Source organism: Hevea brasiliensis, chromosome 3 (assembly GCF_030052815.1).
Source record: "Hevea brasiliensis isolate MT/VB/25A 57/8 chromosome 3, ASM3005281v1, whole genome shotgun sequence".
NCBI classification, from domain to species: domain Eukaryota; kingdom Viridiplantae; phylum Streptophyta; class Magnoliopsida; order Malpighiales; family Euphorbiaceae; genus Hevea; species Hevea brasiliensis.
Window position 1 is genome coordinate 74,779,835 of NC_079495.1, and position 72,089 is coordinate 74,851,923.

The 72,089-nt window shown below is 34.4% G+C and overlaps 1 protein-coding gene across 1 annotated transcript; it reads left to right on the plus strand.

The window, feature by feature from the left end:
• Window positions 1-23,344: 23,344 nt before the first annotated feature.
• On the plus strand, window positions 23,345-33,706 carry LOC110654415 (probable protein S-acyltransferase 1). The gene is made up of 5 exons (XM_058143345.1): window positions 23,345-23,377; window positions 23,738-23,917; window positions 24,004-24,312; window positions 32,290-32,511; window positions 33,081-33,706. Exons 1-5 carry the CDS (start codon window positions 23,345-23,347, stop codon window positions 33,438-33,440), a joined length of 1,104 nt encoding a protein of 367 aa, XP_057999328.1. The 3' UTR covers window positions 33,441-33,706.
• The last annotated feature ends 38,383 nt before the right edge of the window (window positions 33,707-72,089 follow it).

Sequence of the window (72,089 nt, forward strand, 5' to 3'; positions counted from 1 at the left end):
TTGTGGTTTAGGGTTGTATTTGATGTATTGAGAATGTTTGTATTCTGTCCAAATTGACCATAGTAAGAAGTGATAAATGAATATGGAATGGTATAAAATCAGAATTAGGTATGGGGATTTAAAGTAGAGCAAGTTAAATGTGTGTTTGAATTGGGGTTTGAAAGACATATAGAGGGCAGTGTGCAAATAGACCTATAAATTTAAATGTGTAACCTCAATTCGTATGAGACCAATTGGAGGTGAAACTAGGCACAAAATGTGCCAACTTTCATTGAGAAAACATACCAAAATTCTGCTTGCAAGGTGACCTAAGAAAATGACCAATTCGGATTAGGTGCAATTAGGACCTGAAAAATGACCAATTGGGCAGCAGTGAGTGTTTAGACCATAACTCACTCAAAACAGGTCCAATTGACCTGAAATTTAACCATGAATAGTTAAGACCCATACCTACAAGTCTTATGAAGACACCAAAGCCCAGAAATGATCATAAGCAAGTCAAAAAGCTTGCACAAGTTCGGGTCCAAAAACTGGCCGAACCAGAGTTGACCAAATTGAACTAATTTGATGCCATTTGACCAGCAATAGTGTAATGACCATAACTTGGTCTACTTAACTCGGATTGACCTGAAATTTTGCCCCGCGTGCAATAAGACATAGATCTACAAGTTTGTAGTTTTGACCGAAACCCGAAAACGGAGGGAACTAGGCCGTCCGGCTAGGTCAAACCAGTGTCCCGGAATCCAGCAATTTGCATTAAAATGCACTAAACAAGGAAATGACTTTGGTAAAACGTACCAAACCTAAAACCCTATCGAATGTGACATATTAACGACACTAAAACCTAATTTACCTAAAACGCAATGAGGGTCGGTATATTAGGTGATTAAGTGAATAATTGAGTTCAGTGCATTATTTACCAAACACCATCGATAGAGACAGTTTAATTTAGCACTGAAACACTTCAAATTGTGTTTCTCAGTTAACAAGGACTCAAAGAAAAGGGAAAGAAATCGAGTCAGGACCAGGAGACAAATATCAGAGGTTTGTGCACAACAACTGTTTCTTTTGAATTATTTTCAATTGAAATAAATATTGACTATTTGTATATTATTGTTTTAAATTGTGAAAATGTGTTTGATGGACACTTATTGAATTAAAAATATTGTGAATGGTTTGAAACTGTGAGAAATTGTTTGAATGACATTGATGGATACTTATTGATTTAAAGCATTGGAAATGGTTTGAAACCACAGCTATCATGTATATTGATTGTATTCCTCATTAGCTTGTCTAGTGGGACGAATTGAATTCCCTCTCTGGCTGAAGTGTTGAGGTGTGTGCCTGTTGAGGACGAATTGGATGTGTACTCATATTTTTGCTAGCTAGCCATGTTATTCCTCATTAGTCATCGACTTTTGGGACGAATTGAATACCTCATTAGCCATCGGCTTTTGGGACGAATTGAACTATGGATCATGATTAAGCTGTGTGTGATTTATTAATGTGTATTGTGAGATTGTGAAATGGATTTAAACTCTCATTGACATATACTGTCTTTTGAATTCAAACATGACCTGACTTATGAAAATCTATTGTGATACTGAGAAATGGAGTTTAAATTCTTATTGACCTTTATTGTCTTAAATTTGACTATGGTTTTAAGTATCCACTATTTACATGATTTATGAATTGTGATTTAAATTGTATTTGGTTAATGTTGTGCACCACTGAGACATTGTCTCAGCGATAGCTTTTTATTGCTGTCGCAGGTAGAGAGACAGACAGGGCAGCAGACTAGGCTGCATATACATCCAGCGAGGGATTACCTGGTATAATGAGTATACCAGTATTTTACATTTTGTACTGTAATGTATGACACTGTATGTACATTTTGTTTTTGATTTTGAGCAGTTGTAAATTCAAATTGTACCTTGAAGTTGTAAATTAATTATGAGTTATTTGACTTGTGAAAATTGTATTATATTTCCTTATCTCAAACTTTGAAAAATTTCTATGGAATTTAGTTGATAAATTGTTGTGTTGAGAAATATATTGGAGTTGAGATTTGGAACATTATTGAAGTGCTTTTTACAGGTTTTCTGAAGAACTGTTTTGTCCAAAATACAGATGGCACTCTGCCAAAATTTTTACAGAAATTCCAAATAAATCAAATGAGTTAGTTGTTTCACTTCAGTTCACCAAAGTTTTTAACACCTGTAAATAGTGCTCACCACGGTAAAAGAAGTAAGAAAAGTTTTTAAAATCCCTTGTAGTATATTTAATGGGTTATCAGTAGACGGAGTTGGTAATTCATTAGGTATACTACGGGATCATGTTATGCCTTACAGAGGGGTATGGTGTGACATGTTTTGGTGGTATCAGAGCTAGTTTTTAAATTCCGTTTTCACCTGTTACTTGAATATTCTTTCTTCATAGTACAACTGCTCAATATCATTGTTTGATACATACAGTACATTACATTATGAATATGCACTAACGGGAGGAAATCTCCTTGTGTTATTTGTTCAGGAGATTTAAAATCCTTGCATTGAATATGGAAGAGGGTGATCGTTCAGTCGATCAATCTATTGAGGCTGAGGTGCAAGGGGATGCCCCAGGCCTACATAATGTTAGTGGTTCAGCTGCACCAGCCCCTGCGATCTAGCTTTCTGCTCATTCGTGAGATGGTCGCAATTTTCCAAAGAAATGGCTGGCAATGTACCTACTCAAGTCCCAATACAGACACCAGTGGTACAACCACAGTCTCCTACGAGGCAGTATGACAAATTGATGAAGTATGGGGCTATAGAGTTTAAGGGGACAGTAGATCCTCTAGAAGCTGAACAATGGTTAGAGAGGATGGATAGGGTGTTCAAGAAGCTACATTGTACAGAAGAGCTTAGGTTTGAATACTCAGTGTCCTTACTACAGGGGGATGCTTATGACTAGTGGAAAACCATTCCCCACAGTCTGGTAGAGCCTGCAGTGCTAACATGGAATGACTTCAAATATATCACGATGCTTATGTAGACCAAAGCAAGAGTTCCTAAGAGTATGAAAGAGAATTTTCACTTTGAGCCATTATGCAGTTTGCTTACTACTAGCAGGAAAGATGCAAGAGGTTTGGAAGCCAGTACAAGTGATCGGCTTCAAACACACTAACTTCTGAACTTGTTTCTCAAGCCCTAGAGTTGGAAAGAGTTGAGTTTGAAGAAAAAGAGATCGAGAAGACAGAAAGAGGGAAAATCGAGTTCCGGTGGTTATCTTGGAAAGAGGAAGAACCATGGGGACATGGCGGAGGTGGCAAGAAATGCGGTAGAGGAAGATATTAGACCTCCGAGGTTCCTACCCTCCCGCCAATGTGAAACTTATGGAAAGAATCATGGTGGGATATGCTATAAGGCTATTGGAGCTGTTATTGGAGGCAGGACACTTTGCGAGTTGGACCACCTCCTACTGAGCTCACGAAGCTCACAACCACCTAGCGAGGTAGAGGCGGGGTAGAGGTAGCCAAGCAGCCAAGGCACGATAAAACAATCGAGCAAGATAGTGCTCAGTCTATGCCATGAGACAGAGGGAAGAGGCGAGACATCCGATGTGTACCTTCTCAACTTTTAACGAGAATGTGTTTGTGTTATTTGATCCGGGTTCTACTCATTCTTATGTGAGTGCTAGCATCATTGATTGCATTCTTGTTCCATGTACAAAAATGGACTTTGAGGTGCTAGTAACAAGTCAGTTAGTTAATAGAATGTATAGAGATTTTCCTTTGGTGATCCAAGGACACACTTTCTGTCTGATTTCATTGAAATGCCCTGAGATTATGATATCATCTTGGGCATGGATTGGTTAGCTAGGCATCATGTCATGATTTCACTTTTGGCCTTCCTCAGTACAATGATGTGGTAATACATGGGGAAAGACAGTTATTGCCATCAAACATTATTTCGGCTGCACTAGCCAGAAAAATAATCAGAAAGGGGTGTGAAGCCTACTTGGCACATGTGGTAGACACCCAAAGTGGGGAGTCCAGCATTGAAGGACATCCCTACAGTACATGACTTTCCATATGTGTTTCCTGATGAATTGCCAAGATTACCTCCGGAAAGAGAAGTGCAGTTTGAAATTAATGTTATGCCTGGTGTGGATCCAATCTCCATAACGCCATACAGAATGGCACCAGCGGAGTTGAAGGAGTTGAAGATACAGTTGCAAGAATTACTTGAAAAGGGCTTCATCCGCCCTAGTGTGTCACCTTGGGGAGCACCAGTGTTGTTTGTTAAGAAGAAGGATGGTACTCTTCGCTTATGCATTGACTACCGGTAGTTGAATAAGGTGACAATAAAGAACAGATATCCATTGCCTCGTATTGATGATCTGTTTGATCAGTTGAAGGGTGCAGCTGTATTCTCCAAAATTGATTTGCGATCTGGTTATTATCAGTTGAAGGTGCAAGAGCAGAGTATTCCAAAAACTGCTTTCAGAACTCGATATGGCCACTATGAGTTTCTAGTAATGCCATTCGGGTTAACAAATGCTCCAGCTGCTTTTATGGATCTGATGAACACTATCTTCATACCATATCCTGATCAATTTGTGGTGGTGTTTATTGATGACATTTTGATATACTCGAGGAATGCAGAAGAGCATGTGGACATCTACAGATTATCTGCAGACTTTAAGGGAGAAACAACTATACGCCAAATTGTCGAAATGTGAATTTTGGCTGAAAGAAATCTCCTTTTTGGGACATGTTGTGTCAGCTGAAGGGATCAAGGTAGACTCCAGCAAGGTAGAAGCTATCCTTAATTGGAAGCCGCCCAGGAACATCACAGAAATTCGCAGTTTTCTGGGTCTAGCTGGATATTACCGTCGGTTTGTGAAGGGGTTTTCTATGTTATCTTCTCCACTGACTAAGCTGCTTCGGAAAGATGTAAAATTTGGTGGGTGATAAATGTCGTGAGTTTTGATGAGTTGAAGAGGTGTTTAACTGAAGCTCCAGTTCTCACTTTACCTACTCCGGGTAAAGAATACACAGTTTATAGTGATGCTTCTCACAATGGGCTAGGTTGTGTACTGATGCAAGATCGGAATGTCATTGCTTATGCATCACGCCAGCTGAAACCGCATGAGAGGGACTACCCAACGCATGATCTGGAGTTAGCAGCTATTGTTTTTGCTCTGAAGATCTGGAGACACTATTTGTATGGGGAGAAATGCTACATTTACACAGATCACAAGAGCTTGAAGTACTTAGGCACCCAGAAGGAATTGAATTTGAGGCAGAGGAGATGGTTAGAACTCATCAAAGACTATGATTGTTTAATAGACTATCAGCCAGGGAAAGCAAATGTGGTGGCTGACGCCTTAAGTTGCAAGACTATGGCAAATCTCAGAGTTTCTCCTATGTCCATGGTATGTGAATTGAAAGCACAGCATGCCAGTTTAGAGATTGATGATGAGGGACAGACAGTAGTTGCTTGGCATGTACAGCCAGTGTTGATTGATCAGATCAAAATGGCTGCTCAGAGTGATGAAAAGTATCAGAAGCTACTGAAAGAAGTCAGGCAAGAAACACGAATTCTCTGTGAGAGATGATGGTTTATTGCTACATCGAAGCGAGAATGTGCGTTCCTAGTGATGTGGAATTGAGACAAATCATTATGAAGGAAGCACATGAGTCTCCATTTGCTATGCACCACGGTGGAACTAAAATGTACAGAGGGTGAAAGAGCATTCTTGGTGGATGGGCATGAAAAGAGATATAGCTGAATTTGTTTCCAAATGCCTAACTTGTCGGCAAGTAAAGGCGAACATCAAGTTCGGTGGTTTATTACATCCTTTGTCGATGCAGTGGAAATGGGAGCGAATAACTATGGATTTTGTTACAGGACTTCCAAGGACACGAGTAGTCATGATGCGGTATGGGTTATAGTTGTGATTGACCAAGTCTGCTCACTTTTACGATTGGATGGACTATAGCACGGAAAGATTGGCGGATTGTACATATATGAGATTGTAAAATTGCATGGAGTGCAGTATCAATTGTGTCCGACAGAGATCCTAGGTTCACTTCTAGATTAGGGTAGTCTTGAGAGAGCCCTAGGAACTAAATTGAACTTGATCTGACATTCCACCCACAGACGGATGGCGATCCCGAGAGGGTTATTCAGATATTGGAGGATATGCTACGGGCTTGTGTGATTGAGTTTGAAGGTAGTTGGGATACACACTTGCCTTTGATTGAGTTTGCTTATAACAACAGCTACCAATCAAGCATTGGGATGCCTCCATATGAAGCATTGTATGGCAGGAAGTGCAGAACTCCCTTATGTTGGGATGAGGTAGGTGAAAGGAAGATGATTGGGCCAGAAATTGTTCAGCAGACAGAGGAAAAGATCAGATTGATTAGAGATAGACTCAAGGCTGCATCATACCGTCAGAAGTCCTATGTTGATATGAGAAGAAGAGATATTGAGTACGCAGTGGGTGATAAGGTATTCCTCAAAGTTTCTCCTTGGAAGAGGATTATGAGATTTGGCAGAAAGGGGAAACTGAGTCCTCGTTTCATCGGACCATATGAAGTTCTGGAAAGAGTGGGTCCTTTGGCATATCGGTTGGCATTACCTCCAGAGCTAGCAAGGATACACAGTGTCTTCCATGTGTCCATGTTAAGGAGGTACAGATCTGACCCATCTCATGTACTATCAGTTGAAGAGATTGAAGTAAATCCAGATCTCTTATATGAGGAAGAACCCATAGAAATTCTGGCTTATGAGGTGAAACAGCTGAGAAATAAACAGATACACCTGGTTAAAGTGTTGTGGAACCATCATTCAAGCCAGAAAGCTACATGGGAACGTGAAGAGGATATGAGGAGACAGCACCCACAGCTGTTCAGAGACTAATGCCAGGTAAAATTTCGAGACGAAATTTATTTTAAGGGGGAGAGAATTGTAACACCCCAAAGTTCGGTAGTGCGTTCTGCTGCTCCGGTGACTAGTGTTGTCCGGACAGTTAGGATGCCTAGAACCGTACTTCGATATGATAAAATAATGAAATACAAGAAAAGAAAGTACAAGAAAAACAAAGGAAAAATGATAGCAAAGAAATGTGATCAAGTTAAACGAGCCGGGAAACCTAGCGATGGGTGACCGCACCGGGAAGCCACGGCGTGGACCGTTGACTAGCCCTGGACTGCGGGGAACCCTGGAAAACATTTTTAGAACTTAAATAGACCCTTGTTGAAGAATAAATCTCATTAGAAAGATCAAAGAAAAATTAAATAATTAGTACAAAGAAAAGTGAGAAATCGAAAAACGGACAAAACCCGGTGTTACCGAAAAATCGGGAATGCCAACCGAACAGCGGCATTATGGTCATTTGACATCCCGAATTGTCTTTTGACCTAAATGTCCATTAAAAATAAATAATATTACACTTAGAAAATAAAATGAAAAATTAGTTTAGTGGTACCTAAAGTAAATAGCTAAAATCATGGGTTAATGTGGGATTAAGTGAACAATTAGATTATAATATGATTAAATTTATGAGTGGACCACTAAGAATCATAAAATGAATTAAAAATAAGCATAAGTGGGCAGATTGCTCCACTAAAAGATCATCTTCAACATTGAAACCTCCATTTGCCGTGAATGAAAAACTCCCCAAAATCCTCCATGGCCATTTTTCAATCAAGCTCCATGCACTCCTCCATTTCAACTCCAATCACCTAGGGTTCTTCATTAAAGTTTGTCTACACATCACAAGGAAGAGTTTGATACCAAATTTAAGAAGTTTAAGCAAGGTTTAACAAGCTCCAAGCATAAGGTAAGTTCATAATTTTGAAGATAGCTTTGTTAAGTTTTGTGTGCATGTTATGGGTGTTGGTTTTGTGAAGGAAAATTTTGAGTTTGAAGAGTTATTGTTGTTTTCATTTTGGACAGCCATGGAGTCATGTTTTTGATGAGATATTTGTGCATATATTTGATGAGAAATGGTGTTGATCATAATGATTTAATAACCTAGTGAATTACTTCATGTTTATATGGTGATTTTGGCACTTGGATGAGAATTGATGAATTGTAGGGCAATGTGGTGTTGAAGAAGGTTTTCGGCAGCTTGGGGACCCTTGAATAATTGTATGTATTGATGGAAGTGTTGGCAGAATGTTGACATAGAAGAATTGATGAATGTATATGTAAATTAGTAGTGGAGATTATATGTAATGATTAGGTGTATTTATGTACATATATTGCTAAATTTGGACTTTGTGGTTTAGGGTTGTATTTGATGTATTGAGAATGTTTGTATTCTGTCCAAATTGACCATAGTAAGAAGTGATAAATGAATATGGAATGGTATAAAATCAGAATTAGGTATGGGGATTTAAAGTAGAGCAAGTTAAATGTGTGTTTGAATTGGGGTTTGAAAGACATATAGAGGGCAATGTGCAAATAGACCTATAAATTTAAATGTGTAACCTCAATTGGTATGAGACCAATTGGAGGTGAAACTAGGCACAAAATGTGCCAACTTTCATTGAGAAGACATACCAAAATTCTGCTTGCAAGGTGACCTAAGAAAATGACCAATTCGGATTAGGTGCAATTAGGACCTGAAAAATGACCAATTGGGCAGCAGTGAGTGTTTAGGCCATAACTCACTCAAAACAGGTCCAATTGACCTGAAATTTTAACCATGAATCGTTAAGATATACCTACAAGTCTTATGAAGACACCAAAGCCCAGAAATGACCATAAGCAAGTCAAAAAGCTTGCACAAGTTCGGGTCCAAAAACTGGCCGAACCAGAGTTGACCAAATTGACCTAAAATTGACCTAATTTGATGCCATTTGACCAGCAATAGTGTAATGACCATAACTTGGTCTACTTCACTCAGATTGACCTGAAATTTTGCCCCGCGTGCAATAAGACATAGATCTACAAGTTTGTAGTTTTGACCGAAACCCGAAAACCGAGGGAACTAGGCCGTCCGGCTAGGTCAAACCAGTGTCCCGGAATCCAGCAATTTGCATTAAAATGCACTAAAAAAGGAAATGACTTTGGTAAAACCTACCAAACCTAAAACCCTATCGAATGTGACATATTAACGACACTAAAACCTAATTTACCTAAAACGCAATGAGGGTTGGTATATTAGGTGATTAAGTGAATAATTGAGTTCAGTGCATTATTTACCAAACACCATCGATAGAGACAGTTTAATTTAGCACTGAAACACTTCAAATTGTGTTTCTCAGTTAACAAGGACTCAGCAAAAGGGAAAGAAATACTGAGTCAGGACCAGGAGACAAATATCAGAGGTTTGTGCACAACAACTGTTTCTTTTGAATTATTTTCAATTGAAATAAATATTGACTATTTGTATATTATTGTTTTAAATTGTGAAAATGTGTTTGATGGACACTTATTGATTTAAAAATATTGTGAATGGTTTGAAACTGTGAGAAATTGTTTGAATGACATTGATGGATACTTATTGATTTAAAGCATTGGAAATGGTTTGAAACCACAGCTATCATGTATATTGATTGTATTCCTCATTAGCTTGTCTAGTGGGACGAATTGAATTCCCTCTCTGGCTGAAGTGTTGAGGTGTGTGCCTGTTGAGGACGAATTGGATGAGTACTCATATTTTTGCTAGCTAGCCATGTTATTCCTCATTAGTCATCGACTTTTGGGACGAATTGAATACCTCATTAGCCATCGGCTTTTGGGACGAATTGAACTATGGATCATGATTAAGCTGTGTGTGATTTATTGATGTGTATTGTGAGATTGTGAAATGGATTTAAACTCTCATTGACAAATACTGTCTTTTGAATTCAAACATGACCTGTCTTATGAAAATCTATTGTGATACTGAGAAATGGAGTTTAAATTCTTATTGACCTTTATTGTCTTAAATTTGACTATGGTTTTAAGTATCCACTATTTACATGATTTATGAATTGTGATTTAAATTGTATTTGGTTAATGTTGTGCACCAGAGACATTGTCTCGTGATAGCTTTATTCTTTGTCGCGAGTAGAGAGAGGCAGAGCGTGAGGACTAAGTGCATATACATCCAATGAGGATTACAGTATAATGAGTATACCAGTATTTTACATTTTGTACTGTAATGTATGACACTGTATGTACATTTTGTTTTTGATTTTGAGCAGTTGTAAATTCAAATTGTACCTTGAAGTTGTAAATTAATTATGAGTTATTTGACTTGTGAAAATTGTATTATATTTCCTTATCTCAAACTTTGAAAAATTTCTATGGAATTGAGTTGATAAATTGTTGTGTTGAGAAATATATTGGAGTTGAGATTTGGAACATTATTGAAGTGCTTTTTACAGGTTTTACAAGAAGCTGTTTTGTCCAAAATACAGATGGCACTTTGCCAAAATTTTCTGAGAAATTCCAAATAAATCAAATGAGTTAGTTGTTTCACTTGATTCACCAAAGTTTTTAACACTGTAAATAGTGCTCACCACGGTAAAAGAAGTAAGAAAAGTTTTTAAAATCCCTTGTAGTATATTTAATGGGTTATCAGTAGACGGAGTTGGTAATTCATTAGGTATACTACGGGATCATGTTATGCCTTACAGAGGGGTATGGTGTGACATGTTTTGGTGGTATCAGAGCTAGTTTTTAAATTCCGTTTTCACCTGTTACTTGAATATTCTTTCTTCATAGTACAACTGCTCAATATCATTGTTTGATACATACAGTACATTACATTATGAATATGCACTAACGGGAGGAAATCTCCTTGTGTTATTTGTTCAGGAGATTTAAAATCCTTGCATTGAATGTGGAAGAGGGTGATCGTTTAGTCGATCAATCTATTGAGGCTGAGGTGCAAGGGGATGCCCCAGGCCTACATAATGTTAGTGGTTCAGCTTTTGCACCCTGCGATCTGTGATTTCTGCTCGATTCGCTCGTGAGATGGTGCAATGTTCCACAAATGGTCGGCAATGTACCTACTCAAGTCCCAATACGGACACGGTGGTACAACCACGATCTCCTACGAGCGGTATGACAAATTGATGAAGTATGGGGCTACAGAGTTTAAGGGGACAGTAGATCCTCTAGAAGCTGAACAATGGTTAGAGAGGATGGATAGGGTGTTCAAGAAGCTACATTGTACAGAAGAGCTTAGGTTTGAATAATCAGTGTCCTTACTACAGGTGGATGCTTATGACTGTTTGAAAACCATTCCCCACGATGCAGTAGAGCTGCAGTGCTAACATGGAATGACTTCCTCGGGAATTCAGCGAAATATATCCACGATGCTTATGTAGACCGGAAGTGCAAGAGTTCCTAAGTGCAAAGCAGGGAGCAGATCGGTGGTGAGTATGAAAGAGAATTTTCCACTTTGAGCCATTATGCGATAAGTTTGCTTGCTACCGAGGAAAGATGCAAGAGGTTTGAAAGCGGCTTGAAGCCCGATGTCAGTACAAGTGATCGGTTTCAAACACACTAACTTCTCGAACTTGTTTCTCAAGCCCTAGAGTTGGAAAGAGTTGAGTTTGAGACTGCTCCAGAGAAAAGAGATCGGAGAAGGCAGAGAAAGAGGAAAATCAGAGAGCAGAGTTCGGTGGTTATCTTGGAAAGAGGAAGAACCATGGGGACATGGCGGAGGTGGCAAGAAATGCGGTAGGGGAAGATATTCGGACAGAGACCTCCCTATCAGTCGTGAGTACAGAGGTTCCTACCCTCCCGCCAATGTGAAACTTGTGGAAAGAATCATGGTGGGATATGCTATAAGGCTATTGGAGCTGTTATAGCTGTGGAGGCAGGACACTTTGCCAAGGGCGCACGATGAGTCGCGAGTTGGACCACCTCCTACTCTGCAGAAGGTCGATTGAGCCACTGTCACGAAGCTCACAACCACCTAGCAGGTAGAGGCGGGGTAGAGGTAGCCAAGCGAGCCAAGGCACGATAAAACAATCAGAGCAAGATAGTGCTCCAGTCAGAGTCTATGCCATGAGACAAAGGGAAGAGGCAGAGACATCTGATGTTGTGGCTGGTACCTTCTCAACTTTTAACCAGAATGTGTGTGTGTTATTTGATCCGGGTTCTACTCATTCTTATGTGAGTGCTAGCATCATTGATTGCATTCTTTGTTCCATGTACAAAAATGGACTTTGAGGTGCTAGTAACAAGTCCGTTAGGACGGAGGTCGAGTTAATAGAATGTATAGAGATTGTCCTTTGGTGATCCAAGGACACACTTTCCTGTCTGATTTCATTGAAATGCCCTTCAGAGATTATGATATCATCTTGGGCATGGATTGGTTAGCTAGGCATCATGCCATGATTGACTGTAGGCTGAAGACAGTCACTTTTGGCCTTCCTCAGTACAATGATGTGGTAATACATGGGGAAAGCGATTATTGCCATCAAACATCATTTAATTTGCACTAGCGAGAAAAATGATCGAGAAAGGGTGTGAAGCCTACTTGGCACATGTGGTAGACACCCAAGTGGGAGTCGGCATTGAAGGACATCCCTACGATTACATGACTTTCGGATGTGTTTCTGATGAATTGCGGGATTACCTCCGGAAAGAGAAGTGCAGTTTGAAATTAATGTTATGCCTGGTGTGGATCCAATCTCCATAACGCCATACAGAATGGCACCAGCGGAGTTGAAGGAGTTGAAGATACAGTTGCAAGAATTACTTGAAAAGGGCTTCATCCGCCCTAGTGTGTCACCTTGGGGAGCACCAGTGTTGTTTGTTAAGAAGAAGGATGGTACTCTCCGCTTATGCATTGACTACCGGTAGTTGAATAAGGTGACAATAAAGAACAGATATCCATTGCCTCGTATTGATGATCTGTTTGATCAGTTGAAGGGTGCAGTTGTATTCTCCAAAATTGATTTGCGATCTGGTTATTATCAGTTGAAGGTGCAAGAGCAGAGTATTCCAAAAACTGCTTTCAGAACTCGATATGGCCACTATGAGTTTCTAGTAATGCCATTCGGGTTAACAAATGCTCCAGCTGCTTTTATGGATCTGATGAACACTATCTTCATACCATATCTTGATCAATTTGTGGTGGTGTTTATTGATGACATTTTGATATACTCGAGGAATGCAGAAGAGCATGACAGACATCTACGGATTGTACTGCAGACTTTAAGGGAGAAACAACTATACGCCAAATTGTCGAAATGTGAATTTTGGCTGAAAGAAATCTCCTTTTTGGGACATATTGTGTCAGCTGAAGGGATCAAGGTAGACTCCAGCAAGGTAGAAGCTATCCTTAATTGGAAGCCGCCCAGGAATATCACAGAAATTCGCAGTTTTCTGGGTCTAGCTGGATATTACCGTCGGTTTGTGAAGGGGTTTTCTATGTTATCTTCTCCACTGACTAAGCTGCTTCGGAAAGATGTAAAATTTCAGTGGGTGATAAATGTCGTGAGTTTTGATGAGTTGAAGAGGTGTTTAACTGAAGCTCCAGTTCTCACTTTACCTACTTCGGGTAAAGAATACACAGTTTATAGTGATGCTTCTCACAATGGGCTAGGCTGTGTACTGATGCAAGATCGGAATGTCATTGCTTATGCATCACGCCAGCTGAAACCGCATGAGAGGGACTACCCAACGCATGATCTGGAGTTAGCAGCTATTTTTTTTGCTCTGAAGATCCGAGACACTATTTGTATGGGGAGAAATGCTACATTTACAGATCACAAGAGCTTGAAGTACTTAGGCACCCAGAAGGAATTGAATTTGAGGCAGAGGAGATGGTTAGAACTCATCAAAGACTATGATTGTTTAATAGACTATCAGCCAGGGAAAGCAAATGTGGTGGCTGACGCCTTAAGTTGCAAGACTATGGCAAATCTCAGAGTTTCTCCTATGTCCATGGTATGTGAATTGAAAGCCTGACAAGATGCGGTTTAGAGATTGATGATGAGGGACAGATGAGTTGCTTGGCATGTACGGCGGTGTTGATTGATCGATCAAAATGGTCAGCAGAGTGATGAAAAGTATCGAAGCTACCGAAAGAAGTCCAGCAGAGCAAGAAACACGAATTCTCCGTGAGAGATGATGGTTTATTGCTACATCGAAGCGTAATGTGCGTTCCTAGTGATGTGGAATTGAGACAAATCATTATGAAGGAAGCACATGAGTCTCCATTTGCTATGCACCTGGTGGAACTAAAATGTACAGAGGGTGAAAGAGCATTCTTGGTGGATGGGCATGAAAAGAGATATAGCTGAATTTGTTTCCAAATGCCTAACTTGTCGACAAGTAAAGGCGAACATCAAGTTCCACTGGTTTATTACATCCTTTGTCACATGCAGTGGAAATGGGAGCGAATAACTATGGATTTTGTTACAGGACTTCCAAGGACACAGAGTAGTCATGATGCAAGATGGGTTATAGTTGATGATTGACCAAGTCCGCTCACTTTTACGATTCGGATGGACTATAGCACGGAAAGATTGGCGGATTGTACATATATGAGATTGTAAAATTGCATGGAGTGCCAGATCAATTGTGTCCGACAGAGATCCTAGGTTCACTTCTAGATTCAGGGTAGTCTTGAGAGAGCCCTAGGAACTAGATTGAACTTCAAAGACATTCCACCCACGCAGATGGCCACCGAGAGGGTTATTCAGATATTGGAGGATATGCTACGGGCTTGTGTGATTGAGTTTGAAGGTAGTTGGGATACACACTTGCCTTTGATTGAGTTTGCTTATAACAACAGCTACCAATCAAGCATTGGGATGCCTCCATATGAAGCATTGTATGGCAGGAAGTGCAGAACTCCCTTATGTTGAGATGAGGTAGGTGAAAGGAAGATGATTGGGCCAGAAATTGTTCAGTAGACAGAGGAAAAGATCAAATTGATTAGAGATAGACTCAAGGCTGCATCATACCGTCAGAAGTCCTATGTTGATATGAAAAGAAGGGATATTGAGTACGCTGTGGGTGATAAGGTATTCCTCAAAGTTTCTCCTTGGAAGAGGATTATGAGATTTGGCAGAAAGGGGAAACTGAGTCCTCGTTTCATCGGACCATATGAAGTTCTGGAAAGAGTGGGTCCTTTGGCATATCGGTTAGCATTACCTCCAGAGCTAGCAAGGATACACAGTGTCTTCCATGTGTCCATGTTAAGGAGGTACAGATCTGACCCATCTCATGTACTATCAGTTGAAGAGATTGAAGTAAATCCAGACCTCTCATATAAGGAAGAACCCATAGAAATTATGGCTTATGAGGTGAAACAGCTGAGAAATAAACAGATACACCTGGTTAAAGTGTTGTGGAACCATCATTCAAGCCAGGAAGCTACTTGGGAACGTGAAGAGGATATGAGGAGACAGCACCCACAGTTGTTCAGAGACTAATGCCAGGTAAAATTTCGAGACGAAATTTATTTTAAGGGGGAGAGAATTGTAACACCCCAAAGTTCGGTAGTGCGTTCTGCTGCTCCGGTGACTAGTGTTGTCCGGACAGCTAGGATGCCTAGAACCGTACTTCGATATGATAAAATAATGAAATACAAGAAAAGAAAGTACAAGAAAAACAAAGGAAAAAATGATAGCAAAGAAATGTGATTAAGTTAATCGAGCCGGGAAACCTAGCGATGGGTGACCGCACCGGGAAGCCACGGCGTGGACCGTTGACTAGCCCTGGACTGCGGGGAACCCTGGAAAACATTTTTAGAACTTAAATAGACCCTTGTTGAAGAATAAATCTCATTAGAAAGATCAAAGAAAAATTAAATAATTAGTACAAAGAAAAGTGAGAAATCGAAAAATGGACAAAACCCGGTGTTACCGAAAAATCTGAATGCCAATTAACAATGACATTATGGTCATTTGACATCCCGAATTGTCTTTTGACCTAAATGTCCTTTAAAAATAAATAATATTACACTTAGAAAATAAAATGAAAAATTAGTTTAGTGGTACCTAAAGTAAATAGCTAAAATCATGGGTTAATGTGGGATTAAGTGAACAATTAGATTATAATATGATTAAATTTATGAGTGGACCACTAAGAATCATAAAATGAATTAAAAATAAGCATAAGTGGGCAGATTGCTCCACTAAAAGATCATCTTCAACATTGAAACCTCCATTTGCCGTGAATGAAAAACTCCCCAAAATCCTCCATGGCCATTTTTCAATCAAGCTCCATGCACTCCTCCATTTCAACTCCAATCACCTAGGGTTCTTCATTAAAGTTTGTCTACACATCACAAGGAAGAGTTTGATACCAAATTTAAGAAGTTTAAGCAAGGTTTAACAAGCTCCAAGCATAAGGTAAGTTCATAATTTTGAAGATAGCTTTGTTAAGTTTTGTGTGCATGTTATGGGTGTTGGTTTTGTGAAGGAAAATTTTGAGTTTGAAGAGTTATTATTGTTTTCATTTTGGACAGCCATGGAGTCATGTTTTTGATGAGATATTTGTGCATATATTTGATGAGAAATGGTGTTGATCATGATGATTTAATAACCTAGTGAATTACTTCATGTTTATATGGTAATTTTGGCACTTGGATGAGAATTGATGAATTGTAGGGCAATGTGGTGTTGAAGAAGGTTTTCGGCAGCTTGGGAACCCTTGAATAATTGTATGTATTGATGGAAGTGTTGGCAGAATGTTGACATAGAAGAATTGATGAATGTATATGTAAATTAGTAGTGGAGATTATATGTAATGATTAGGTGTATTTATGTACATATATTGCTAAATTTGGACTTTGTGGTTTAGGGTTGTATTTGATGTATTGAGAATGTTTGTATTCTGTCCAAATTGACCATAGTAAGAAGTGATAAATGAATATGGAATGGTATAAAATCAGAATTAGGTATGGGGATTTAAAGTAGAGCAAGTTAAATGTGTGTTTAAATTGGGGTTTGAAAGACATATAGAGGGCAGTGTGCAAATAGATCTATAAATTTAAATGTGTAACCTCAATTGGTATGAGACCAATTGGAGGTGAAACTAGGCACAAAATGTGCCAACTTTCATTGAGAAAACATACCAAAATTCTGCTTGCAAGGTGACCTAAGAAAATGACCAATTCGGATTAGGTGCAATTAGGACCTGAAAAATGACCAATTGGGCAGCAGTGAGTGTTTAGGCCATAACTCACTCAAAACAGGTCCAATTGACCTGAAATTTTAACCATGAATAGTTAAGATATACCTACAAGTCTTATGAAGACACGAAAGCCCAGAAATGACCATAAGCAAGTCAAAAAGCTTGCACAAGTTCGGGTCCAAAAACTGGTCGAACCAGAGTTGACCAAATTGACCTAAAATTGACCTAATTTGATGCCATTTGACCAGCAATAGTGTAATGACCATAACTTGGCCTACTTCACTCGGATTGACCTGAAATTTTGCCCCGCGTGCAATAAGACATAGATCTACAAGTTTATAGTTTTGACCGAAACCCGAAAATCGAGGGAACTAGGCCATCCGGCTAGGTCAAACCAGTGTCCCGAAATCCAGCAATTTGCATTAAAATGCACTAAACAAGGAAATGACTTTGGTAAAACGTACCAAACCTAAAACCCTATCGAATGTGACATATTAACGACACTAAAACCTAATTTACCTAAAACGCAATGAGGGTCGGTATATTAGGTGATTAAGTGAATAATTGAGTTCAGTGCATTATTTACCAAACACCATCGATAGAGACAGTTTAATTTAGCACTGAAACACTTCAAATTGTGTTTCTCAGTTAGCAAGGACTCAGCAAAAGGGAAAGAAATACTGACTCAGGACCAAGAGACAAATATCAGAGGTTTGTGCACAACAACTGTTTCTTTTGAATTATTTTCAATTGAAGTAAATATTGACTATTTGTATATTATTGTTTTAAATTGTGAAAATGTGTTTGATGGACACTTATTGAATTAAAAATATTGTGAATAGTTTGAAACTGTGAGAAATTGTTTGAATGACATTGATGGATACTTATTGATTTAAAGCATTGGAAATGGTTTGAAACCACAGCTATCATGTATATTGATTGTATTCCTCATTAGCTTGTCTAGTGGGACGAATTGAATTCCCTCTCTGGCTGAAGTATTAAGGTGTGTGCCTGTTGAGGACGAATTGGATGAGTACTCATATTTTTGCTAGCTAGCCATGTTATTCCTCATTAGTCATCGACTTTTGGGACGAATTGAATACCTCATTAGCCATCGGCTTTTGGGACGAATTGAACTATGGATCATGATTAAGCTGTGTGTGATTTATTGATGTGTATTGTGAGATTGTGAAATGGATTTAAACTCTCATTGACATATACTGTCTTTTGAATTCAAACATGACCTGACTTATGAAAATCTATTGTGATACTGAGAAATGGAGTTTAAATTCTTATTGACCTTTATTGTCTTAAATTTGACTATGGTTTTAAGTATCCACTATTTACATGATTTATGAATTGTGATTTAAATTGTATTTGGTTAATGTTGTGCACCACTGAGACATTGTCTCAGCGATAGCTTTTTATTGCTGTCGCAGGTAGAGAGACAGACAGGGCAGCAGACTAGGCTGCATATACATCCAAATGAGGGATTACAGGTATAATGAGTATACCAGATTTTACATTTTGTAATCAGAATGTATGACCTTTGTATGTACATTTTGTTTTTGATTTTGAGCAGTTGTAAATTCAAATTGTACCTTGAAGTTGTAAATTAATTATGAGTTATTTGACTTGTGAAAATTGTATTATATTTCCTTATCTCAAACTTTGAAAAATTTCTATGGAATTGAGTTGATAAATTGTTGTGTTGAGAAATATATTGGAGTTGAGATTTGGAACATTATTGAAGTGCTTTTTACAGGTTTTCTGAAGAACTGTTTTGTCCAAAATACAGATGGCACTCTGCCAAAATTTTTACAGAAATTCCAAATAAATCAAATGAGTTAGTTGTTTCACTTCATTTCACCAAAGTTTTTAACACCTGTAAATAGTGCTCACCACGGTAAAAGAAGTAAGAAAAGTTTTTAAAATCCCTTGTAGTATATTTAATGGGTTATCAGTAGACGGAGTTGGTAATTCATTAGGTATACTACGGGATCATGTTATGCCTTACAGAGGGGTAGGGTGTGACAATCAGTGCCATGTTGTACACCATGACAAAGCAATCTCAACCTCACTAATCGTTATTAATGAGGGAAGGGCTAGCTAGCTAATGAGTACTCATGTAGTCTTACCTCACTAATCGTTATTAATAGGAGACATAATCATATCAAAAATCAAACCCCAAGTAGCCGTTACTACTAGGGAGTTCCGAAGGGACTGTCATGCTAACTGTGGTTTCAAAATAACTTTCAAGAGTTTCTAAATCAATAATCACGTTTGCAAAATAATAACATATTCAAATCATCATAAAACCCATAAAAGGGGTGGCAACACATAAATTTCTCAAATGCAAGAGAAAAACCATAACTCATTCAAAATAAACTCATTTCAAATCAAACTCTTTCAAATAAACTCATTCAAATCAATTTACAAAGTTAAAACAAAGAAAATGGTTAGTTCTGCACAAACCTTCAATGCTCTCCTTTCTTTTTACTCACTATTCCTTATCTGTTCCAACTTCTTTTTCTACTGAAAATACACAAATAAGATACCTCAATACCAATCTCAATTGCTGCCAAAAACTCATTACATGCATGTCTAATGCATCCCAAGTTAGCTTTGCAAATTTTAGAAAATTTTGGTTTTGGACAATTTGGTGCCCCAAATTTAAATCCAATTTTTACCTAGTTTCGGTCATAATTTGTTGAGGTGTTCTTTATGAAAATTTTTCATCTAGGTCTTAACTTTATTTTCCTTTTTGAATCGCATAATTCGGAGCTGTGTAGCTCAAGTTATGCCCAAAACACGATTATTATTCACATCACTATTCATGCTGCATATTCAGCTCTGGCAGATTTATCGATCCAATTTCATTCAGCAATTTGGTCAAGTTAAGTCTATAATTTGGTCTAATGGTCTTCATATGAAAATGTTCTACTATGTCTTAGGTTTCTATCAGTTCAAGAATTGCCTAAATCAGAGTTTTCTAGAGAGAGTTATGGCCATACAAAATTTATTGTTCATATGGTAAATCTGTAGTTCTGCAGATTCGGTAATTCAAATTTGCTCAGCATTTTGATTGGGTTAAGTCCATAATTTAGCCTCAAGTTCTGCACATGAAATGTTCTACTATGTCTTAGGTTTCCATCAGTTCAAGAATTATCTAAATTGGAGTTTTCTAGAGAGAGTTATGGCCATGCAAAATTTACTGTTCATATGGTCAAATTCTGCATGTTCCAGAATTTTGTCTCTAAGTTCAAGGCTCATTTCGGATGGCTTAAGGTCATTTTCAGGACAGGGTATCTTCACGTAAATTCTACCCCTACGTCTTAAGTTTCATTTCCAATTAGTTTCAGACCAATTGGAGTTGTGTAGCTTAAGTTATGGGCTTCCAAACACACTAAATTCAGTGTGCAAAATTTTGCCCTAAGTTCAATTTTTCATTTCTTCAATTACTTTCATTAACTAACCTCAATTCACATTTAATTCACCCAAAATGACTATAATTTAGCGTTGACACATCAATGGCACTTCCCAGCATAAACCCCACAATTTTTAAACACCAAAGTTTGCAATTTTCCTTAATCCTACCATTTCATTACCTCCATTCATCAACCTAATGTCAATTCAAACTAAATAAACCTCAAATGACCATAATTTAATACTACATACACCAATTTCACTCTCTAACACCAAAACTCTAATTTTCCCATGAACCCTAATCTCCCATAATTAAATTTATATACATTTCATGTAATTTCTTTGCCCCAATCATCTATATTACTTCAAATAAGCTTAATCTCATCATAAATTTCATTCAAATACATCAAACCCTAACTTTTCTGTAATTTGGCCAAAACCCTAGTTTAGATTCCATACATGTTTTATTTCATTTTCTTATGAAATTTCATGCTTTCTCATGTAAATTCATCACACCCAAACTTGATTCAAAGCATATTTGGTTAATCAAGCATGAAAGAGAGAGTTTACCTCACTTGATGATTTTTTCCACTTCCAATCTCTTCGAAATCTTGCTCTTCTTGTTTTTAATCTCTCAATCAAAGATCTCTTTGATGTTTTCTTTTAGTGGGCTATGGAATTTAGGAAGGGAATTGAAGTGAATCAAGACTTGGAAGGGAACACAATGGTGGAAGAAGATTGGAGAAAAAGAGAAAAGAAAAGAGAGGGAGAGGGAAGATGGGTGGTGGCATGGAAGAAGGGAAAGAAGGAGACTTGTATTCTTTTATACTTATTTATTCCTTTTTAATTAAATAATTAAGTTTAATTGTCAAAAGCCCATAAGTCATTAATTTTAATTAGGTCAAAAATGAAATTTAAATTCTAGATTTTTACCTCTTTTATTTTCTTTCCACTTTTACTCTAATTTTTCCCTCAATATTTCTTTATAATTCAATATTTTATTTTCATTTAATTAAATTGATATTTTGGTCAAAAATCAACTCTTAAAGTGAATTGACCAAAATACCCCTTATCGGGTCATAATCCCTCTTTTACAATATCCCTGGTGAATCCTTATATTTTTAGGTCACTTGAATTTTTATTGTGTCTATATCAATTAATTTTCTATTTATTTTTGGTCCTCAAGGTGTCTTTGAATAGTACTAGTCACGGACAAAAAATGGTACTATTCATAACTCGGAGGTTCGGGGTGTTACAGTATTAGTTTATATATCAGAACCATGTACTTTAATATTTAATTAACTTATTTCATTTACTTATAAATTTCAATCAATATTTCTTAATTTTTAGTGGTCATTCATATCTCAAAATTAATTATTCAAAAGTACTGATAATAAATTTCTATTATCTAAAATAAGAGTGCAAAGCTACCTATTGGATAGATTGACATCATCATTATTTAAAAAAAAAAAATCATCTTATAATTTATGCTCTATAGAAAGTTTTTGTTAATGTGTTTGCATAAATATAAGCTTCGACTTATTATAAACTTTAAGGACCTTATACACTCTAAGTCCTATTTCGCTAGTATTAGTATGAGTTATGACAAGAGGTAGGTTGTTACAATTACAACTATCAATTACACTTTGTATTAAGATTATTTATATTCAAGCCATTGGCCTTAGTTGCAAATTTTTATTCGAAACTTAAAAAAAAAGTCTATTTTATTTGTGATTAACTATTTCATAATATATATATATATATATATATATATATATATATATATATATATATATATAAGCATCAATACAATATTATATTAATATTAAATAAATTAAATTTTAAAATTTAGCTTATGAATAAATACTAAATTTGGAGATTGCTTAATTAAAAGTTAAAATAATGTTAAGAGTTTCTTGTAATTTCTATATTTGTTTTGATAATATTATCTTTAAACATTTAAAAAACTATTAATCATGCACAAGATGTGATTAAAATATTACTTTATAAAAGAAAATCCATTATACAACAATTAGGAAAGGGAATAAAAAAAAAAAAAGCTTTGCAGAAAAATATTTCAGAATCAGAAATTGAAAACTAGAAATTATGTTCCAATAAGCAATTTAAGCATAATATACATTTGCATAGGCATCTTAGTTTATATTCAAAACCAAACACTCTAATCCCTTTATCTTTAAAACTTAATACGTTAACGATTTATAAATTAAAATGATGTGGATAAAATAACGCTATTATGCCTAAAAAATTTTAGTTTTTTCTTTTATTTTTTCTCTAAAAAATAAATTATATATTAATTTTAGTAAGGTATGGTATCATGCACAACAAGTTTGTTTGAAATTCACAAAAAATGAGGTCACTATTACAATTTTTAAACTCATTTGTTTTAATTTAGGTCAATAAGCGAAAAAGTCGATGGAAACTAATAATGATTGGAAAGCCAATAACAAATTTGTTGAAGAAAAGAAAGAGAAATGATGGTAATTGGAGAGTTGTAGTTGTGTGAATAGCGGGAGCTAGTGCTTTTATCTTGTTTCTATTTGTTTTTTCTTTTATTATTATTTTTTATATATGCTCCAAAGATAGAGATAGAAGAAGAGGGAGAGGAAAGGAGATAGATGTGAAAATGAAAACACCCACTATCTTTGATATCATTTCAAAACATTTTTTGGATATCTTGTTTTGATTTGATTTCATGTGGGTGTTTCTTCATACATCATAATTTATTAATTTTTTTCCAGTACTGGAATCAAGCCTCTTCCTCTTAAAAATTATCATTTCTAATGGACCCTTCCAAATCTATATCGATGAGGCTTTATCAGCTTTGGAAGGGAAACAATGTAATTCTCCTCTTTTTTTTTTTCTTTTTTTTTTCTTTATTGTTTTATCTCTGGCTAGTGCATATGTAGTTGAAGTTGTAATTCTTTTTTTAATTTTTTCTGTGAATTATTATTTGTTTTCCTTACTAATGCAAGAAATGTTATTATTTATTTTTATAATTAATTATTTGTTATGGTTAACTCATTAATGCCTCTAATATATTATTTCTCTTTTGGGATGTTCATCTTGAAATCCAGAAAAAAAAAAAAGAAATATGAATAATCAAATATATTATTTCAATTTCGTGAAAATTATTTAACAAAATATGAATAACATATTTAAATTGATTATAAAGCTTGTTTCTTTCTTTGTAATGTCAGAAATTTCTATGCGGTGGGAGATTTGTGTTTGGTCCTGATGCAGGATCATTATTCTTGACTTCATTTCTTATTGGAGGTCCTGCTATAGCATTTTGCATAAAAATGATCACAATATTTGGAAAGGATGATCTACATTATGACTCCCCTGTATTAGTTGGGGCCTTGTTACTCATTGTTATGGTGAGTATAAAAAATGAAACTAATCTTTTTCAACAAAGACAATACTATTGGAATCTAACTTTTTCGAATATGTATTTTGTATACAGGATTTTATATTTTTAATGTTAACATCAAGTAGAGATCCTGGAATAATCCCAAGGAACTCACATCCTCCAGAATCTGATGAAATACTTGATGTCAGCACCTCATCCATGGAATGGGTCAATAGTAAAATTTCTAATTTGAAATTTCCTCGTACAAAAGATGTTATTTTCAATGGCCATACAATTAAAGTGAAGTTCTGCGACACGTGTTTATTATATCGTCCACCACGAGCTTCTCATTGTTCCATTTGCAATAATTGTGTGCAAAAGTTTGATCACCATTGTCCATGGGTTGGTCAGTGCATTGGATTAGTAAGTTAATTCCCATTATTCTTTGTCACCATTATTTATTGAATATGCTATGCAATATGATTGAGATTGTGGCTCCATTTATTTCATTGAATATGTCTAAAATGCATGAATTATTTTAGGAAGATTGATATGTATTTAAAATTCCTTAAAAATCTTTTTTTTTTCTTTACTTTTATACTCATTAACAAACTATATTCTAATTACTTTCTTTTTATAATACATACACGTAACACTATAAATTCAACCTTTTAACGAAGAATTATTATTTAGTCTAATAGTTTATTCAAATGATATTTTTCATTGACCATCAAAACACCATCTAAATGCATATGAAAATTGAATATGTGCTTGAATTTATTACTACATCCTTTCGCTCTTTTTATTGGCTTTTAGTTCATTGTTATATGTGCAAAGACTATAGTTTCATATTTAATTTTTGTTTCTACTAAAAGAATTATTTGCATTGACTTAAAAAAATTATTTAACTATTTTTATTGGCTAAATTATAAAAAACGCTACTAATTTTTGTCTTTTTTATACAAGATTTTCTTTTGTACAAATTTACCTGAATCCTCATAATCAAGTTTCAACTTATTTCTTTGCAAATTTTGAAGTTTTTTTTTTGTGCAAATTTTATTTTTATGCATGCAAATATTTTAGAAGTGCAAGACTCAAATAGAGAAGTCATAATTGGCCATAAGACTTGGACCTACGTAAAAACTTTAAAGTCCTTAGTAAGCCTAATAGGTTATCTACATCTATTAAATCCCAAACACACACGCACACACGCACACAACATGCATAACCTATAACAAAAAATAAATCTACAACATAATAAAAAGATAAATTTAACCCAACTTGCTCCACATAATCAATAATATAACATGAGGGAAGCTCATCTCACTCTCTATTCCACACACGTCAAAAGTAGGGAGCTCTAGTCAAGCCACAACAATACATAATCTCACAATCAACCACACATAATATATAAAGTATTTTTACAAACTCTAACTAACTAAGTAGAGAATTCGAAAAATATAAATATTTCATAAAATAAACAACATAAAAGTTTACTACAATGGAGGAGTGTAGGGATACTAAAGTCAACAAGATGTCTCTTACTTGTCATTTAAAAATAAAAATTGAACAAAAGTGAACATTCAACTCATAGAATATGACATAGAATATCCTATAGAACATTTATAACTCACTTAAATTTATTGCAATTCTATTAATATAAATGCACAAATACCACTATATATTACATAATCATATATTGCATATGGTTATGACATTGAACAGCTCATACACCTAATGCAATCCATAATAATATATAAAAATTGATCCTTTAAATTAACCATCGTAATCCAACCTCCACTAACTAACTTAACTCAAGCTAAACTTTCTCCCTATTCCAACTAGTTGAGTGCCAACAAGCTTAACTCAAGTTGATCCTATAGTTATATGTATATAACCCAGTTCTATATCACAACTCATAGTAGCACAACACAATGAATAAATAATAATTATGCAGTATTAGTTTATCTTCTAATAAATATGTAACTAATATACAAATGCAAATTTATCTTAGAGAAGCTAGGTCCCTTGTAACTAATTGAACAAGTCATCAATTCGAGGAAATAGATACTTGTTATAGACCTTCACCTTATTCAATTATCTATAATCAATGTATAACTTCAACAACCCATCTATCTTATTAACAAACAACATTGGAGCACCTTAGGGTGTTATACTAAGCTTAATGAAATCATTATCCAACAACTTTTATAATTTAAAATTGCTCCTTCATTCCTTTGACTATGCAAGGGTTATTTTATAAGAAGGCATTGATTTGGGGTTCGTTTTAAGCATTACATTAATATATAACTTTATCTCCCTTTCTAAATGTGGCCCTAGGAAACACACTTGAAAATGCTCTTACTATATCGACTTCCTCCACACTACCCAAAGTTAACTAAAGTGTCCCTTAAAAGAACAAAATAACCTTTGTAGCCATGCATATTCATCTTCCGCTATCAATGATGGCTAAAACTAAGTAATAAGACACCATATCCCTATCTCCTTGATAATTGAACTCATCTACTCTAGGAATATTGAAAATAACCTCATTCCAATTGCAATCCAATGGGGTATAATGATTGAATAACCAATTTATCCTAAATTCATATCAAAGTCCATCATTGTGAGGTGAACCAAATCCATTGGAAGATCTTTACCATCCATTTTTATTGGATAAGATGGAAATATCACTAAAACATCAATGATATCATTCAGTGGAGTAGCCACTAATAATAAACAATATAAACTATCTAAGGATGTACCAAACCTCAAAGTAAATGTTGGGAAAAAAATAAGTATGTAGAAACCAAATATACAAACACATGTGCCTCAAGAGAATAAAAATGAAGGATACTTGAAACAATTATATTGGATGCTTATGCATCTTGATGTGTTAAGGTTAAAACTCATATGTGTCTCTTAATTGGATGAACATGTACCCTAGGTCTATTGCCTACCTCTTGTTCTATCTCATGAACCCTTACCACTATACCTATAGCCCTATAAGCCACCAAATTAAGTACTTCAATAAGAAGCTCTAGACATACTAAAGTTGAACTGTTGAACCACATTAGACGTAGAACCTTGTACACATGCTTGTTAACCTTTAAAATGGACCAACTAGCCACACTTGTAACACCCACTTGGATATATGAAACAAGTATCAAAATGAACTCATTCATACTATGTGCATAGAGCAAAAGCATAACTCATAAACTAAAACCATTGTACCCTAAACTATAGTTGCTCCCACTATGTCACGCTCATCCCCAGCTTATAGAGATGGATGCTACTTGAAAAATTAGTAGAGTTTGACCTAAAAATATAACTAACTGAACATATGGAACTCACTTAAAACTCATGAATATATATAGAATTTTGCTCCATGCTAACAAAACATATTGAGGAACATACATATATAATTATCCTATTTGTGAGGATTAAAAAGAATATGTTTATGATCCAAGGTTTCTTATAACCTCCTTTTTTAGCATTGTCCTTTCTTCCTTCAGCAGCAACAAAGTCTAGTAAACATTAAGCGAAAACACTTCTTTTGTAAGTTTTGATTCTTTTTTATTATAGTATCCCACACCCATAGGATATAAATAAGCTAGCTCAACTACTAAAATAACTTAGGTTAACCATTATGAGCCATGTTGTTTAGGCCTAGCAATTATTTGGGAAGTTAGATTTGAGGTATTACAATTAGTATCAAAACTACTCTAGGTTAGAAAATTACACAAAGTTGAAGGGGAGGGTTATGAGAAAATGACTATTCATAGTTAAAGATAAAGTGGAGCTGCTCGAGAAACTAATGAACCACTTTACCCAAAGGCTAGATATTTTGGCTTACTAATACCCAACATAGTAATTTTGACTTAGCACAACATAATAGTAGAGTATGACACGAACATTGCAAATTTAAGGGAAATTCTACCCCACATTGGTGGTATACAAAATAGCCAGAGCAGTTAAATAACCGTTAGGCCAACTATTAGAATAACTTGGGCTAATTATTTTGGATCATATAATTTGGGCTTGAAAGTTATTTAGTAAAATATTGCTTAGGGTGTTACATACTGCATCTATGCCCGTAACTATAACCTATGCCTTTATATCTAGGCCCACCTTTCTTATTACCAATGTCAATGTGCCCGACATGACTCGAAGCACCGATTGCACCCATAGAAAAACCGTAATTATATAAAAAAGGCTATCCACCAGACTGTCCATCTCCTTTATTTTTCTTATCTCTACTACCTTCACCACTCTATTTAAATGTCATCTCAACTATATGGGCTTTATTTGCCATATAATCAAAAGGCTACTTAGACACTTAAACAAATGTGGCATACTTTTTATCTAGCCTCTTCAAGAACCTCTTAACCTTCATAGCCTTTGCAACCACCATTTTAAGGGCATACTTGCTGAAGTATAAAATCACAGTCGCATACTCATTCATTAATCTACCTTCTACTAAAGAGCCTTTAAACCCTATAGCTTCATATCTTTGAAACTCTTTATCATAAATTTGTTAATGAATTACCCAAAGAAATAGACTAATTCATAACTTAAACATTAGGAATCAAATAATCTGTCATCCATTGTTGGGGCATGATCTTCATGGTGTGATAAGCACACTCTGATATTCTCTACTTTGGAAGCTACATTTTATCACCATACTAATTAGTAACTATTATGAAATTAAAGCCATCTCTAGTGCCGTTAAAAGTTACAATGAATAACTTCTTGAAGGAGATAGTAACCTCATCTTATTACTTCTATTAGGTGCTAGTATAGGAGGTTATACTAGCTACTGTAATGGAAGGTGTGCATCAAAAACTATGCCATACTATACATATCGTTTTATAGTTCTATTAATATAGTTGTTATGGGTTCAACTACATGTAAAACCGTTTATGACTGCTATTGTAGCTACTTATCGACATGAGTAGCTCTAGGGGGTATGCCATGCCATCTACTGTTTCATGCCACATGTTGAGTGGCATCTTATCTAGAACATCTAGTTCCTTAACAGCAACTACATGTCTACCCCTACACATACTAGTGAAGCTATACGTCAAATATCTTAATGCAAAGTTGCCTATTTAGTTTAGACTACATATGGCATGCAACAAATAACATCATTACGCTAAAACTAGAAGCAGTGAGAATACTGAATAAGGATTAAAAGGATCATATACTCTCTAAGTTACAAACCTAGTTGCATATAAAACACTTGAAACCTAAATCTCCAATGCCAACTTTGTCATGGACCAAACAGATGAACCATTCAAAAACATTAAATCTTAAACACACACATATATAACATACATATCTTGCAAAAACAAATATACGCATATAACAAAATTAGGTTACATACTCAACCCAACCTGCTCCATATAATCAATAACATAATTAGAAAGTAGCTTAACTTAACTTCTATCCAATATAACATTATGAGTGGGAAGCTTTACACAATCCATAATAACGCCTAATCTCCATACACATAATATATAAAATATTTTTATAGACTAATTAACTTAGTAGAGTATTTTAAGAATTTATATATATTTAATAAAATCTAACAATCAAATAAAAGTCCATTATGATAGAAGAATGTAAGGATACTAAACTTAGCAAGTTGTCTTTTGCCTATTACTTAGAAATAAATAGTTGAACAAAGATAGGCATTTACCTCAAAGAGCATGACATTAAATATCCCAAATAACATCTACCGCTAGCCTTAAATCTGGAACAATCCTAATAATGGAAGTGCATAGTTACCACAACACATCACATAATCATATAATCCATAATCGAGATGATATGGAATGACTCACACACCTAATATAATCCATAATAATGTATGGAATTGATCCCCTAACTCAACCATTTTAATCTAACCTTTGATAGTGATGTTAATCAAGCTATACTTTTGCTTAAATCCAATTAGTCAGGTGCTAGTGAGCTAAACTTAAGCCCATCCTATCCTAAACATGTTTATTTCATAACAAATCTATATATAGAAGATATTTTTGCAATTCAGTTTCATATCACTACCTATGGTGCTAAAAACAATAAATAAATAATAGTTATGTAGAATCAATTTATAACTTGATAAATAAATAAATGACTAATACACATAAAATTTAGGAAAAAGTAAAAAAAAAAAAAAAAACCATACAGTTTCATGCTTTCACATTTAAGGACATGTGGTTCAATTTTTATAAAAATGATGCCTTAAGATTATTTCCAATAGCACAATTGGTCCAAATTACACTTGCAATGTTAAGGTTCTTACATGGAAATTCAAAATAATATATTTTTTTTAATACAATGGACCTCACAAACAAATAAAAATTTGAAACAATCTATTTACTTTTTAATTTTTTAATATAGTGGGTATAAAATTTTTAAAATAAAAATTTTGTTATTTATTTTAATCAACTTTTAAAATTAAATAGCGTGGCCACGAAAAACATGTTCTTCCCAAAAATATTTATTTTGTTAAACTTCTCAAATCCATTATATTCTTTCTCTCAAAATTTATTTATATCTTTCAAGTTCTTTCTATATCAGATTCTATTGCTCTTCTATATATTTAAAGGAGTCAACCTTGCTAAATAAAGTTGCTACCTTCTCATGCTATTCATGCAATTTAGAATTTGAAATGTCCAATTCATCACAAACTTCTCTAAGTTTTTATTTGAAGTTATTTTCCATTTCTAAGCTTGCTTCTCTAAGCGAAGTTGTTGTCTAGATAATTCCTCAAGTATTTGAATTTAGTTTTCAAGCTCTTTCTTCGTCAAGTGTTACTTTTCCTCAAAGTCCAATGATTCACTCTTTTCAATACAGCAGCAGCCTTTAACATTCTTCATTGTCATCTTATAATGCTTTAGCCAAAGCACTGTACTTCATTAATCCTGTGTGTACGCCCTTTTGATCTTCTATACCCCAAAGCAAAAATAATATGCTTTCTAGCTCATTTGTAACTGTCACGAATTATAAGGGGTTGAAGGATACAATTAAGGACCTTTAGAGAATCGATTTGATAAATTTGAACAATTTGCCAAAACTAAAATTTGGGGATCCCCATGTTCTTCCTTTTTAATTTTAAAATTCAATGAAAGTAAAAATACAATTTTATTTAAATAATTTTGAAATTGCAATTTATTTTTTATTTTATATTTATTTGTGAGACCCACTATATTAACAATTAGAAAGCAAATTCTTTTTTTTATTATTTGTATTTGCTTATGGGACCTTCTATATTAAAAAATATTATTTTGAGCTACCAAGTTGGCAACTTAACATCGTTAGTGTAATTTAGGCCATTTTTGCAAATGGAAACAATCTCAAGGAACCATTTTCATAAAAATTGAATTATGTTTCCTTAAGTATCAAAGTATAAAATTACAGAGTATTTTTTAGTACTTTTCCCTAAAATGCATTATGCATATGCATGCCAATTTATAATATTAATATTATGCTACAATATTCAATATATACTCATAAACTTTGCAGATTAAATTAAAACTAAATGTCATTATTAGTTTTCTTAGAATAATTAAAGAAAATAATAAATATTGTATTGCAAATTTATATGATTAATTAACCAAAATAGTTAAAGTCAAGTGGTGGTTTAGATTAAGATAAATATGAGGACTCTAAAATTTAAATATTATTAATGACAATATCTAGGTATTTTATATAAGAAAAAAAAAATAAAATAAAAGGAGTGTCCTAAAATACTACTAGCCAAGAAATGTGATTAATAACCTAGTGATAAAATTGTAACAACACTTTTAGCTACTACAATGTAAAATTTAGTTTGTTATCCAATTCAACAATAAAACCACTTCCTAAATAAAATAAAATAAAAATTGTTAATGTAGATACTAATAATTCGTTGATAAATAGATTGTTGATAAAATGAGAAGGCTAACTTTTTTTGCTAAAATTTTTTGTACTAATCTATCTTAGAAAAAAAAAATTATGAGCTTAATAATATGGCCATTGGAATTTGAGTAAACACATATTTAAGGTTAATGTAGCTTTATCCTCTTAAAATAAAGAAATGAATGGATGATTAAATACTTTATCATTTTGATAACATTTTGAACTATAACTTGAATATTGTATTTGAACATGATAAATTCACGAACATGATTTGTGATTTTTCAAGAATAAAAAAATCTAATGTGTACTATATTAAGTTATGTGTATTTGTGTGTGTCTGTGTTTGTGTATTTTTCAATATCGATCAACATTGTTATCTCTGTCATTGCATAATGTTCGATCATTGTAACTTTTTTTTAACATTTCAAGTTATAATCTATATTAAAAATTGAAATATGGCTTGAGTGCTAAAATGCATATGTTTTGTTGATGCAGCGTAACTATCCTTTTTTCATATGTTTCATATCATCATCAACCACTCTATGCATATATGTCTTTGTATTTTCTTGGATGAACATTCTTCGACAAGAAGGCAATATTTGGAGTATTATGTCACGTGACATTCTTTCAGTTGTTCTCATTGTATATTGCTTCATAGCTGTATGGTTTGTTGGTGGACTTACCATTTTCCATTTTTACTTGATTTGCACTAACCAGGTAAAATTTTTTTTTCTCTCTCTCTCTCTCTCTTTGTGCGTAAATATATATATATATATATATATAGACACACACACACACACATAATTTTCTTTCTACCTACATTTCAAAATATAGAAAATATCTTCATGCATACTTATTTTATAATATACAAAATTTATACTAAGTATGTCATTTGTTTTAAAAAATATTTAATAAGCTAGAATTCTAAATCAGTTTGCCCTATCAATGCTATGAGGAGAACCTATTATTATAGTTATTTATGTCTTTCCTTTTTATTTACATAAGTGTATTAACTTTTTTTTTATTTTTTTTATTTTTTTCTTTTTTCTGGATCTATATTAATCACCATATATTTTCTAAACAATAGTTTTTATAAGTTGTAGTTGATATTAAACAAATTTTTATTTTATTTATATATGTAAATGCTTTTTTGGTTATTTGCATATCTTAGAATCAATATGTAAATAAGAATTAACAATTTTAACTTAAATTTTTTACTTGGTTATAATTTTCCACCTCTTATATTTCATTTGGAATTAAAGCTTAATTATTGTCTTTTTGTGTAGACCACATATGAAAATTTTCGATACCGCTATGATAAGAAGGAAAACCCTTTTAGAAAAGGGATAATGAGCAACTTCAGAGAAGTATTCTTTTCCAAGATCCCTCCTTCAGCAATCAACTTTCGAGCATGGGTATCAGATGATGAAATGGTAATGGATGGCCCTGAACTAAATGGAAGCTTCATTGGGTCAAAAGAAAGATTTGACATAGAAATGGGTGGTAAGCTTGGTAAGGATGGTGGTATGAGAGTACCAAGTATTTTGCATGATTTAGATTATAATGGTTTGGATGATAGTTTGAAGAAGAAGGGAGTAGAAGGAGTTGTTGCACTTGAACCATTTTTCCTTGATACTACTCAATAATCAAGAATTTCACAATAGAATTCAACTATTGACATAATTTTATAGATGATAAAAGGAGATAATAACTTTTATCATGACACATATTATTGATTAAAGTTAAAAGTAGCTCTTTCTCTTCTTTGCATCATATTTATATGGAAATAGTCAAAATCATTCTTGTGTCAATTTTGTGCTCATACCATACTATTATTATCACAGAGGAAAAGATTGTAATTTGGCATTTCAGATAGCTTGGGGAAAAAAAAAGTGAAATGTGACTTATCATATGTTCAATGAGTTAATTATTTTATTTTTTTTTTTGGTACTTGTTTGTTTTTGTAACTCAATTTGTAAAGTGTCATTTTTATATGATTTATACTTGCAGATGGATTGTAAATTATATTAGTGCAACATAATGAATTGAGTATTCATTTTAAAAATAAAAAAAATAGAGACTATTACACCTTTCATGTAATATGTGGTAAATACTTTCCCATTCTCTTATAATCTAAAAAATGGGTGCACCATACAAACACATAAATTTTGAGATGTTAGACCACATATACTTAAAAATATTTTTATTAGGAGCACTTTAATATGTGATCATTTGGTCCAAACATGAGGACTATAGCCAGCATCAATGCGACACCTATAATGTAATAACACACATAAGGAGAGAACTATTAATTCTTACTAAAAAAAAATATTGTATCATAGAGGGAGATATAATTGAACCCCTATTGTATTAAGTAATTACAAGGTCTTTTAAACTAGCGTGGTCATTGAATGTAGAGGGCTAAGAGTTTAAAGTTGAACTGAGGTTCAATCAATATAATAATCGTAATAACCTAAATTTTTATAATTAAAAAAAATTATAAACTTTAATATTATTTTAATATTATTATATTGACCCCATGGCAATTTATATAATTTGTTTAAACATACTATTGTTATATCAAATTTAATTTTTGTGTTATTAGTTTAAGCATGTTATTTTTACTACCAATATTTTACTATGATTTAGTTTACTACCAAATTGAATGTTAATTAAATTTATTATTATTATTACATAATTTAAACATGTTTATTATAAATTTAAAATGTCATTTAAACTAAAGTGTTATGTTTATGGTATTGATGAATTAAAATCGATGACTTACATACTAAGTATATATTATTATTGCATGGTTTTAATATTTAGGTATATTAATATTTTCATTTTGGAGAGTTTAAAAAAAAAAAGAGAATTGAAACTTTCCAGGAATGAATCTAAATAAATGCATGTATAGATTCATTCTCAGAAAAAAAAAAATTTAATAGCCCATCTTCTTTCCCCCCCTACCATACGCAACTCTCTCACCCCCATCTCTTTTGTCCCTTTCTTCATGTCTTTCTAGCCAATGAAGGAGCAACCACGGATGACTGGTAACCAAGCAACTCCAAGCGACGTCTAGTGATCGTCTGGCGACAAGGAGCGGTGGTAGGCCCAATGGTTGCACGAAGAGAAAGAAAATAAGGAGAAAATTGGGTTCCAAACTTTGAATGCCCATATCTAGTGATTTTGATGTCTGATTAGAGTGATTCCAATTGCTATGGACTCTTGGTGAAGAGCACATTCAGATGAGACCAACCATGCCAGATTTGGTGGCGGTTTTCGACATCAGTGAGGAGAGAGAAAATGGGCCTTTTTTAAGCTTTCTAGTTAGATTTTTGGTGATCCAACTGCTGGATCGATGAACCGAGGCCACCGATGAACTTAGTACATCGAGAGCTTTGAGATGGGACTAATTCTGCTCTAATTGAACACCATTTAAAAAAGGCAATCCTCAAAAGGTCCAAATCGATTGGCGAGATTTTTGAGCCTTTTTGATTCCTATAAATTAAAAATAATTACATGATAATTATTAACAATTTATGGGCTCTATTTAGGTGAAATCAGATCGGCGATAGCTCATCGGCACTGGGGACTGAGTTTTCAGCCCGATTTGGGTGTCCTGTAACACTCCTCACCCATCTACAGTGTAGTCGAGCAAGGTGTGCTACATTCAGTGCCAGAGTACCCTATCTTATCTTGTCTTATACCGTATTAATTTAATTTTAGTATCTTACATGTAGAAATTTTTTTTTATTCACAATTTATCTGTCATATTTAATTTTTGTGGAGACCTAAACAGAGTCTTCTATGTTTTTATTAGCGTATGGCGGGTTCCATTATTTACCTATTAAAAACAATTTCTATCCATTTTATTTTCCATAAACTATGTCATATCATCATAATACTCATAATTATTTCAAGTAAATAAAATACTTCATTTCATTCATATCAAATCAAATACAATATTTATAATTTTTTTTTCAATCACAAAATGAATTACATCGTTTACTTACATACAATAACCAAAATGCAAAATCTAGCTATACATGAACCATACCAAAATGGACTACTGAGGTGATAATCTACACTGTAGCAGATCTGATCAAAGTCATATCTAGGCTCTACTGCTGCTACTAGTGGTCTCCTGTACCTACGCGATGGAAAAACCAATGTGCTAAGCATAACGCTTAGTGGTGCATAAAATAATGGAAAAATAACTAAACAATTAAAATAATTATTCTGTGTAATTTCATAAATTTCTAAGTCATTTACATATTTTATGAATTTTTGGAGAAAGTAAATTATTAGGATCTTCTTTGTTCATTTATGTCATTTTTAACCTTATTGCTCATATATGTGATCTCTTTATGTAATTATTTAAATTTACGACTTATTACTCATATCTGTGCCCAAGTAACCTATAACTAACTATAAAGACTAGATATACAGGAGTATACTAGTTAAACATCCATAAGTCTAACATGTACACATCTGTCATGTCAAGCACAAGGCCAGTGGGCAGGCATGAAGCCAAAAAGAAAATCAGGCACAATGGCCAACGGGCAGGTATAAAGCCTGTAAAACAATCATATCAGACATATTTTGTCTATCAATGATTATTCTTGTGGGCAGTACTGTAATCTGTGGTCCCCAATTCGTATACCAATCGATCCAAGCTATATACATAAGTCTAGGTACACTTTGGGCAAATTAGTATTATTAAGCATTTATCATTTTATTATTTTATACTATATACTATTAAGGGTTCATATCATGTTATTATCTCATTTCATACACTATCTATATTTTATACCATTTTCATGTCATTATAATGGGAACATAGGTCCCAAGTATATTTTCATATGACTTATGTGTTTAGCAAACCATTTAGGTAATTTACATTTTATGTATTAAATGATTTCATGAACCTTTTCTTAGGTTTAAAGCTGGTTCCTTAATTTTACCTATCAAATTGGCCAAGATGTAGATACTGTTTGGCCACACTTCCTTCATGGAAGTTGTTCCTCTATGTCTTTTCTTTGTTTTCCTTTTTGATTCATGTCATTTGGAGTTTTAGAACTCAAGTTATGGTCAAATAACCAAAATTGGTTCCTTAACTCACTCTAGTTTCAGAACCAGGCAAATTCTAGAGTCAATCTTTGTCTAATTAATTAGATATGTTACAGCCACTTTTAGGCCTAATGTGTGAGTTTTTTAGAATTAATTATAACAAACTAACTAGCCTGGACTCAGGTACCCTGTGTCTATAGGATTCCAAGTTCAGGTTAGTGGTTTTGACTTCCATTTTAGGGTTCTTATACTCACAATCTGAGGAAAGTTTCTAAACCAAAGTTGAAGCCCTATTTCTTAGGTTTCTATAACAATTTGGCTCATCCCAATTGGAGTCTCCTAGTGGGAGATATGGCCTAAAAACTATTCTGGGGTCAAGTGATAGTTTAGTCCAATTCCAAGTTTTAGTGTGCTAAATTGTTCTAGCAATTTTACCAAGTTCCATTTTACTCTGGGTTTTGGTCAAAACACCAATATTGTAGATTTATGTCTTATTAATATTTTGGCACTAGTTTCATTGCATTTGAATTTTTGTAGACCAAGTTATGGCCTTTTTGCCAAAACTAGTCGAGTAGGCCTAAGTTCAGAATTTCTGGACAGTTTGGTTCTGGACAAATTTGTTAACCTAATTTGTGCTTACAATTTGATTTGGTTAGAGGCAGATCTGAGTTATGTGATCCTCATGAAAAATGTACTCCTATGTCTAACCTTTCCAATGGTATAAAAATCATGTCATTTTGACCTTTCTGGAGGGAGTTATGCCAAATGAACATGTACTATTTATTTGGTCATTTTTATGGGTTTAGGGTATGGTCATCCGAATTCAAGCAGTTTTTAGGTCAATTTGGAGCCAGCTTTTGGGCATGGTTTCTGCACAAAAAATGGAGTATTTTGGGCCTAGTTTCATCTCCAATTGGCCATATACCAATCGGAGCAACAAAAATCTAGTTATAGGTCAAAATCCACACTAGACTCAAAGAGTCCCACAACCTGCATAGAAAATGCACTCCCAATTCATTTCCTCCAATCTCCCAAACTACAATTTGGCATTCATGACACTTCTAAATATCATCAATTCACCTCAACAAAGTCAAATTCTAGCAATTACACAAAATTCCCAATTTATGGTCAAAAACCCTAATTTCAATTTCATAACTCAATCAACTCAATTCCTACCACTTCCAATACGTATACTCATATTAAGCAGCATCTTTAAACTCATTTACATCATTTAAAACATAAAAGTCCAATAAATTTATTGGCTGCCAAAAATTAGGGTGTTCAATTCCATAGCCATTTTTTTAAATTTCATGTAATTCACACCTAATTTGGCATGCATACTACACCTAGGGGTTGAAAAAGAGGTTTTAGAGTACTAACCTCTTGTTGATCACTTCTTGACTTGTGCAAACTTTGAAATTCCTTCACTTCTTGGCAGCCAAACTCTTCCTTATGGTGTGAGGATAAATTTTAGTGAAGGAAGTTTAGGGTTTTGGGGTGAGATGTGGGAAGAAATCAAGCTTTTGAAAAAGGAAAAAATGGAGGAACTATGGTGGTGAGTGGTTCGGCCTAGAGGAAGAAGAAGATAGACTTTGGTCAATTTTGTCTCATTTTTATTTGTTTCTTATCCCTTAATAAGCATTTGTTAAGCGTTAATTGGTTACCACTTTTTATGATGTCATTGTGAGCCTATGTAATAAAATTATTTCCTTTTTTTTTTCTTTTCTTTTCTTTTTCCTAATTCTATACATAAATTTTACAATTTAATTTTTTTATGTGTTTTAATCTCTCTCATTTTAATTGACATTTAGGTCAAAATTCAACTCTGGGGTTGAAATGACCAAAATGCCCTTCGTTAAGCTTGTCTAGTTATTTTTGTCTATACTGATTAATAAATTTTCTTGAATTTTTTTTTGACATTTTTAATATCATTTATACCTCAGTAAACCTTCAATTAAGTTCCAAAAATTTATTTCACAGGGTTCATTATGGGTCTGGGGTTGGCAACTGTCATCACAGTTGCTTTTCAATATGGTCACCCATCGCCGGAACCTCGGCTCATTTAACCTATTGGCATCTCATTTCTTTTATTTCTCTTAGCTTTTACTTAGCCTTTATTCCATTATTTTATGTCTTTTCACTCTAGTTTAACTGTAGTTCTAGACATTTTGGCCATTTGAACAAATGTTAGTCATCGAAACAGTAGAATATACGGATTATCTGAGGGCGTTACAATTCTTCTCCTCTAACAAAAATTTCATCCTTGAAATTTACCCAGTGTAAATAGTCAAGGAACTGCTATCTCCTTATCTTTTTACTTTTTTATGTTATAATTCTTCACCTTTTTCTTAGTCTATCTTACTAGATTTAGCTTTAAAATCTTATCTCAATTAGTTCTACACCTATCTTCTTTCATCTCATATGCAGAGTCTATCAATACATATACTAAAGTATTATAAAAAGAAAATATACCTTTGCTAACATCTGTTGGATCTGGCTCTTCCGAGCCATAACATATACTTGAGGTGCTACTCATGCCTTATGACGCCTCTTACTCGTCTACAATGTAGCCGAGTAAAGCGTGCCACTGTAACACCCTCATTGTAGCAATTTCGTACATTCTACTGTTCTGGTGACTAGTGTCTGTCCGGATAGCTAGAACGTCTTAAAAAATATTTAGACTAGAGTGAGGAGTCATAAATAACTCAAATAATAAGAAGAAAAATTTAGGAAAAATTTTAGAAATAAAATACAATCAAGTTAAATGAGCCGGTGCCCTAGCGATGGGTAACCCAGTGGGAAGTTGCGGTCTTCGCAACTAGAACCCCTAAACCCAAGAGAAAATTCGTGAAATAATTTTTGAGACTCCAAAGAAGAGTCATTGAGGTTTCTATGGCATTAGAATACCAAGAAAATGTTTAGAAAAACTTTTCAATCAGTATAGACAATTTTAGTCTGTTAAGCCAAACGGAGGGCATTTTGGTCATTTTGTCTTCTGAGATTATTTTTGGCCGACTTGTCCAGTTAAGTAAATAATTATTATGATCTAAAATATGAATAAATATTACTTTTTCAGTTAAGTAAATAATTATTATGATATAAAATAGGAATAAATATTGCTAAAAATTAAATTGGAAATGAGTAGAGAGGAGAAGAAAAAAAATGAAAGAAAATGCTAATTATGACATCATATGATGTCATTTAAATTTCCTCCACCAATCACAATTTATTAAACTCATTAAAAGGGATAAGGAAGACCAAAAATTAACAAACAATCTGCATCTTCAACCTTTGGGCCAGCCAAAAACGTAAAGAGGGAGAGAGGAAGGAAAACTCCATGGAAGCTTGATCAAGCTTGAGCTAACCCACCCAAATCACTCCAAAACCCTAGCTTCCCTTCATAAATATTTACCCTTACACCTAGATCAAGACTTGGACAGCAAAAAGGAAGAGAAAAATTGGAGTTTTCAAGCCTTGGGAATTGGCTAAATCAAGGTTAGTGCTATTTCTTCCATAAATCCATGAGTTTACCTTGTGTAGATTATGAATTGAGTGTTAGTTTTGGAAGAAAGAAAATAAATTATGTAAGTATGAAAAACCTTCAATTTTGGTAGCCTAGGGTACTTTAGAGTTTCAATGATTCAAGTGAATTATAGTTGTGGATTGATGCAATTGAACATGAAATTGATGTTTAGAACATTTGATAGCATGATGTTTGAGTAAATTAGAATTTTGGAGTTAGGGTTTGGAGCAAACCTAGGGTTTGCTTATGTATTAGTGAATGGAAGTTCTAATGGTGAATTAGTGACCATTTGGCTGTGTACGATGAGTAAATGAAGTGAATTATGGCTTTGGAATTGAGGTTATGTATGCTATCCAGTGTGCACTACAGGTCATGATGTGAGTCTAGCATGTTTGGGCAGCTATAACTGGAGTTGTATAGGTTCAATTGATGCAAGGCTAATTGAACATGAAATTAGACACATAATGGCACAACTTTGGTGATAAAACCCTGCCCAGAAAACCAAACCAAGTTGACCTAAAAATTACCCTAATCCGGATGACCAACATGTTGTCCCTGGAAAATGACCAAATAAATAGTGTTTGTTTAAATGGTCATAACTTAGTGTAGAAAAGTTCAATCAATCTAAAATTTTACCAGAAAAAATCTGAGACATAGACCTACAACTTTCATGAAGAACACAAATTCAAATTCTGACCATAACCTAGTCAAATTGCAAATTTAACTTAGGTCACTAAATCTGGCAGAACCAAATTGCCCAGAAATTTTGGGTATAGGTTAATCCGGCCAGTTATAGTAAAATGACCATAACTTGAGCTAAAAAACTCCAAATGGAGTGATTCGAAAAAAAAAAGAAATGTAACTAGACACAATAAGGAACAACTTTTATGAAGACAATTTTATCAAATTCCTACTGTACAAATAACCAATGGAATAGTAAACTTAGGGTATGAAATTTGAAAATTTTGAATAACATAAGATAAGCTTTGGAATGGTATTGAAAATCAATACCAACAAAAATAAAATGCAAAATGTGGTATCTTGGAGAACTTAGGTTCAATAAATTTATTATGTATTAAAAAGTCAACAATTTGAGTGAATAGTAATGTGAATAGTAATACAAAGACACAAAGTGTAAGAACTAAATTGGTAGAGGAAATTAAGGTATGAAATTTGGAATCCATGAAATGTTCATGGATTACTTGGAATAGAAATAGTAATTTTCCTAAATGACTTAATGAACATTTAAGTTATGTGAATATATAGTTAAGATTTATATTCCCATTACTAGTAGGTCTAATAAAACATAAGTGATACCACTTGAATAAGAAATAAAATTAACCTAGATGGATTGTTGAGACTTATACTCCCAACACCAATGGAGTTCACAATATATTAGCAACACAACTTGAAGTATGAAATGTACTTTACATGAATAGATTATAGAATGAATAAATTTTCGATCAATGCCGCGTTGTACACCACGACAAAGCAATCTACAACCCCACTAATCGAAATCAATGAGGGAGGTGGCTAGTTAGCTAATGAGTACTCATCCGATCTACAACCTCAACTGGTAAATCAGAGAGGGAAGAAAATAATCACACTCACCCCAGACTGATAAGTCAAAGAGGGAGGAATATAATCACACTCACCCCATAAATAGAGGAGGAACATAGTAACAGTGTCATGCCAAGTGTGAATCAAAATAATTCCAAATCACAATATTTAAATATTTCATACAAACCACAAATCATATTTATCTAAAAATTTCCATTTGCAAAGTAGGCAACACAATAATTTCCAAATAAGATTCTCAAAGCCAAAACAATAAAAAATTATTCATAACTCATTTCTCCAAATAAATTTTCTAGTACAAACAGTGAATATAAAAGTATTGTGCACAGACACAATTTAAAAGTATAATGTTCAAATAAATTTTTAAGTAAAAAATAAGAAATCAAAATTACTATGCACAAACACAATTTAAAACAATAACATACAAATAATCATAATTTATTTCAATTGAAAAATTCAAAAGAAATAACTATTATGCACAAACCTCTGATAACTGTCTCCTGGCCTTGATTCAGTGTTTCCTTCCCTTTCCCTGAGTCTTTGCTAACTGAGAAATACAATTTGAAGTGTTTCAGTACTCATTCAAACTGTCTCTAATGATAATGCTTGATAATTAATTCACTGAATTCTATCATTTGCTTAGTCAACCTAATATGTCGACCCTCGATGCGTTCTAGGTAAATTAGGTTTTAGTGTTACTAATATGTCACATTCAATAGTCTTTTAGGGTTAGTACATGTTACCAAATTCATTTCCATGTATTTTGCGTTTTATTGCAATTTGCTGGATTCCGGGATACTAGTTTGACCTAGTCAGATGACCTAGTTTCCTCGGTTTTCGAGTTTCAGTCGAAACTACAAACTTGTAGATCTATGTCTTATTGCACGCAGGGAAAAATTTCAGGTCATTCTGAGTTTACTAGACCAAGTTATGGTCATTTTACTATTACTGGTTAGAATGTACCAAAATTGGTCACTTTAAGTCATTTTAGGTCTATTTTGGTTCGGCCAGTTTTTGGACCCGAACTTGTGCAATCTTTTTGACTTGCCTATGGTCATTCTGGGCTTTGGTTTCTTCATAAGACTTGTAGATATAGGTCTTAACTATTCATGGTAAAAATTTCAGGTCAATTGGACCTGTTTTGAGTGAGTTATGGCCAAAACACTAACTGCTACCCAAATAGTCAATTTTCAGGCCTTAATTGCACTAATCCGGATTTGGTCATTTTTCAAGTTACCTTACAAGCAGAATTTTGGTAAGCTTCCTTCATGAAAGTTGGCACTTTTTGTACCTAGTTTCACCTCCAATTGGTCTCATACCAATTGGAGCCACACACTTAAGGTTCTAGGCCCATAACATAAACTGCCCTATTGTATTTTATTCATTACTCATCAAGGACACTTTTAACACTTACCAAACTACACATTCATGCCAATTCTGGTTTGTACCATAACCTAAACACATTTCACAACATATTGTTGGTCATTTTGGCAGCTTATAATCACACTTAATATGCACCATAGAGTACATAATTTTTCAAGCTCAAATTACAACAATTCAATCACCTAACCTAGCTCATTTACATGTCCAACCTCACACCATCATACATATACACAAGCTGCCATAACAAGTGTCACAATTCAACATTAATATTCCATAAACCAAACATGAAATAACATTTTTATGGTTGATCAAATCAAGCTGCCGATTCATACACATCTCTCCATTAATGTCCAAGCTTCCAAATTCAAGTATACATTCACAATATACTTAGTATACATCACCCAATTTATTCCTACACATATAAACATATAATCAACCCTTTAATCTACCATTTACAAGCAAGAATAAACTGTCCTCAAGGAGTTTCCATGGCTGCCAAAAATATACCTCTCCCTTTAAACATCAAACCTCAAAATTCTTTCCACAATTCAAGTACCCATAAACTCCTCATAAACTTTAATGAAGCAATAACAAAAAACACAAACATACCACTTTGAAAACTCTTTAAAACCTCTCCAAAACTTGGTCTTCTTGTTGCCTATCTACTGCCCAAGGTGTATGGACAATCTTTAATGAAGGAAAGTGCCAAGAAAGGAGCTTGAATCTCACATGCATGGAGCTTCCAAGTCATGCAGCAATGGAGGTTTGTTGCGAGCAATTTCGGCTGAATTTGAGAGCTTCAAGATGAAGTTGAATCTGCTGTCCAAATTGATGAATAAGTGGTCCACTTTGGAAGGTGAGTGGAGCACTAAGGGTTGTTTAATATTAGTTTAATCTAAGATTTCATTTTCCCACATTAAGCTTCTCATTTTTGCTATTTACATTAGGTGCCACCAATTTAATTTTTCATGACATTTTCCAAGTGTAATATTATTTATTTTTAATGGAAATTTAGGTCAAAAGACAACTCGGGGTGTCAAATGACCACAATGCCCCTGTTCGGGTTGCATTCCCGATTTTTCGGTAACACCGGGTTTTGTCCTTTTTTCGATTTCTCACTTTTCTTTGTACTAATTAATTAATTTTTCTTTGATATTTCTAATGGTATTTATACTTCAATAGGTGTCTATCTAAGTCCTAAAAATATTTTTCAGGGTTCCCCGCAGTTCAGGGCTAGTCAACGGTCCACGCCTTGACTTCCCGGTGCGATCACCCATCGCTAGGGTTCTCGGCTCGCTTAAGTTGGTTACATTTCTTTGTTATTATTTTTTCTTTGTTTTTCTTGTATTTTCTTTTCTTGTATTTCATTATTTTATGTCTCCTCATTGATATCTAAGTGTAGTTCTAGGCATCCTAGCTGTCCGGACAACACTGGTCACCAGAACAGTAGAACGCACTACCGAACTTAGGGGTGTTACAATTCCCCCCCCCCCCTAAAATAAATTTCGTCCACGAAATTTTACCCAATAGCCATCTTACAATAGTCATACATTTATTTTCTCCTTTCTATATGATCGTATAATCTTCTTTTCCTCAAATTTGTATAAGACTTTTAACAATATAATACAACGTTTAATTTGTTTGTATAACACCAATCTCCTCTTACTATTGTGCTGTCTAATATTTTGATTCATGTTCCTTCTTGAATGACCCTTGAGGTCATGTTAGAATGATTTATCTAGTCATTGGTCCTCTGACCATTATAGTCAATAGTCTTCCTCACATTCGTAACATTTTTTTGTTATATCTGAATCAACTGTTCAAATTTCTACTTCCACGACTCTTTTTATTTTTTAATATTCTATAACTTACTTCCTTCTGTACTAAACTATAACCTTTCAATTTTCTAACTTTTGAGCTTTAGATCCCTAAGTAGGATTTTTAAACTTATTTCTAACAATTAAATTCTGTCCTGGCATAACTATACCAAAACAGTTGTCGTTAGCAACTATTCTCATCTAAGTGTACTATCGAGTAGTACGTAGCTCTACACAATAATCTCAAGTCAGTAATGTAATCTGCAGCTTACAGTATAAACATCAAGAACATTGCATAGTTACTACGATACATCCCAATAGATCAAATTTTTCTGATATTTTATCCTTTTTGAATTTACTGATATTCGAATGTTATTCTGATTACAATATCTATTAACAATTACTAACAGTAACATCCTTGCCCTCATCTAGAGCAATTCCATTACTGCATCTTACTTTTACGTCTTCTTGCCTTACATTAAGTACGCTCGCCAATTAGCTTTATAATTTATGGTGTGTCAGAAAATACTTTTTGCCGATAAACTCTTCCAAAATTAATTTCACTTATTATCACAATCCTTATCCTAAAGGACTAATTACTAATGTATCAAAATTTATTCCCCTGTAAAGGAATAATAAAAGAACATATAATTCTAACACTAACATAAAAGTATTCAGACTCCAGGTCAAACAACACATCAACGAAGAGTGCCATCCTTCTTCTTAACAAACAATACTGGTGCTCCCCATGGTGACACACTAGGGCAGATGAAGCCCTTTTCAAGTAGTTCTTGCAACTGTATCTTCAACTCCTTCAACTCTGCTGCTGCCAATCTATATGGTGTTATGGAGATTGGATCCACACTAGGCATAACATTAATTTCAAACTGCACCTCTCTTTCTGGAGGTAATCCTGGCAATTCATCAGGAAACACATCTGGAAAATCATATACTGTAGGGATGTCCCTCAATGCTGGACTCCCTACTTGGGTGTCTACCACATGTGCCAAGTATGCTTCACACCCCTTTCTGATCATTTTTCTGGCTAGTGCAGCCAAAATGATGTTCGATGGCAATAACTGCCTCTTCCCGTATATTATCACTTCACTGTACTAAGGGAGACCAAAAGTGACTGTCTTCAGTCTACAGTCAATCATGGCGTGATGCCTGGCTAACCAATCCATGCCCAAGATGATATCATAATCTCTGAAGGGTATTTCAATGAGATCAGATAGAAAAGTGTGTCCTTGAATTACTAAAGGACAATCCCTATACATTCTATTAACCCTGACCTCTTGTCCTAACGGACTGGTTATTAGCACCTCAAAGTTTATTTTTTTTATATATGGAACAGCAATGCAATCAATGATGCTAGCACTCACATAAGAATGGATAGAACCCGAATCAAATAACACAAACACATCTTGATTAAAAGTTGAGAAGTTACCAGCCACAACATCAGATGTCTCGACTTATTCCCTCTGTCTCATTGCGTAGACTCTGACCGGAGCACAGTCTTGCTCTGACTGTTTCACAGTGCCTTGGCTGCTTGCTGGGTTACCTCTACCCCTGTCTCTACCTCTGTTGGGTGGTTGTGAACCTCGGGTGACAGGGCTCTGAACTGACCCTTCTGCAGTAGTAGGAGGTGATCCAACTCTACGAGTACTGGTGCAGTCCTTAGCAAAGTGTCCATGCCTCCACAGTTATAACAGGCTCCTATGGCCTTGTAGCATACCCCACCATGATTTCTACCACAAGTTTCACATTGGCAGGGAGGGTAGGAACTTCTAGTTGTTCGACAATTGGACCTTAGTGGTCTCTGCCTTGATGATCCACCTCTATTATATCCCTGAGCTCGGGGCTCCTCAAATTCTTTTCTCTTTCTCAAATTACTGCTTGAGCTCTGACCCATAGGTTTCTACCTCTTCTCTATTTCAAGTTGCCCTTGTGGGGGTTGGAGTGCAGATTTGGGCTTGGTGGCTGTGATTATCAGCCATTTGTTGAAAGAAAGTGGCCATTTGCTGGGCCATTTGTGCAGTAATTTGTACCAGTAAAACTGGTACAGTTGGGCCATCGACACTTTGTGGAGTTGGGGCCTCAACTTGTACCTCAGCCTCTATCGATTGATCGACTGAACGATCACCCTCTTCCATAGTCAATTCGAGGATCTTAGGCCTCCTGAATAATTAACACAAGGAGATTTCCTCCCGTTAGTGCATATTTATAATGTAATGTACTGTATGTATCAAACAATGAAATTGAGCAGTTGTACTATGAAGAAAGAATATTCAAATTATAGGCGAAAACAGAATTTAAAAACTTTGCTCTGATACCACTAAAACATGTCACACCCTACCCCTCTGTAAGGCATGACATGATCCCGTAGTATACCTAATGAATTACCAACTTTGTCTACTGATAACCCATCAAATACACTACAAGGGATTTTAAAACTTTTCTTACTTCTTTTTACAGTGGTGAGCACTATTTACAGGTGTTAAAAAGCTTTTTTGAACTGAAGTGAAATAGCTAATACATTTGAATTATTAGTAATTTCTGTAAAATTTTTTGCAGAGTGCCATATGTATTTTGAATAAAATAGTTCTTCAAAAAACTGTAAAAAAGCACTTCAAATATATTTCTCAATCTCAACTTCAATATTTGATCAACTCAATATGTTTCTCAACTCAAATCTACAGTAATTTTTCAGCATTTTCAAAGCCGAGATAAAAGAAATATAGTACAAATTTTACAAGCCAAAATAACTCACAATTCATTTTACAACTTCAAGGTACAATTTTAAATTTACAACTGCTCAAAACCAAGAACATTATATACATACAGTGAACATACATTACAATACAAAATGCAAACTATGGTATACTCAATATACCCGATGATCTCTCAGTGTAGCATTAGCAGCCTAGTCTGCTGCCCGATCAGTCTGTCAACCTACGACAGCAATAAAAAGCTATCGTTGAGTAAAATTTATTCAGTGGTGCACAATAACAATTTGAAATGCGATACATAAATCTTTTATTGACAATTCACAAATTAAATAATTCACAATTCCATTTCACAATTTACAAAGTTCATATAATACAAATTTGACCAAATAAATGAATAATACAGTTTTGCCAATCAATAACACCATTTGATCAAATATCTGAATAATACAGTTTTGCCAATCAATAACACAATTTGATCAAATAACTGAATAATACAGTTTTTCCCATCAATAATACAATTTGATCAAATAACTGAATAACACAGTTTTGCAAATCAATAACACAATTTAAATGCTGCACAATTACATTTCACAAATTATCAAAGCTCATTATAGAAAAATTTTGAGTCAAATAATTGAATAAACACAGTATTGCCAATTCATACACAACTTAAGCCATGACACAAATTTCAGATCAATGCCGCGTTATACACCACGACAAAGCAATCTACAACCCCACTAATCGAAATCAATGAGGGAGGTGGCTAGTTAGCTAATGAGTACTGATCCGATCTACAACCTCAATTGGTAAACCAGAGAGGGAGGAAAATAATCACACTCACCCCAGACTGATAAGTCAAAGAGAGAGGAATATAATCACACTCACCCCATAAATGGAGGAGGAACATAGTAACAGTGTCATGCCAAGTGTGAATCAAAACAATTCCAAATCACAATATTTAAATATTTCATACAAACCACAAATCATATTTATCTCAAAATTTCCATTTGCAAAGTAGGCAACACAATAATTTCCAAATAAGATTCTCAAAGCCAAAACAATAAAAAATTATTCATAACTCATTTCTCCAAATAAATTTGATAGTACAAGCAGTGAATATAAAAGTATTGTGCACAGATACAATTTAAAACTATAATGTTCAAATAAATTTTTAAGTAGAAAATAAGAAATCAAAATTATTGTGCACAAACACAATTTAAAACAATAACATACAAATAATCATAATTTATTTCAATTGAAAAATTCAAAAGAAATAACTATTGTGCACAAACCACTGTTAACTGTCTCCTGGCCTTGATTCAGTGTTTCCTTCCCTTTTCCTGAGTATTTGCTAACTGAGAAACACAATTTGAAGTGTTTCAGTACTCATTCAAACTGTCTCTAACGATAATGATTGATAATTAATTCACTGAATTCTATTATTTGCTTAGTCAACCTAATATGTCGACCCTCTATGCGTTCTAGGTAAATTAGGTTTTAATGTTACTAATATGTCACATTCAATAGTCTTTTAGGGTTGGTACATGTTATGAAATTCATTTCCATGTATTTTGCGTTTTATTGCAATTTATTAGATTCTGGGATACTAGTTTGACCTAGCCGGACGACCTAGTTCCCTCAGTTTTCGAGTTTCGGTCGAAACTACAAACTTGTAGATCTATGTCTTATTGCACGCGGGGCAAAATTTCAGGTCATTCTGAGTTTACTAGACCAAGTTATGGTCATTTTACTATTGCTGGTCAAAATGTACCAAAATTGGTCACTTTAAGTCATTTTAGGTCAATTTTGGTTCGGCCAGTTTTTGGACCCGAATTGGTGCAAGCTTTTTGACTTTCCTATGGTCATTTCTGGGCTTTGGTGTATTCATAAGACTTGTAGATATAGATCTTAACTATTCATGGTAAAAATTTTAGGTCAATTGGACCTGTTTTGAGTGAGTTATGTCCGAAACACTAACTGCTGCCCAAATGGTCAATTTTCAGGCCTTAATTGCACTAATCCGGATTTGGTCATTTTTCAAGTTGCCTTACAAGCAGAATTTTGGTAAGCTTCCTTCATGAAAGTTGGCACTTTTTGTGCCTAGTTTCACCTCCAATTGGTCTCATACCAATTGGAGCCACACACTTAAGGTTCTAGGCCCATAACATAAACTGCCCTATTGCATTTTATTTATTACTCATCAAGGACACTTTTAACACTTACCAAACTACACATTCATGCCAATTCTGGTTTGTACCATAACCTAAACACATTTCACAACATATTGTTGGTCATTTTGGCAGCTTATAATCACACTCAATATGCACCATAGAGTACAAAAATTTTTCAAGCTCAAATTACAACAATTCAATCACCTAACCTAGCTCATTTACATGCCCAATCTCACACCATCATACATATACACAAGCTGTCATAACAAGTATCACAATTCAACATTAATATTCCATAAACCAAACATGAAATAACATTTTTATGGTTGATCAAATCAAGCTGCCGATTCATACACATCTCTCCATTAATGTCCAAGCTTCCAAATTCAAGTATACATTCACAATATACTTAGTATACATCACCCAATTTATTCCTACACATATAAACACATAATCAACCCTTTAATCTACCATTTACAAGCAAGAATATATTGTCCTCAAGGAGTTTCCATGGCTGCCAAAAATACATCTCTCCCTTTAAACATCAAACCTCAAAATTATTTCCACAATTCAAGCACCCATAACCTCCTCACAAACTTACCACTTTGGAAACTCTTCAAAACCTCTCCAAAACTTGGTCTTCTTGTTGCCTATCTACTGCCCAAGGTGTATGGACAATCTTTAATGAAGGAAAGTGCCAAGAAAAGAGCTTGAATCTCACATGCGTGGAGCTTCCATGTCATGCGGCAATGGAGGTTTGTTGGGAACAATTTCGGCTGAATTTGAGAGCATGAAGATGAAGTTGAATCTGCTGTCCAAATTGATGAATAAGTGGTCCACTTTGTTGGGTGAGTGGAGCACTAAGGGTTGTTTAATATTAGTTTAATGTAAGATTTCATTTTCCCACATTAAGCTTCCCATTTTTGTTATTTACATTAGGTACCAGCAATTTAATTTTTCATGACATTTTCCAAGTGTAATATTATTTATTTTTAATGGACATTTAGGTCAAAAGACAACTCGGGGTGTGAAATGACCACAATGCCCCTGTTTGGGTTGCATTTTAGATTTTTCAGTAACACCAGGTTTTGTCCATTTTTCGATTTCTCACTTTTCTTTGTACTAATTAATTAATTTTTCTTTGATATTTCTAATGGTATTTATACTTCAATAGGTGTCTATTTAAGTCCTAAATATATTTTCCAAGGTTTCCCACAGTCAAGGGCTAGTCAACGATCCACGCCATGACTTCCCGGTGCGGTCATTCATCGCTAGGGTTATCGGCTCGCTTAACTTGGTTACATTTCTTTGCTATTATTTTTCCTTTATTTTTCTTGTATTTTCTTTTCTTGTATTTCATTATTTTATGTCTCCTCATCGATATCTAAGTATAGTTCTAGGCATCCTAGCTGTCCGGACAACACTGGTCACCAGAATAGTAGAACGCACTACCGAACTTAGGGGTGTTACAAATGCATCCTCCATAATAAAATAGACATAAACTAAATATTTAGATTTATTTGTACATTATATAAATGATTATTGTAAATTTATGACAAAAGAGATTCTAGAGAGGAACATCAATGACGAAAAATGTACTGTATGACAAATTTTATATGAACCCAGTAAAATTTTTGAGTATAGAAAATATGCTCCAATTATTTTTATTTGTATACATTATTTCTTGTTATATTATTGCACCACTAAGTAGCAATGCTTAGCGCGATGGATTTGTTTCCTTGCGCAGGTATTGAAGTTAAAGCCCAGTGATTACTAAACAGAGATTTTAGAGTCCAGATCTGCAGAGTGTCAAAGATTGTCACCTCCTCAGCAATGCATGTAGGTAGGGCCCATGTATATCACTTTATGTATTTTGTATGTTATAAATATTTCGTATGTTGTAATTCATATGTTGTAATGTAAATTAAGAATTTGTAAGTAATATTTATGTGATGTAAATTTATAAATTGATTATTTCATATGTAATTAAATTGTATATCATATAAATTAATGAAGATTGAAAATTATCATATATGAGTTGAGAATGAATGGGAATGAATATGAAATTGAGATATATGAATGAGATGTGAATTATGAGATGGTTATGAGAATAATGAATAAGATTTAATTATGAAAATATTGTTGAATTTTCAAGCAGGTGAATAATGAAATGCACTAAATAGAAATAAAATAGGGGAAACCCTACTGGTTTCTCCATAGAAAAATAATTGATATTAAATTAAACAAATTAAAAATTACTAAAGTAATAAAGTAAGATAAGATAGGGTGCTCCGACATCGAATGTAGCACACTTTGCTTGGCTACACTGTAGTCGGGTGAGGGGTGTTACAGCCACAATCGGTGCCTGAGCACCCTATCTTATCTTGTCCTGTCCATTGTTAATTTTATACTTCATAGAAAACATGTAGTAAATTTTTTTTTTAATTTTTATCACAAATTATTTCTGTGGATACCCGGGCAGAGCCTCATCTATTTTATTAGCATCTGGCGGGTTCCAATGTTTACCTGTTAAAAACAATTGCATATCCATTTCATATTTCCATACATCATATCACGTCATCATGTACTTATATAATATGCTCAAATCCATCTCAAGTAAATACTCTTCATTCCATTCATATGAAGTTCATCTACAATAATTTATAATTTATTTACATTATCAAAATTGAATTACATATTTCAAAAAGATTTACATCTTTTACTTATGTGCAATAAATAAAATGCAAAACTAAATATACATAGGCCCTACCAAAACTACTCTACTGAGGTGACTGGCAGACACTGTCAGATCTGGTCAAATCTCCATCAGGGCACTACTGCTATGGCTGCTGCTATGTCTGTGTCTGGTCCCCAGTACCAACACAATAGAAAAACCAACGAGCTAAGTGAATTGTTTAGTGGTGCATAACTTTAAAGAAAAATAACTGAGTAATTAAAAATATTAATTCTAGGCTAATTTCATAAATTCTAAGTCTTTACAATTTATTTGACTTTGGGATTAATTTATTTATCAGGATCTTATTTGTATACTTATTTCATTTTCAGTCTCTTTAAAATCATATCAGTGCCCAAGTAACCTATAACAGACTATAAAAGCTGGATACAAGGGAGTATACTGGTTAGACAACCATATGTCTACCCTGTATACAACTGTCATGTCAGGCACAAGGCCAGCGGGCAGGCTATGAAAGCCAAAAATAAAATTAGGCACAATGGCCAACGAGCAGGCATATAGCCTGTAGAACAATCATATCAGATAGACTGTCAATTAATGATTATTCATATAGGCGGTACTACTATCTGTAGTCCCTAATTTGTATACCAATCGATCCAAACTATATACATAAGCTTAGGTTTACTTTGGGCAATTAAGCATTATCAATTGCTAATTAGAAATTTCATGTCACTTTATAGTGGAAAAGTGGGTCCCACATACCTATTTCATATAATTCAGTCTTTAGCAATATATTAGGGTTAAAACTCTACCATAAAATAGTTTATCTTGTGAACCTTTCTTTAGGTTCTGTTTTAATATCTTAACTTTACCTATCAATTTGATTACTTTGTGGCCATACTTCCTTCATGAAAGTTGTTATTCTATGTCTTTTCTTGTTTTCCATTTTTAAATCATGTCATTTGGATTTCTGGAACTCAAGTTATGATCAAATAACCATAACTAGTTCATTTCCTTATTCTGGATCCTTAGATAGGCAGATTTTGGAGTTACACTTTACCAATTTAATTGGGCATGTTGCAGTCACTTTTAGGCTTAGTGTTCTTCATAGAGTTTGTTGCCCTATGTCTTATGGTCACTCAAAATTTTGTATTGCAATTTTTCAAGTTTTTTAGAATTACTTATAGCCAAATAACTGGCCTAGACTCAAGTACCCTGTGCCAACAAGATCCCAGTTCAGGTTAATGGCTTTGACTTAACTTTTGGGATTCTTACATTTATAATTTGAGGAAAGTGTCTAAAAAAAGGTTGGATTCCTATTTCTTAGGTTTCCATAACAATATGGCTCATCCCAATTGGAGTTTCCTAGTGAGAGATATGACTAAAAGACCATTCTTGGGTCAAGTGGTCACTTAGGCAATTTCCAGAATTTGTATACTAACTTGATCTAGTCAATTGGCCTAGTTCCCTTGATTTTTGGGTTTTGGTTAAAATACCAATATTGTAGATTGATGTCTTATGGAAATTTTTCCATTGGTTTAATTGCATTTGAATTTATGTAGACCAAGTTATGGCCTCTTTGCTAAAACTGGTCAAGTAAGCCTATGTCTAGCAATTTCTGGGCAGTTTTGTTACCTAACTTGCGCCAACAATTTGGTTTGGTTTAAGGAATTTATGGGCTCTGTGGTCTTCATAAAAGTTGTATTCCTATATCTAAGCTTTCCAATGGTATAAAATTCAGGTCATTTGGACCTGTCTAGTTGGAGTTATGGCAAATTAATGTGTACTATTCATTTAGTCAATTTTCTGTGTTCATCATTTGGTCATCCAGATTGGGACAACAATTTGGTCAAGTTATGATAGAATTTAGGCATGGTTTCTTCATGAAAAATGAAGCATTTTAGGTCTAGTTTCATCTCCAATTAGCCTCATACCAATTGGAGCAATACAATTTCTGTTATGGCTTAAAACATTCACTGGATTTTCAAAGTCTCAACCTGCATTGAAAAGAACACTTCCAATTTTCATTTCCTCCAACTCCCAACTACAAATTGACATTCATGGCACTTCTAAACATCATCAATTCATCTTAACAAGTCAAATTCCAGCAATAATAAAAATTCTCCAATAGTTAATGATAAGTGCATAATTTATTAATTTTACTCCCATCACATTTAGTGTTTCTAGTGTATTTTTATGCCTAATTCAGTTGAATAAAGTATAATTATCAATTAGGCATATTTTTAGAGAGTTATTGGAATAATTATGTTAAATGGAGAATTTTTTAGCATTTGCATTAATTTGACCTTTGCTGTATTTTTCAGGTGTTTCTAAAGTTGTGGGTCTCCAAATCTAATGTTGTTTGATTCATTAAAATGCTAAGTCAGAGCACTACAAATGACAAAGAGGGACCAAAGCCCAAATAATTCTCCAAGGTTATCAAAATGAGCTATGGATCTATAACAAAAGCCCACAATTGATTTGTCACGACCAATCTTGGGATTTATTTTATATCTGTAGCTCCAGAGGTCCAAATGAAGCAAACCCAGGTCCAATTGAACCTTAAGAACCACCTCTACAATTTCTATGAAGGGATGGAAGTAAGATAAGGCCATTTTAATTGTCAAAAATAACAGCAAAGTCGTCATTATGGGTGTTAAAACCAGTTTCGGTTTATGGCCCATAACTTGGGCTGTAGACCTCTGATTTGGGCAAATGAATACTCATTGGAAAGCTAAGAAGTAGGGCTACAACTTTACTGAAGAAGTCAGAGACAGAATCACAAGGGAAGTGGCTGAAAATTGGCCATGATTGCAGAGTAGAGAATCTATCTTTTTGAAAGTTTGGTTCTTATCTGCAGATTAGGTTTTTGATTATAAAGACATCTTTGGCAGTAACAAAGAGACACATTCATTCAGACCTTCAACACCTTCATCACACCTTCATTCTCCATTCATGTCCATAGTTTTAGATTTCTGCATTTTATTTTTCTTTTGTAGGCCATGAACATGAGCAACTAAGTTTCCAAATTTAGTGCAAGGGATTCTAGCTCTTATGCATGATTTGTGAGACCAGGTTCTTAATTTAAATTATGTCTTTTTTAATATCTATTATTTTCCGATTTCATTGTTTTTGATCTATTGAATAATTTGCTAAAAAGGCCTTGTAACGATCGGGAACCAACCACTAGAAGAATTGTCCGCTTTGGCCATAAGCCTCACGGTTTTGTCCCATAGGTGGAATGGAGAACTTCCCAGGAGGTCACCCATCCTAGGATTTCTCTCAAGCGAGCATGCTTAACCCTGGAGTTCTTCCAACTCTCCAGGCCATTCCACCAAAAGGTGCCTCTAGTGATTAGTTTCCTCATTTTATATATCATTACATTTTGAACCCAAGACCATCTCCGTGCTTTGCCGATGTGGGATTTGCCTAAGGGACCATTTTGAACCCAAGACCATCTCTGTGCTTTGCCGATGTGGGATTTGCCTAAGGGACCTTTCTCCCCCCCTTTCGGGACTCAGCGTCCTCACTGAGGTTTGCCCCACCATCGCCCAAGAGGACACGCGAGTGGCTCTGATACCACTAAAACATGTCACACCTTATCCCTTGTAAGGCATGACATGTTCCCGTAGCATATCTAATGAATCACCGAACTCCACCTACCGATAACCCATTAGTTATGCTATAAAGGATTTTAAAACAAACCACAGCTTTTTATCTTATCAATTCTTTCAAGGAAAACTGTATGAGAATAGTTAAAATTCCATGTAAACATTCATTGGAAATAATGATAGACTAAATATTGCAAAAGTTACATTTTCATAAGTCTCAATGTAAAATACAAAATAGTTACAAACTCAAAATGTGATAGCAATGCAATGCTTTTAAATACAAACTGCTCAATGTCCATACATCCATGCATATAGGTGCAAAATACATCAAAAGCAAATTACAGGGGTATAACTACAATATATACCCATAAACAATACCAAAATGCTGCTTCCAAGTCTCTCACTCGGCAGCCTTCTCCTTTCCCTTACCTGCGACAGCATAAAGAAGCTATCGCTGAGTATATCACTCAGTGGTGCACAACTAATAACTTTCAAACTTAAGGTAAAACACAATTTGTCAAAGCATAATAAATCACATTTTTCTTAAGCATGAAAACTTCACAACAGTTCTAAGTTCATGAGAGCCATTTATTGGAATAACATTTCAAATGAGAAATCATACTTCATAAATCACAATTCACAAAGCATTAGTGTTACCAACATCAACACACAGTTTAGGCCATGACATAAAATTTTACGATCAGTTCCGTGTTGTACACCACGACAAAGCAATCTCAACCTCACTAACCGTTATTAATGAGGGAAGGGCTAGCTAGCTAATGAGTACTCATGTAGTCTTACCCCACTAACCGTTATTAATGGGAGACATAATCAATATCGATTATCAACCCCAAGTAGCCGTTACTACTGGGAAGTTCCGAAAGGGACTGTCATGCTAACTGTGGCTTCAAAATAGTTTCCAAAAATTTTTCATTCAACAATCACATTTATAAACCAATAAACACATTTAAATTCATCATAATATCCAAATAAAGGTGGCAACACCCAAATTTCTCAAATACAAGAGAAAAACTATATTCCAGTCAAAGTAAACTTGTTCAAAGCAATCTCATTCAAATAAACACATTCCAAACAATTTACAAGTTTAAAAACGAAGAAAATGTTAGTTGTGCACAAACCTTCAATGCTCTCCTTTCTCTTTACTCACTATTCCTTGTTCGTCCCAACCTCTTTTTCTACTTAAAATACACAAATAGAATGTCTCAATACGCATCTCAATTGCTACCAAGAACTCATTGCATGAATGTCTAATGCATCCCAAATTAGCTTTGCAAATTTTTGAAAATTTTGGTTTTGGACAACTTGGTGCCCCAATCTATGAATCCAATTTTTACCTAGTTTCGATCATAATTTGATGAGGTGTTCTGCATGAAAATTGGTCACTTAGGTCTTAACTTTATTTTCCTTTTTGAATCGCCTAATTCAGAGCTGTGTAGCTCAGGTTATGCCCAAAACACGATTACTGTTCACGTCACTGTTCATGCTGCAAATTTAGTTCTGGCAGATTTATTAATCCAACTTCGTTCAGCAATTTGATCAAGTTAAGTCCATAATTTGGTCTAATGTTCTTCATATGAAATGTTCTACTATGTCTTAGGTTTCCATCGGTTCAAGAATCGCCTAAATTGGAGTTTTCTAGAGAGAGTTATGGCCATGTAAATTTACTGTTCATATGGTAAATCTGTAATTCTGCAGATTCAGTAATTCAACTTTGCTCAGCAATTTGATTGGGTTAAGTCCATAATTTGGCCTCAAGTTCTTCATATGAAATGGTCTACTATGTCTTAGGTTTCCATCGGTTTAATAATCGCTTAAATTGGAGTTTTCTAGTGAGAGTTATGGCCATGCAAATTTACTATTCATATGGTCAAATTCTGCAGGTTCCAGATTTCTGTCTCCAAGTTCAAGGCTCATTTCGGATAGCTTAAGGTCATTGGAAAAGATTCACAATGTCTTCCATGTCTCCATGTTGAAGAGGTACATATCAGACCCCTCTCACATTTTGCCAATAGAGGAGATTGAGGTGAATCCAGACCTGATATATGATGAAGAGCCCATAAAGATCTTGGCACATGAGGTGAAGCAGCTGAGGAATAAACAAATACCTCTAGTGAAAGTGCTGTGGAACCATCATTTAGGCCAGGAGGCTACATGGGAGGTTGAGGAGGACATGAGGAGACAGCACCCACAGCTATTCAGAGACTGAGACTAGGTAAATTTCGAGGACGAAATTTTATTGTTAAGGAGGGGAGAATTGTAATACCCCGAACCTCCAAGTTATGAATAGTACCATTTTTGGTCCGTGACTAGTACTATTCAAAGACACCTTAAGGACCAAAAATAAAATGAAAATTTATTGAGATGGACAAAATAAAAATTCAAATGACCTAAAAATATAAGGACTCACCGGGTATATTAAAAAAGAGGGATTATGACCCGATGAGGGGCATTTTGGTCAATTCAACTCAAGAGTTGACTTTTGACCAAAATGTTAATTAATTTAAGTGAAATTAATGAATTGAATTACGGAATAATTTTTTTTTAAGAAAAGAATTCAAGTATAAAGTGAAAGGAAAATAAAAGAAACAAAAATCTAGAATTTTAGGTCCATTTTGACCCAATTGAAATTTTAGGACTAATGGGCTTTGGACAACTCAATTAAAATTAATTAAATAAATAAAAAATTGGTATAAGTATAAAAGGAAGTCATCTTCCTCCCTCCCTCATTTAGTTGCCCTCCCACACACCTCCTCTCCCTCTCTTTTCTTTCTTTTCTCTTCATTCTTTCACTTACAACCTGTCTCAACCATTGATTTTTCCCACTTTTTCTCCATGGGTTTTCTATCTAATTGGTAGAAAACATTAAATTTATCTTTCATTGAGAGATTAGAAGCTAAGAGAACAAAAGAGTTAGAAGAAATTGAAGATTAAAAGTGGTCACTTAAGGTAAGTTTCTTTTCATGTTAGATTAGTTGTATAAGCCTTGAATGAAGTTAACTTATGATGAAATTTCATGAGAAATTGAAAGGAAACATGCATGGAACCTAAACTAGGGTTTTGGCCAACTTAGGGAAAATTAGAGTTTTGATGTATTTTAGTTAAATTGATGATAAATCTAAGTTAAATTGAGGTAGTATGCATGATTGGGAGTAGTAAGATTTCATGGGATTGCATAAATTAAATTATGGAAGATTAGGATTCATGGGAAAATTGGGTTTTGGTGCTAGAGAGTGAAATTGGTGTGTGTAGTGTTAAATTATGGTTATTTGAGGTTTATTTAGTTTGAATTGATATTGGGTTGATGAATGGAGGTAATGAAATGGTAGGATTAGAGAAAATTACAAACTTTGATGTTTGAAAATTGTGGGGTTTGTGCTAAGAAGTGCCATTGATGTATCAATGTTAAATTATAGTCATTTTGGGTAAATTAAATGTGAATTGAGGTTGGTTAGTGGAAGTAATTGAACAAATGAAAAATTGAACTTAGGGCAGAATTTTACACACTAAATTCAGTGTGTTTGGAAGCCCATAACTTAAGCTACACAACTCCAATTGGTGTGAAACCAATTGGAAACGAAACTTAAGACATAGGGCTAGAATTTTCATGAAGATACCTTGCCCCGAAAATGACCTTAAGCTATCCGAAATGAGCCTTGAACTTGGAGACAAAAATCTGGAACCTGCAGAATTTGACCATATGAATAGTAAATTTGCATGGCCATAACTCTCACTAGAAAACTCCAATTTAGGCGATTCTTAAACCGATGGAAACCTAAGACATAGTTGAACATTTCATATGAAGAACTTGAGGCCAAATTATGGACTTAACCCAATCAAATTGCTGAGCAAAATTGAATTACTGAATTTGCAGAATTGCAGATTTACCATATGAACATTAAATTTACACGGCCATAACTCTCTCTAGAAAACTCCAATTTAGGCGATTCTTGAACCGATGGAAACCTAAGACATAGTAGAAAATTTCGTATGAGGAACATTAGACCAAATTATGGACTTAACTTGATCAAATTGCTGAATGAAATTGGATCAATAAATCTGCCAGAACTAAATCTGCAGCATGAACAGTGACGTGAACAGTAATCGTGTTTTGGGCATAACCTGAGCTACACAGCTCTGAATTAGGCGATTCAAAAAGGAAAATAAATTTAAGACCTAAGTGACCAATTTTCATGAAGAACACCTCATCAAATTATGATCGAAACTAGTTAAAAATTAGATTCATAGATTGGGGCACCAAGTTGTCCAAAACCAAAATTTTCAAAAATTTGCAAAGCTAATTTGGGATGCATTAGACATTCATGTAATGAGTTCTTGGTAGCAATTGAGATGCATATTGAGACATTCTATTTGTGTATTTTTAGTAGAAAAAGAGGTTGGGACGAACAAGGAATAGTGAGTAAAGAGAAAGGAGAGCATTGAAGGTTTGTGCACAACTAACATTTTCTTCGTTTTTAAACTTGTAAATTGTTTGGAATGTGTTTATTTGAATGAGATTGCTTTGAACAAGTTTACTTTGACTGGAATATAGTTTTTCTCTTGTATTTGAGAAATTTGGGTGTTGCCACCTTTATTTGGATATTATGATGAATTTAAATGTGTTTATTGGTTTATAAATGTGATTGTTGAAAGAAAAATTTTTGGAAACTGTTTTGAAACCACAGTTAGCATGACAGTCCCTTTCGGAACTCCCCAGTAGTAACGGCTACTTGGGGTTGATAATCGATATTGATTATGTCTCCCATTAATAACGGTTAGTGGGGTAAGACTACATGAGTACTCATTAACTAGCTAGCCCTTCCCTCATTAATAATGGTTAGTGAGGTTGAGATTGCTTTGTTGTGGTGTGCAACACGGCATTGATCATAAAATTTTATGTCATGGCCTAAACTGTGTGTTGATGTTGGTAACACTAATGCTTTGTGAATTGTGATTTATGAACTATGATTTCTCATTTGAAATGTTATTCCAATAAATGGCTCTCATGAACTTAGAACTATTGTGAAGTTTTCATGCTTAAGAAAAATATGATTTATTATGCTTTGACAAATTGTGTTTTACCTTAAGTTTTAAAGTTATTAGTTGTGCACCACTGAGTGATATACTCAGCGATAGCTTCTTTATGCTGTCGCAGGTAAGGGAAAGGAGAAGGCTGCCGAGTGAGAGACTTGTAAGCAGCATTTTGGTATTGTTTATGGGTATATATTGTAGTTATACCTCTGTAATTTCCTTTTGATGTATTTTGCACCTATATGCATGGATGTATGGACATTGAGTAGTTTGTATTTAAAAGCATTGCATTGCTATCACATTTTGAGTTTGTAACTATTTTGTATTTTACTTTGAGACTTATGAAAATGTAACTTTTGCAATATTTAGTCTATCATTATTTCCAATGAATGTTTACATGGAATTTTAACTATTCTCATACAGTTTTCCTTGAAAGAATTGATAAGATAAAAAGCTGTGGTTTGCTTTAAAATCCTTTATAGCATAACTAATGGGTTATCGGTAGGTGGAGTTCAGTGATTCATTAGATATGCTACGGGAACATGTCATGCCTTACAAGGGATAAGGTGTGACATGTTTTAGTGGTATCAGAGCCGCTCGCGTGTCCTCTTGGGCGATGGTGGGGCAAACCTCAATGAGGACGCTGAGTCCCGAAAGGGGGGGAGAAAGGTCCCTTAGGCAAATCCCACATCGGCAAAGCACAGAGATGGTATTGGGTTCAAAATGTAATGATATATAAAATGAGGGAACTAATCACTAGAGGCACCTTTTGGTGGAATGGCCTGGAGAGTTGGAAGAACTCTTGGGTTAAGCGTGCTCGTTTGAGAGAAATCCTAGGATGGGTGACCTTCTGGGAAGTTCTCCATTCCACCTATGGGACAAAACCGTGAGGCTTATGGCCAAAGCGGACAATTCCTCTAGTGGTTGGAGCCTGATCATTACAATTGGTATCAGAGCCACTCGCGTGTCATCTTAGGCGATGGTGGGGCAAACCTCAGCGAGGACGCTGAGTCCCGAAAGGGGGGGAGAAAGGTCCTTTAGGCAAATCCCACATCGGAAAAGCACGAAGATGGTCTTGGGTTCAAAATGTAATGATATATAAAATGAGGGAACTAATCACTAGAGGCGACTTTTTGGTGGAATGGCCTGGAGAGTTGGAAGAACTCCAGGGTTAAGCGTGCTCGCTTGAGAGAAATCTTAGGATGGGTGACCTCCTGGGAAGTTCTCCATTCCACCTATGGGATAAAACTGTGAGGCTTATGGCCAAAGCGGACAATTCTTCTAGTTGTTGGTTCCCGATCGTTATAGGCCTATTAGTGAATTGTTTGATGTGATTAATTGCTAGTTCATCTTCATAATCCGTAATTATTGTGTAAGATTGAATGTGAGTAGCAATTAGGTTTTATTGATTATGATCCAATTTTTCGATAATAACCTAGGAAAACAATAGGGCGAATTAAATGATTTATGCTTTATAAATCGTTATTCAACTTAACTACTTCCTATTCTTAAAGCAGTTGTAATGTCCTCACTTTAGGTAGTCCGTACATTCTACTGTTTTGATGACTAACGTCTGTTTGGACAGCCAGGATGACTGGAATTACACTCAAACTAGAGTGAGGAAACATAAATTGACTGAACAAAGACTAAGTAAAATTAAAGAAAAGTAAAAGAAGTGAGGTACAATTCGGTTAAACGAGCTAGGGTCACGGTTATGGGTGACTATACTGGGAAGCGACTGCGAAGACAGTTGCTGACCCCAGACCTATGAGAAACCCTAGAAAATAATTTTTGGGACTAAATTAGAGGATTTATGAAGATTAAATGACATTAAAAATGTTAAAGAAAATTCAGGAAAATTTAGTTAATCAGTATATACCAAAAATAACCTAGTAAGCATAATGAAGGGAATTTTGGTCATTTCAACCCCAGAGTTGAATTTTGACCTAAATCTCAATTAAATAAGAGAGATTAAAACACATAAAATAAATTAAATCATGAAAAATAAAATAGAAATGGGACAATAAGAGAAAAGAAACAGAAAAAAAGAAATAAAAAATTAAATTAAATTATGATGCAAGCATGATATAAGGATGCCATAATTAAAATTAAAACCAATTAAATTGAAACAAATATATAAACATAAGACAAAGGAAATGAATTTATTCTTATCATAAGTCTTCATCTTCCTCTCCTTTCTCATGTTGGCCGAAACACCATCACTACCAGCTTCCACCATTGTTGGTTACTTCAGGCTCCAATTTCTTGTCCTACTCTTCATATTTCCCATAGCTCCCAAAACAAAAACTTGTGTAACACCCCTAAGTTCGGTAGTGCGTTCTACTGTTCCGGTGACCAGTGTTGTCCGGACAACTAGGATGCCTAGAACTACACTTCAATATGAGTGAGGAGACATAAAATAATGAAATACAAGAAAAGAATATACAAGAAAAACAAAGGAAAAATAATAGTAAAGAAATGCAATCAAGTTAAGCAAGCCGAGAACCCTAGCGATGGGTGACCGCACTGGGAAGTCATGCGCGTGGACTGTTGACTAGCCTTGGACCGTGGGGAACCCTGGAAAATATTTTTAGGACTCAAATAAATATTTATTGAAGTATAAATATCATTAGAAATATCAAAGAAAAATTAAATAATTAGTACAAAGAAAAGTGAGAAATCGAGGAACAGACAAAAATCGGTGTTACCGAAAAATCGGGAATATAACCCGAAGTGGGGCATTTTGGTCAAATGACACCTAGAGTTGACTTTTTAATTAGATGTCCATGAAAAATAAGTGGTATTATATTTTGAAAATTTAATGAAAAATGAAATTAAATATGAAATGCAATTAAAGGAAAAGTGGGGGATGAATTTGCAAAGATTGAAACTTTGAATTATAATAATAATAAACCTAAGTTAGTGGGCATATAAAACACATAAGATGACAAGGAATAATCCACTAACTCACTTCATCTTCTCCAATTCTCTAAAATGCCGAAATGGAGCTCTCCCTTTCCTCCATGGATGAGTTCCATGCAAGCTCACCAAACTCATCATTTTCCACTTAAAACTCAAGAATCCCTTCATTAAAATTGGTCCTCACCTCATGGGAAAGCTATAGGCAGCAAAAAAAAAGGAAAATTTTGAAGTTCTTGAATTAAGGTTAGTGCTTAATCTCCCCCATTTTCTTTCATTAGATCTTGTTTTGAGCTTGGGTGAGTTGATTTGTGAAGAAATTAAATAAATTAATGTATATTTGGTGAGCCCTTCATTTCGGCAGCCAAGAAATTCATGGGATTTTGACGTATTTAAATGATGTAGATGAGTTTAAAGATGAAGTTTGATATGGATATATGTATAGGAATTGAATTGATTGAATGTGAATTGTTGAATTATAACATTTGAATTAAGGGTGTGAAATGGAGCTTTAATGCCTTGGGCAAACTGCCATATTAGGCAGCCTATTAAATCATGAATTTATGTGTGTGAATATGTAGTTTATTAATGAAATGTAATGGTGTTAAATTGTGGTTAGCATGTGCAGTTAAAATGAAAGTGTTTGTGTAACATAAGTGTTAATGCACATTGAATTTGGGTGGATGTAAATATTGAAGTTTAATGGTGTATTGTGTGCCTTGTGCACTTGAGTATTTTGCCCAGAATTTTTGCTGAAATTGTGTACAATATATATATATATATATATATATATATATATATATATATATATATATATATATATATATGGAAGTGTTGTTGATTGAATATTGTAGTAATGAGGAGGAGAAGGAACATCAAATTGGGAGTGTATGTGCTTTGTGCCGGTTGTGTATTGAAGGCAGCACCTAAATTAGGCCATAAGTGCCAAACTGTGAACCCAATTGGTATGAGGCCAATATGGGGTGAAACTAGACACCAAATAGGCCAACTTTCATGCAAAAATGTTGCCAAAATTCTGCCTAGAAACTGACCTTAAAAAGTGACCAAATCCGGATTAGTGCATTTAAGGCCTGAAAACTGACCATTTGGGCAGCAGTTAGTATTTAGGCCATAACTCACTCAAAACAGGTCCAATTGACCTGAAATTTTAACCATGAATAGTTAAGACCCATATATACAAGTCTTATGAAGACACCAAAGCCCATAAATGACCATAAGTAAGTCAAACAGCTTGCACAAGTTCGGGTGCAAAAACTGGCCGAACCTAAAATGACCTAAAGTGACCAATTTTGATGCAATTTGACCAGCAATAGTAAAATGACCATAATTTGGTCTACATAACTCAGAATGACCTGAAATTTTGCCCTGCGTTCCATAAGACATAGATCTACAAGTTTGTTGTTTTGACCAAAACCCGAAAACCAAGGGAACTAAGTCGTCCGGCTAGGTCAAACTAGTATTCCGGAATCCAGCAAATTGCAAGAAAATGCAAGATACATGGAAATGAGTTTAGTAATATGTACCAACCCTAAAAGACTATCGAATGTGACATATTGGTAACCTTAAAACCTAATTTACCTAGAACGCATCGAAGGTCGATATATTAGGTTGATTAAGCAAATAATAGCATTCAGTGAATTACTTATCAAGCATTATCGTTAGAGACAGTTTAATTAAGTACTGAAACACTTCAAATTGTGTTTCTCAGTTAGCAAAGACTCAGGGAAAGGGAAGGAAACACTGAGTCAAGGCCAGGAGACAGTTATCAGAGGTTTGTGCACAACAACTATTTCTTTTGAATTTTTCAATTGAAATGAATTATGACTATATGTACATTATTGTTTTAAATTGTGGAAATGTGTTTGAATGGATATTTATTGCTTGAAAAGCACTTTAAATGGTTTGAAATTGTGAGAAATTGTTTGAATGATATTGATGGATACTTATTGCTTGAAAAGCATTGTAAATGGTTTGAAACTGTGGAAAAATTGATTTAGTGTGATTGTGAAAATTTGAAGTTAATTATGAATTGTGTTGTCATTTTGTGAATGAATTTATGACTTTAGAAATTTATTGGATTCTCAAGAATCATTTGAATAAAATGTTTGGAATTGATTTTGTGTTCACACTTAGCATGACAGTATCATATCATTCCTTCTCCATTTATGGAGTCGTGATCGTTTATTTTTCCCCCTCTCCGGTTTACCAGTTGAGGTGATCGGATGAGTACTCATTATATAGCTAGCTCTCTTCCTCATTGATTTTGATTAGTGGGGTTGCGATTGCTTTGTCGTGGTATACAACGCAGCATTGATCGAAAATTTGGTGTCATGGCTTAAGTTGTGAATGAATTGGTAACACTGTATTCTTAAATTATTCGACTAAATTGTGTTATTATGCGATTTGATAATTTGTGAAATAGAGTTTAAATTCTTATTGACATTCACTGTCTTTTGAATTTAACCATGTTTTGACTATTGAGATTTATTGTGATATTGTTAATTGGATTTGTAATTCTTATTGACATTCACTATCTTTTGAATTTAACCATGTTTTGACTATTGAGATTTATTGTGATATTGTGAATTGGAGTTTAAATTCTTATTGACATTCACTGTCTTTTGAATTTAACTATGTTTTGATTACTGAGATTTAATGTGATATTGTGTTAAATTCCTTATGACACTCATTGTCTTGAATTTAACTATGGTTTTATGTATCCATCATTTATATGATTTATGAAATTTGATTTAAAGTTGTATTTGTTAATGTTGTGCACCACTGAGACATTGTCTCAGCGATAGCTTTCCATTGCTATCGCAGGTAGACAGACGGACAGGGCAGCAGACTAGGCTGCTAGTGCATTCAGCGAGAGATCATCGGGTATATTGAGTATACCACATTTTGCATTTTGTATTGTAATGTATGTTCACTGTATGTATATATTGTTCTTGGTTTTGAGCAGTTGTAAATTAAAATTGTACATTGAAGTTATAAAGTAAATTATGAGTATTTTGACTTGTAAAAATTGTATTATCTTTCTTTTATCTCAGTCTTTGAAAAATTATTGTGGATTTGAGTTGAAAAAGAAATTGTGTTGTTTAACTATTGAAGTGGAGATTGAGAATCATATTGAAGTGCTTTTACAGGTTTTCTGAAAAACTGTTTTATCCAAAATACAGATGGCTCTCTGCCAAAATTTTTACAGAAATTACTAATAGTCTAAATGTGTTAACTGTTTCAAGTCAGTTCACAAAAAGTTTTTAACACCTGTAAATAGTGCTCACCACTGTAAAATGAAGTAAGAAAAGTTTTAAAATCCCTTGTAGTGTATTTAATGGGTTATCAGTAGACGAAGTTGGTAATTCATTAGGTATACTACGGGATCATGTTATGCCTTACAGAGGGGTAGGGTGTGACAACTTGACACTTGCCTATGATAAGAAGATTGGAAGTGATAGATTGAAGAGGAAGTGAAGATTGAGTAAGCTTGGAATTGGTCATAAGAGGTTAGTGCAATATACAACCTTTTCCTTTCTTTAAGCATTGTTAGCTCATTGAATTGAGTTGAAATTTCATAAAATTGAAAGAAAATTTTGGGGGTATGAATAACCTAAATTTTGTCAGCCATGGGAAATTAGGGTTTGATGGTTTTTTATTGTCCCAAACTTGTTTAGAGATAATACTAAATGTGTATATGTTAATTTGGTATGAGTTAGTATGAGTTTGCATAAAGATGATTATGGGAGTTAGGGTTTTAAATGAAATTTGGGAATTTTGTGTTGTTTTTTGAAATTGATGATTTTGAGACCAATTGTTGACAAATTGAAGTGTTATGAATGTGAATTGAAGTTTGGAAGTTGGGTGGAATTGAAAATTGGGAGTATTGTTTTCATGCAGGATTTCTGGACCTATGAGTCCAACATGCTTAGAAAGCCATAAGTTGAGTTATGTTGCTCCAATTGGGTTAAGCTAATTAGAGATGAAACCTAGGACAATTTCCCACATTTTTCATGAAGAGACCATGCCCAAAACCTATCCCTAACCTGGCCTAAATTGGCTTGAATCCGGGTAACCAAAATCTGGACCTAGAAAAATGACTATATGAACAGTAATTGTTTAATTGGCCATAACTCCCTTTAGAAAGGTCAGAATAATCTGATTTTTATACCATTGGAAAGCTAAGACATAGGAATACAACTTTCATGAAGAACACAGAGCCCATAAATGCTTCTAACCAAACAAAATTGCTAGCCAAATTTGAGACACAAAACTGTCCAGAACCATATTGTCCAGAAATCAGTGGACATAGGCTTACCCGACCAGTTTTGGCAAAAATGTCATAACTGAGTCTACAAAAATCCAAATGCAATGAAACTAGTAGAAAAATTTGCACAAGACATAGATCTATAACATTGGTGTTTTGACCAAAACCTAGAACCCAAAGGAACTAGGTCAATTAACTAGGACAATTTAGCATACCAAAACCTGAAATCTATCCAAATAGTCACTTGACCCTAGAACAGAGTTTATGTCATATCTCCCACTAGGAAATCCCAAATGGGATGAGACAAATCTACAGTGTTAGGAATAGTGACTGCAACTCACTTTTTGATTATGTTCTGGTCATAATTTGGGTTATGTTTCTTCATGAAAGTTGTTGGTCTATATCTCAGCTTGTTTTTGGTAAAATTTCAGGTCAATTGGACCTTTCAACATGAGTTATGGCCAAATGACCAAACACTATTCATTTAGTCATTTTGTCCAGGCAGACTGCAGGTCACCCAGATTAGGGCAATCTTTTGGTCCACTTGGTTTGGTTTTCTGGGCATGGTTTCTTCACCAAAGTTGTGCCATTATGTGTCTAGTTTCATGTCCAATTGGCCTTGCACCAATTGGACCTCTATAATTCAAGTTATTGCTGCCCAAACCTACTGGACTCATGTCTAATTTTGCAGGTCACCAAGGGAAGCCACACCAAACCCAAATCCCACTACTCAACACACTTCATTTTTTATTTAAACAGAACCAAATGGTCAGTAATTGACCATTAAAACCTATTTTCATCATCACATAGTCAAAGTCCCATTTGTCCACCCCAAACCCTAACTCAAACCTTATCAATCATGCATTATCATTGCATTTATCAATTCACTTAAGAGATACACATACACATTAAGGGCAAGTAGTGGGATTTGGGTTTGGTGTGGTTGCCCTTGGTGACCTGCAGAATTGGACATGAGTCCAGCAGGTTTGGGCAGCAATAACTTGAATTATAGAGGTCCAATTGGTGCAAGGCCAATTGGACATGAAACTAGACACATAATGGAACAACTTTGGTGAAGAAACCATGCTCAGAAAACCAAACTAAGTGGACCAAAAGATTGCCCTAATCTGGGTGACCTGCAGTCTGCCTGGGCAAAATGACCAAATGACCAGAGTTTGGTCATTTGGACATAACTCAGTGTAGAAAGGTCCAATTGACCTGAAATTTTACCAACAATAAGCTGAGATATAGACCAACAACTTTCATGAAGAAACCTAACCCAAATTATGACCAGAACATAATCAAAAAGTGAGTTGCATTCACTATTCCTAACACAGTAGATTTGGTCAGTCCAGAAATTTTGGAAAAACTTTCAATCCGGCCAGTTGTAGTTTTTGGCCCATAACTTGACATACAAAATTCCAAATGGAGTGATTCAAAAAAGGAAGTGCAACTAGACAAAATAAGAAACAACTTTCATGTTGATCATTTTGCCAAATTCCCACTGCAAAAATAACCAATGGAACAGTAAAGACAAAACATGAAAACTGAAAATTCTGCCCAATTAACATTAAGCTTAGAAATTATATTGGCAACCAATACCAACAAATTTTTAATGCAAAATGTGGTATGTTGGGAGTATTAAAACCAATGTACCTATTGTCTATGCAAAAGTCAACATTTTAGTTGACTAATGAAATGAATAGTAACATTCAAACTTGAAATTCAAAAATTGTGAAATTTAAAAGTGTAATATGCCCTAGTATACCTAACAAGATTAGTTTGGATAGCTTGGCATGCCAATCGGGTTCTGTTAGCAGTACTGCATATGGCTTCATGCCATTTTGTGTTTCATGGCTTTCCATGCCATTCTGTGACTTAATAGCCTTTGGCTATGTTATTTGAGTTGATATACTTATGGTTTAACCCTGATAATTATTACAACTTATTAGCTATTCTGTTGCACACCGGGAGACACAATGTGACTGATGGTGTGATGGTCCGAGGTACTTAGTACTCAGTGCCAGTTTACCCGTTTATCCAGTCCAGTCAACTAGTATGGGTTACTCGGGCAATGATAATAAATTTTACCAAATTTTAATCGAATAATACTATAAATAATATCAGAAATTAAGTCTACTAAAAAATGTAAACATACATTATGCATACTTATTTTTATTATATTTTATTTTATTTTATATTGTCACCACTAATTAGAATTGCTTTGCGCGTTCCTTTTGCCACGCGCAGGTACTGGAGACCTAGTTGGGGAGCCCAGCAGACATCAGACAGGGTGAGCCTTCAGAGCTGCATCCAGAGTCCAGAGTCACCTCACATCTGCACTGCATATGGTAGGACATTAGGATTCTGGGTAGCATTTTGTATTTTGCATTTTGTATTAGTTTGGATTGTAACTATAAACTCTTGTAATTATGTAATAATGTAAATATATGAAGTTTCATCTTTTTGAAATTTTATGTATAATGTATGTTGATAAATGAAATGTTGAGAAATATTTATGGATGAGCTTTTAGTGATGAAGTGAATAGAAAAGTTTTGAAAATAGTATTGAGATATTGAGATTGGGTTGAGATATGTGTGTATAATGGAGTTTGGATTTAGAAATTATATTGGAAGTGTTTTTAAACAGTTCAGAAGAACTGTTTTTCCAATTTATAGCCGGCACTCTGTCGGATTTTCTATAAAATTTTCGAAAAAATTCGGATTTATCAAAATTGAAAATAAATGAATTAAAAGGGATAAATTGTAGTTAAAATATGGATTGGTGCTCTGGCACACTGAGTGGCGGGTAAGGGGTGTCACATTCTTAATTTTTAACTAAGATATATACATGTATTGTTTGACCTAGGGTTTGCATACTTTTATGCTAGTGCCAGCATTGTTTGCCTTCCTACTATCCCTCGTATAAAAATAAATTTTGATATGTTAGTGAATAGTCTTTTTGGAATTAGTTTTAGAAGAGTTTGCTAGCGAAAGACATTTCCTAGAATAAGATAAATTATTGAAAATCAATAGATAAAAGAGTTGTGCTAGTAAAAATTTGAACAGTTGGTTCAGATGTAACAAAGAAATGTTATGAATATGAGTAAGATTGTTGACTAGAATGGTCAGAGAACCAATGATTAGATAAATAATTCTAACATGACCTCAATAGTCATTTAATAAGGAAACATGAATCGAAATATTAGACAAAACGATAGTAATAAAAGATTAGTGTTATATAAACAATTAGATTGTTAAAAATCTTACATAAATTTAAAGGAAAGAAGATCATATGATTGTATAGAAAAGAGAAAAACTAAGTTCTCACTCCATTAAACCACACAAGGTCCTAGAAAGAGTGGATTCGTTAGCACACAGAATTGCTTACCTCTAAAAAGTGAAATGAATTTAAATTCAACGTATGATGGAGAAACTCATAAAGATCATAGCACATGAGGT

Excerpts from the sequence above, each read along its gene's own strand:
- LOC110654415 (XM_058143345.1), top strand. The coding sequence starts at position 23,345 with ATGAGGCTTTATCAGCTTTGGAAGGGAAACAAT. Across the intron at positions 23,378-23,737 it reads AGCTTTGGAAGGGAAACAAT|AAATTTCTATGCGGTGGGAG; the intron begins GTAATTCTCCTC and ends TTGTAATGTCAG. Across the intron at positions 32,512-33,080 it reads ACTTGATTTGCACTAACCAG|ACCACATATGAAAATTTTCG; the intron begins GTAAAATTTTTT and ends CTTTTTGTGTAG.